At 37.3% G+C, this 64,529-nt stretch overlaps 2 protein-coding genes across 2 annotated transcripts; both read left to right on the top strand.

Moving 5' to 3' along the window:
- Nucleotides 1-17,042: 17,042 nt before the first annotated feature.
- Nucleotides 17,043-42,318, top strand: LOC149820427 (V-type proton ATPase subunit c''1). The gene is made up of 4 exons (XM_089982824.1): nt 17,043-17,360; nt 17,454-17,531; nt 41,424-41,594; nt 41,675-42,318. The coding sequence occupies exons 1-4, from the start codon at nt 17,248-17,250 to the stop codon at nt 41,838-41,840; spliced, it is 528 nt and encodes a 175-aa protein (XP_089838950.1). The 5' UTR covers nt 17,043-17,247; the 3' UTR covers nt 41,841-42,318.
- A 14,100-nt stretch (nt 42,319-56,418) lies between these two features.
- LOC149820426 (ADP,ATP carrier protein 2, chloroplastic-like) lies at nt 56,419-62,847 on the top strand. Its single transcript, XM_089983604.1, has 5 exons — nt 56,419-57,207; nt 61,129-61,398; nt 61,488-61,631; nt 61,711-62,058; nt 62,145-62,847. Exons 1-5 carry the CDS (start codon nt 56,437-56,439, stop codon nt 62,547-62,549), a joined length of 1,938 nt encoding a protein of 645 aa, XP_089839730.1. The 5' UTR covers nt 56,419-56,436; the 3' UTR covers nt 62,550-62,847.
- The last annotated feature ends 1,682 nt before the right edge of the window (nt 62,848-64,529 follow it).

The raw sequence follows: 64,529 nt of genomic DNA, 5'->3' as shown, positions 1-64,529 counted from the left end.
CGAAATTTATTTTGGAACAAATATATATATATGTATGTATAATGTGACGAAGATCTATGGTTTTGATGTTTTGAAAAGTCAAGTATGTTGCGATTTATATGTAAATGTATTCTCTTTATGCCTATTTACTGTTTATGGTTGTTTTTATGTTATAACAGTATTTTTACCATGATAGGATGGTAGGTTTAATGGCATATTTCATGATAAAGGGATTATGTAATGGGGTGTTGTAGAAGTGGATTTCAAAATCAATATGTGCATGCATATTGGAAAGTTTACTTGTTCATACGTGCTTGTCAAAATGAAAATCTCTCTCTCTCTCTCTCTCTCTCTCTCTCTCTCTCTCTCTCTCTCTCTCTCTATATATATATATATATATATATATATATATATATATATATATATATATATATAGGATTGTGAATGTTTATTCATAGGCTCATAGGGACATAAAATATGATTTACATGAATATTAGTCATATTAATGTATTATGCATGCAAATCCAAAGCTAAACATGATTGTTTTTATTGGCCTGTCAGGCCCTGGTAGATCTGCGCAGGTTCAGCTTGTGCAGGGTGGTGATTGTGTTTTGAAAGTCAACTAGGCATGTGATGTGTTATGTCATTCTATAAAAAAAAAGACATATATGCATGAAGAGGCTTATCCTTGCACATGAGGCATGAAGAAGGAGCAAAGCATAGGCAAATTATATTATTCAAAGTTGAGGCTAAAAATCAAAGTTGAAGCAAAAGTGGGTCAAACACATATCTTATGTTCTTTTTGTCGGCCCCGTTGTATTCACCTTTAACAAATAGAACACAATGGTCCTTAACAGAATGCTATTTTTTAGTTAAAGTTTAGCAACACGAAATAAAAAAATATGTTTCTATAATAGCTTTGAAGAATAAGCTTATAGTTAAACGAAAAAAAGGGGTCGAGGTATTGCACCCCACACTACGAGTGAAAAGAAAATTGTAAGAACTACCATTAAAGCAGCTTATAATTGGAAACAAGGGATCCTCAATAAATTCTAAGATGACTGTGCCACATTTTTTAATCTAAGTACTAAAAATTATAATTTTGGTATAGGTCCTCATGTCCAAAGAGGCAAAAGAAGTGGAAAAATTGCTTGAAGACCTGGACAATAACAGTGGTAGGTTGGTGATGGCATAACGACAATTATCATCCAAATTTATGACATAAGTTTGTGATGCAATCTAACTAAGTAGAGGAAATATCAAAATACAAATTGGGAGATGGAGGTACAAGGATAGAAATTCAATGTTCTATTACTTCAAGAAGAGCCTTACATATGCATGGGAAGTCTAAGTTGGGAACTGTTCTCAAGAACCTTCTACATGGTTTAACAGAAAAAGACAATAAATACAAATAAGGTGTTCCATTATTTATAAGAAAGCAAGCAATAATATTAGTATATAGTTTAGAGAGTGAGTTTTTGATAGTTGGCCAAACTGTAATGAACCAGAAGTGATGAAGAACCAGAGCTACTTAAATTATTTAAGAAAATAGCAGCTCATAAATAAAAGAGACAATATGAAGATTCCAGTGTATCAAGTGACACAAGAACTGGCCATCAGAGGCAAAAACAATCAACTCCACACAAGGTACTAGAAGAAATGGAAAACATACGGAAGAATAGGCTAACCACAAAGAAGCAATAAGAGGATGAACTTCCATACCTATAACGATCCCAGGAAATTAATATATACAAAATCATATTAACTCTGAAAGTTTGGTTGATCAATCAACTAGCCATTGGTAAAATCAATATAACTTCAACATTTGAACTTAACTCCCACAGGATATTTACTATGACTCACTATATGACATTTTATAAAAATATTATATGCAGCATAGTGATTTTATAATGTCATGAAAGTTCATGTGCTATAGTCACTGATGACAGATCAGCAGATGGGGTTACGTTGGATGCCATTAAGAGTACATTGATCCACCTTGACGGGGTGTGATCATTGACAATGTGAGCGCTAAGGATGTAAATGCTCTACCTTATGCATGTTGCTTGAGGCAGGCAACAATGTGAATGGATACTTGAAAAAAGGGGGGGGGGAGGGAGGGGTCAGCATAAATTTAAAAAAAAGGAGAGAATTTTTCATATGGTTCCCATGTACAGATGGGTACTGGTAAATGTTATTGATGCTCTTATGGTATGTTTTATTTAATCTAAAAATGGCATGTTAAGTTTGCATGTTAATTTATAGGTTCGTTATGTGCATTAGACCTGGCTGTATGCATATAGAAAAATAAGAATATCGCACCCTTGTACACTTGTATACCATGCTTAATTGCAGTGTTAATACACAAACAGTTTTATGTACATGTGTACTCTTGAAATAAATGTGTTTTGCAGATTCACATGCTTAAACTATATATTCTATGCTAAGTTAAAGTGTTAATATAAGGTTGTTCTCTTATGCACGAACACATGTGAAATTAATATGTTGTTGCATATAAATAATGGCATAAGCGTCCATATATTTTAATTGAAAGAATTTATGAATGAAAGCATGCATTGACATGAATACATGTATTAAATGAAATCATGCATTAGACATGAGTATGCGTATTGAATGAAAGCATGCATTCAACCTGAATATGTGTGAACTTGTGCACATGAATATGAACTTTATTATTTCATGCACATCTTTAAATTTCATACATGAATGTGAATTGAAAAGCATGTGAAAAGAATGCATAATGGCATGCTATTCATGATTTTTGCGTATGAATGCATTGATAATCAAATGGATCGTCATGGGCTGTGTAAGCCTTGAGCATGCATTGTTCTTTGTTTTAATTGTTTATACATAGCAAAATCAAATGTTTTAGTTGCTATAGTGATGGATGAGCTTACGCGATCAATTCAAGAAAATGTGCCATGGTGTATGTTGTTTGCTGATGATATTGTTTTGATTGATGAGTCTAGAGTTGGGGTTAATGCTAAGTTAGAATTATGGAGACAAACATTGGAAGCAAGAGATTTTAAGTTGAGTAAGAGTAAGACAAAATATATGGAATGACGGTTTAGTAAGCAACGAAGTAGTGATGGGAGTGTAGTGAAGCTTGGTGAGCAAGAAATACCGGTGGATGATTGTTTCAAATATTTGGGATCTATCATTCAAAAGTATGAAGAAATTGATAGAGATGTAAATCATAGGATAAAGGTGGATGAAATGGAAAAGTGCAACTGGAGTGTTGTGCGATAGTAGAATGCCATTGTGGTTGAAGGAAAAGTTTTATAGGACGACTATTAGGCCTGTTTTACTATATGGTACGGAATGTTGGGTTGCCAAGAGACATCATATTCAAAAAATGAGTGTAGCTGAGATGCGTATGCCTAGATGGATGTCTGGAAGTACAATAAAAGATAAGATTCGGAACGAGGAGATACATAAGAAGGTAGGCGTTGCACCCATTGAAAATAAGATGAGAGAGAATCGTTTACGGTGGTTTGGACAAATTCGGCGAAGGCCTAATGATGCTCCAGTTAGAAGGATGGAGAAATGGGAAAATATATTAGTTAAAAGAGGTCGAGGTAGGCCTAGAAACACTTGGATGGAGATGATAGGAAAGGATATGAAGGCTTTGAACCTCACCGAGGACATGGCATTGGATAGAAATGATTGGAGGAGAAGGATTCATGTGGAAGACCCACAATGATTTTCTTTGTTGGTTCATATCGCCGACCCCAATTGTTTTGGGATAAAGGCGTAGTTGTTGTTATTTTATGTTGTCATGGGCTATGGTCCCGTGAAGAGCTGCGCATATTTATTTGTGAGCTTGTGTTATTAATTCTGCATGTTGAATTACAAATTGAAGAAGATGAATTAATAACAATATAAAAGAATTTAAAAGAACAATGCCCCTTCTATAATGTGAGAATCTTCGACATTACGGTTTTAAGAAACCTTGAAGATACTAAAACTTTGTCTGCATTGTTGCCCTTTTAATACGATATTGAGGTTCTTTTTCTCGCCACGGCTTTAGAGAGAGTCCACTACTTTGCCTGAGGGTGGTGTGTAGACACAAATGTTATTTTGGTATACCAAGAAAAGTGACATTATGGTTGTTGATTTTCATAGTGTCCAGATATTGGTTATTGATTTTCAATGTTTTGATGGATAGTGTTGATTCTTGATATCGGTTGAGGGCTAAGTTTGGAACCCAGTAATAAAATACAGTTTGTATACTAAGTTACCCTAAAAACCCTACTTGACCTCGAGAATTCTTACCCGTTTTGAGTATCCGTGGGCAATGATAATTAAAAAATAAAAAATAAATTTTGTGCATTTAATAGGAACATGCATATGAAAAGAAAACTCTGATAAAAGATAATAATTTATTCATGCATTGCATAGAATCATGCATATTCCTGTTATGCATTAGATCATGCATATTTACTTATTCTCTTAACTGTGATATATTGATGAATACATAATGTTGTTCCTTAATGCACATTATATGCCTTTAATGCTTAAATTGTGATCTCTATTACTTATTAAATGTTCTCTCATGCTTAATAATTGTTCCATATTGCATGAATGATTAATTAAATTATGAATTTGTCATAAATGCATTCCTCTAAAATATTGCATGAATCTTAATTATGTTCTTTGTTCATATTTGACTCATTAGAGGGACTTGTATGCAAGATTCTTTAGATTCTGACACCCTACTTTTTGTGTTTTTTGCAGCCTTAGATGCCTAGTTTGAAAAAACTTGCTTTTGAGAGAAGTCACAAGGGGACTATACGACTGCATTATAGATTTTTTGGATTGCGTGACTCTTTCTTTTTGCTTTATTTACTTATATCTCAAACTATATGCATTTGAATAAATAGAGTTTGGATTGGTTTGGTATGAAAGATGAATATAAGATCTCGTGCGGTTGTGGTTGTGGTTGTGTTTAACTATAAGGCCCCGGGTCTCTGGGATTGTTTCCGCACTTGTTTTGAAAAAAAAAATTATCATTTTTTCATGGGTATGAGTTGGGGTAGTTACACCGGTGACGAAGGTAGATTGGGTGAGGAATAGAAAAATAAGCAAGCAAGGTAGTAGCAGATCCATAGATTTGCTCAAGCAATCATTTTGTTGCTTAAGAAAGAAAACAAACAACTAGCTCAATGAAGAGATTATCAATCCTTAAGTCCGCTATCAATAGCAGTTCGGTTATTAAAGAAAACAAGCACTCTGAAGCGCTTAAGTCACACCCCAAGCAATCTAAGTCTACAAGCACTTCAGAGTGCTTGGGGGGTGACTTAAGCGCAAGGCAGGTAGCCTGTTGCTAACATGTTGCTTGTTGCTTGTTGTGCTTACTCAAGTTTGGCTGGTTCAAGTTATGTATTTGCAAGCATCACTGCCTTCGCGCAACTGCCATGCAAACCTCCTTTAACTAAAAACGTGTATAAAGTTTAGATGTATATTTATAAATGTGTGTATTGACTTTTGCAAACATGTGTTGTGAACGTCCTTACCTTTGCATATTTTTTGATTGCAGGTTCTCATCATGCATTTATAGGTATCACGATCTTTGCACATATGTCATGTGAACATCCTTTAACTAAAACTTATATAAAGTCTAGACGTATGTACGTTTAAAAAAGTCAAGACATTTGCAAAAGTCTCACATCCACAAAAGTCTCACATTCGCAAATGTCTCATGTTCACAAATGCTCTTACCTTTGCATGTGTAACGTCCCTCAAAAATCCAACCGTATAAAACTTTCACAAACCCAAAATTTTGAGAAAAATTTAAAACTTTTTATTCATTATAAACAATTCACATGGTTCCCGAAAGTAAAATGTCAACAAGTTCATCTTTGGGCACATTTCAACTATTCCAAATACTAGACCCACATGAGTGCAAGCACGAGTGTATATTAGCCTCCTAGTATCAGATCTAGTACAAAATCATCCATAGAATTATCTCAATTGGGTTTATTACTCTAAGAATGCTTACATGTGAAAAAGATATAAAAAATGCGAAAGACAAAACTTATCTAAGGTTTAAGATAATCGAGGAGTTACTTAAAGATTCAAAGTTCTAAATCATGTGCAAGAACATAACTGGAATGAAATGATGGAATTTAGAAATGTTCTCATTCCAAAATATTACACTTTTATAAATGTAAGGATTCAGACAAAAATTAAAAATTTACACAAGTTTTTAACCATCTTAAACTTTTGCCTGATCCCTTCAAGAATCGTAGTAGGTAAGAGTGGAGTCTTCAGCCATGCAGCAACTCACGCTTCACTTCAATCATCCACGAGGTTATCTATAAATATTGTAGAACATCAACCACATGCCCGTAGGAAGCCAAAACTAAACTTGAAGAATGTAATTCAAGTTGAAATGATGCAATCAAGTGTAATTCCAATCATTTTAAAAATGAGAGTCAAGAGAATCAACATCATAATAAGAACATGATATTCAATCACATAAATCCTCATTCATTTCATTGCATTCATAATTACATCACTTGTATGCATAAAAGCTCAAAATCATTCTCATTTTAATTTATGGCATTCAATTTTATAACCATTCATGTACATGATAATCATTTGCATAAATATATGAAACTAACAATTCATATCATATTCCAAAGTGAAATAAAAATATAATCTATCATGCAATGTCATCATTCACTTTCTTTATGCTCAAAAGAAACATACTCATGTTCAATATATGACTAAGGCATGCATTATATCAATTATAAATTTTGCATGTCCTTATCTCAGAACATTTATACACTTTGCATTCAAATATAATAATGAAACATGTCTTATCTTGACCATTCTCGTGTGCCTTGCATACACAAGCACCTCACGTATATCAACCAAGCCCTTGGCTTGTAACAACAGGTCAAATCACATGACCAATCATAACCATGTCTTTTTCATTCATATGTAATAATTCACATGCAATAATCATGCAAAACTTTATAAGTTTCTACATGTTCATAGTATATGATTATGCATACGAAAGCAGTTATCCTAAAAATCTAATTAATTGTTTATCTTGTTATTCAAACACATCTAGTACAAAAAATGGTATAGACATCAAGAAACAATTATAGGAGTATTCATTATTCTATGTATTTTTTATTGCCCTCTTATGGCCTAATTGATTTTTTTCTAAGTGGTTCAACGATGCAATATAGCGGTTGGGAGAACAAACCCATGGTCCTAGGTCTTGGCCTACGCCAAATCAAAATCACCGATGAAAAATTTGGCATGCATCCCTAACTCTGCAGAGCTATGTTCCTACCACCTAGAACTCATTGGTAGACCTGTCCCCTAACCTATGTGGAACGAAGATAAGAGGCACCTTCAGCCCTCGAAACACAATATGTCTCACGAGGCTTGTACCGCCCTTTCCTCTTCCGGGAGGACACAAGATTAGAACATATCCAACCATCTCAGAGAGCCCAACCTTGTTGGTGCCTCAAATGGACCCATGGTCCAGGGTTATCTTTATTATTAAGTCATAGGTCAAAGCCTAGCATTATATTCTCACAAGATAACCCTCTCATGCCCTTGTGCATGAATTCATAAGTTTATGCCACTTGCATGACTCAAATTTATATGCCCTCATGCATGATATCAAAGTCTATGTTACTTGCATAATTTAAATTTACATGCTCTCATGCATGATATCAAAGTTTATGCCACTTGCATAATTCAATTTTTTATGCTCTATGCATGTTCATAATAAATTTGTATTCACTTCCATGCATGGCCCTATCGTGTCGTGATTCAATTATACATGATTCAATTCTAACATGACTTCATGCACAATTTAATCTCAACATGCTTAACACAAGATACACTCATATACGCTATTATACATGCATAGATAATTTTACTATTTCATGCGCAACACACATCACATCATACTTACACATATTAATAAGATATAAAGAAGAATATAATCTTATTCACAAGCATTATACATTCATTTCAGACATGTTTTCATTATACAAATTTCACATGCATGACAAACTTAATAAAAATTAATGTCATGCAAGCATTTGATGCAATCAATTCAAGTACAACAATACAGTCAACCATTCATTTCACAACAATGTCAAACATGTACCTGCAACAAACACACTTCAATATCTCGGTAACTACAATCATGTCCAGCATGGTCTCCAAACAACAATTGTCAATAATCTTAGATATCAACAACTAAGTAAGTATGTGAGTAGAAGAGTGTTGCATTCACGAAAGTAATTAACTTGTGATACGCTTGCACCATTTACTTACCATGGGTAGTTACCCGATTTGTATTTTTTTATTTATTTTTTGCATGTCATTTTTAGCTGCTTGCGATGCTTAGCATTAAGCATCGCGCAATTTGCTCAGCTACACACCTGCAATGCACAAATATACAAATAATACAATACATTTCTAATAATTTGCTAGCAATGTGGTTGTTCTACGAACTCGGTGTGCATATTAACTAACTTTTAGATTCTATCATACAACATGAATAACATTCTAAAATTTTAGTTTAAGAATCCTACCTTTTCGATACAACGAAAGGTAAAACAAAACTCAAGGTTCTGAAATACTAGGGCAACTATTGCACAACACGATCTACTTGTCCCTCTCTCAAGGAGAGAGCACTACCATGCTTCACAAATAAAAATAACTTTTATTTAAATATGTTTTCGCACACGAGCGATAAAAATCAAAATGAAATTTGGTAAACCGATTTGCAAAAACCTTGAAGCGGCACACTAATAACTCCAACACAAGTTTGGACATCATACCACGATTGCACGTTGCCTCGTGCATCACCCCAGTGATGGCACAAACATCGAGGTACCCCTACTGATTTCAATAGTACCTCTGCTTCGCAAAAATCTCAACTATATCCAAACACCCATTGCTCGCAGCAAATTGAAGAGGTGCCCAACCTTCTTTATCCATGCTGCCCATGCGACTAAAAAATGGATCAAGTGATGACAGATAGTGCCCCACTTGCGCCAAAGGAGTAAAACACAGCCGAAAATACCAAAAAATGTGAAACATCCAAAAAGACAAATAGCAGCATCTATGTAAGTTATGCTACTATCTTTGAAAAACTGTCAAACACTCGTAAAGAGAGTCGATAAATTATGTCTAATTCCTGATACTGCCTTTGAATTATACAAAAAAGAAAGAAAGGCTAAATCGATTTTTTGTTGATGAAGGAGCTTCACTACTGATAGAATGAATTACACAGGTGATGGTTTCACCAGAGTGGATGATTCGATTATGGCAGTCGTCAAGTTGGGATAACCAAAAATCCAGACCGCAACACAGTGTTGCAGAAAACCACCATGGTTCTCTAGTTGGTACCATTAGTTTTCCAATAAAACATAGACCACTACGATTCTCAAATTCAAAAAAAAAAACAATGCACAACCCATTGCACAAAATCTTATCACAAGTTTACGAAACCCTACAGTAATGTGTAGAGAGAGATGGTTACCCGACAATGGTTGGGGCTTTCGATGGCGTGGCACTCAAACCAAAAGAAAAAGAAGAGGATGAGTCCCTACGACGTCGATGGCAGTATGCAGTAGTAGAGGCGCAACAGAGGCTACTCGCTCGCTGCTCAAGGGGAGAGATAGAGAAGAGGGAATCCAAGTGGCAGCATGCTTGAACCAGAAGGGATGGTGAGTCCCGACGACGACGACTCACAACTGTGGTGCCCTCCGGTCGGCACTCGAATGGAGAAGGAATGAAGAAGAAAGGAGGGGAGAAAAAGAGGGAGACAGGGGAAAGAAAAAGAAAAAGGGGAGGGGAAGAAAGGGAAAAGAGGAAGAAGAAGGAGGGAACAACAACGACAACACCCGGTCGGCCATTGGCAGACACAAAGAAAATCGAAGGGGTGAAGAAAAGGGGAAATAGGAAGAGGCCCATGGGGGGGGGGGGGGGGGGGTCACAGGTGGTGGCAGAGGCGGGTTCCTTCTGCGGCCAAGAGACGGAGGAGAGGAAGATGGGAGCGAAGGAGCGTTTGTTTGAAAAGAAAAGGGGAAGGAGGGTTTTAGGTTTTGCGTGGGTGAGGTTGGGTCTGGATCAGGTCTGGTTTGGATCCAGTTTTGGTCTGACCCAAGGATCTTAACTAAAATATATATATATATATAATAAAATCTATATAAGAAAATAAATAAAGTAAATAAAAATAAACTAAAACTAAGACTATTTTGTGACTCACAACCTTAATTTGGATAAAATTTGGTTCTAAAACAATAATTTATTAAATTAAAATATTTCTCATAATTAATTTTATGACTAAAATACCCTTTTTATAAAATTATTTTGGAACCCATTAAAATGTATCTTGTTAAGTTCGAAACACCTTAAAATGCCTAAATGGGTTTGTGACTCATTAAATTGAATATTTTAATAATATTTTATTTACCAAAATTATTGAAATTACTATTTTACCCTTGTTTGTCAAAAAGGTATAATTAAGCATATAAATGCACTAAATTTACAATAAAAGATAAAAACACAAATTTTAACTCAAAAGAAGACAATTCCTTTATTTATTTTCTCTTAAAAAATTACAAGTTTTACAACATGTTTTGTGCTTCTAATCGTATCATACATTTGCGGACGTTCTCATAGATGGCTCGCGAACATCCTCTGTATATACAAAACTTTTGAAATCAATTGCGGATATACCAAACATTCACATGTTCAACATGCTATTTGCAAATATTCTCATGAGGTTTCTGTGCATCTTCTGACCCTCATGAAAATGTTTGTGAACATTTGTATGTGTATTAAATGCAACTATGTATGTATAAAAGATATGTTTTGCATTTGAGGACCATTTTTTCATAAAGTTAGGGTTTCTTAGTGAGGGTTTTGTAGCCTCCAACCCATTTCCACTGACAAGTTTTTTTTGTGAGCTGCTACTGATCTTGCCTAATCTTCATCACAAAGTGACACATCATCGACGAGTTTTTAGCGTTTGGCACATCATCGATGATGACAAGTTTCTTTCATTATAATAGATGAATTAGTTGTTTTTTAAAATAATGGCATGAATCAGTTATTTTGTGAAACACTGACATATGAAACAATGACATGAATAAGTTATTTTTTAATTTATTTTGCATATTTAATATTCAATAACCTGTTTTATTTTTTTGCTTAATTCAATTTCATGTGAGACTCTATTGCCCGCTTTTTTTCCTTATTTTGGTATGTCTCTATCTTCAAATTTGGTTGTTTATCTTATATTATAAAGATGATGAGCGAACAATGACATGATTTTCAAGTTACTTTTTTATTTCAATAATCTATTATGTATGTTTACCTCTATCATTGAATTTGGCTATGTAGGAAATTGTTTGTCTTGAATTATAAAGATGACGAGTGAAGAAAATGTCATGAAAGCACTAACACTTACTAATCCTTTACAAAAACATATAGGATATGTATATGTTCAAATACATCGATTAAAACTACTCTTTTTACCATAAACCTTGTCTAACATACTAAAGTTGCTCTCCCTCGAATATTGTTTTTTTTATAAACAATACCCACTAGCTTATGGTTCATACTATGATGTATGAGATAAGCTTGATAAGTGGATAAACATGGAAACTGCTATGTGGCCAAATGTATGAGTTTTTTATGTAATTCATAAGAAATGCAGCATCAGTAAGATGATATTGAGATTATTGCAATCAAATAAGAAGCCTCATACCATACAAAAATAAAAGCTTTTGTAAATAGTAAGTGGGTAAGGAGCCCATAACTTTTGATTATTCGATCATTGCTAACCTACAAACATGGTTAGAAGAAGCAGGAGACATAACAACTTGTATTGGCAATAATGAGATGGAGAGGGGGAGGGTGGAGAGAGCAGGGGAGGCCAGAGTTGTAAGTTGTGAGAGGCCAGAGGGAGAACATCAACAAAGGAAGGAGGCAAATTAAGAATGAGGTGGAGAGTGAGACTATGGGTGGTGAGAGGGTAGGGGAGGATCCTTAACAAAGGGAGGTGGCTGAGGTAGAGGAAAGGGTGGAGAGGGAGGATGGCAGTCATTAAAGGGTGGAGAGGGAAAAGGGAAGACCATCTCACATAAGAGGAAGTGCATGTTTCTTATGAAGAGGTCACAATGTGTCACAAGGTTTAGAGCTCGTGGACATGTACTTTATAAATCTATTGATTTATATGTAATAATGGATAATCTATTTGTTAATGTCTATGGTTGTAGCCAATAAACTAAAATGAATCAATTTTAATGTTATATTCAATGATTAAATTATGATATGTAAGTGTGTGAAGCATATTTGTAAGAGAAATAATTATATATTATAATTAATTAACATGTATTCAATTATTGATCTATATGAAATAGTGAATCAATTATGTGTTGATGTGTGTAATTGTAACTAGTAAACTAAAATGAATCAAGTTTAATGTTATATTTAATTATTAAATTATGGTATGTGAGTGTGTGCGAAGCATGTTTGTAAGAGAACTAGTTATATATTGCAAATCACTATCATGTATTCAATGATTAATGTATATGCAATATTGGATCAATTATTTATTAATGTATGCAGTTGTAACTGGTAAACTATAATGAATCAAGTTTAATGTTAAATTTAATGATTATAAAATATGATATGTGAGTGAATAAGTTATATATTATAATTCATTATTATGTATTCAATGATTGATACGAATGCAATAGTGGATCAATTATTTATTGATGTGTGCAGTTGTAACTAGTAAACTATAATAAATCAATTTTAATATTATATTCAATGATTAAATTGTGATATGTGGCTGATTCTATGCAAATTCTATTTTCATTCAAAGATCTACAACTACAAATAATAGATAATCCACAATGTTTGGCACATTGATTTTATTTGTTACAAGCACATAAGTGATTTCTAAAGCTATCAAAGAAGCAAAAGGACCGATTGGATCAAATGCACTATTGATGATTCCTAGAGGTTGTATCATAGACTATTGTTCATAGTCTTATAGGTTCAATGATATTGCTTTGAAATCCCACTACAAACACTTCTCAGTTTTCTGGATTTGAGTTGACCTTCACCTTGGAAGACGTGACATGCAAAACGAGATTAAAGTATCATTGAGCACCAAAGTTTGTAAACTTTAAGTATGAATATAAAGTTTTATTGAGAGCAAGCAAATGATGATGCATTTAAATGTGATAGGTTGAAGCTATCATGCTTGAAAAGAACATATGACAATAACAAAACTAAGAGACCGAAGGAGAAGTTGACTTGTATAGAAGGGAAGAAAGATAAAAAACTAGACAAGGAGTGTGGTATTTGTTTGGCACCTATGCATTTATTGAAACTTTTAAAAATATAGCTTATGCATCTTATGTAAAACTTATGCAAGACTTGAATTATGTCAATGACTTCACGTAGAGCGCAACTTCACTTACACACCTATATACAAGTTTGACTCAAGTGAAGTATGATATGAAAAACTTAGATGGCATGCTGGTTTTGTTGCAGGTATGAAAAACAAATTTTTTATTTGATTTGATTTATATGAAAACATGAATTTGTAATCCTTGGTATAATCTGTGCAGAACAACTTGCTCACTTTGAAGGTTTAGATATGAGGGCACATATCCATTAAAAGGCCCCTTAGACGTGATCTAGTGTATAAATTTCCACATATGGTAATGTGAAACTTGTCACATAAGGGAGAGAACGAAGAGGAAGAGGGAGAGGGAGAGGAAAATGATGGAAGAGGAAAGAGTCATACCATAAGAAGGGATTTTAGTATGCAAAGTTGTGCATTCTAATCGAAGCTCAAGTGAGTATACATGAAACAAGGGGTTTTTGATTTTATAAATAATGCAATATACTTATTAATGTTTGAAACTTCATTATATAACATGATACCCTTATGGAGAAAATGAAGATGATGCGGGTATGGGTGTCTATGTGATGAATCTTACGAAAAACGACATATGGCTGCACAACATGAATGAAGTCCAATAAAATATGATAAGAAGAGTGGTGCAACAATTTGACTATGGTCAAACACCACCCAATCACTCTCTCTCTATGAGCAAATATCTCAAAACAAAATAACTAAATATTAAATAAAAGACAAGTAAACAAATATAAATCATCGATGATAACAACACAACACAAAAACTACAAGAACAAATATATATATATATATATATATATATATATTTATAAAAATTCCTATACGTATAATTTGATATAACATATGAAATAAAACACAAGTAAATAGACATAAATCATCAACGACAATAACCAAATATAAATACTAGAAAACTAATAAATAAGTAATATATATATATATATATATATATATATATATATATATATATATATATATATATATATATATATATATAAACCTTAAGAATGTAAGAGAACATATGAAACTCACTTTCCATCCTAAGTTTCTGGAAACCGGAAGATAGGAAAGTTGACAAAAAAACTACCATAACCTCATTGGTTGACAAAAAAACTGCCACAACCTCACTGGAATGCTGCAAGATGAATTGCATAGGAATCACTACAAGGAGAGAGGAAAACATGTTAAAGTTCTAAAGGAAAAAGGTTTAGGGTTCTAACAAAAAAAAAAAAAAAAAGAACCATCAATGACTTTATATATAAATAAAAAAAGTATGCAAAGGTAAGAACATTCACAAAATGACATTTCATTAACAAGAGCTTCACATACAATATTTGCAACATTCACGTTGTATATTTGTAACAACTTGACTTTATGCGATTTTAGTTAAAAGAGATTCACATGTTATGTGCATGAAGGTCAGGATGTACACAAATACAAGACATGAATCAACCAAACTCGAATAAGAAAACATGCGAAGGTAAGGATGTTTGCAACACATGTTTGTGAAACTCACGACACACATTTGTGGACGTATATTGAGACATTGTGCAAGTTTTTAGTTAAAGGAGGTTCACGTGATAGCTGCGTGAAGGTAGTGATATTCACAAATATGTGATACAAACTTGTCGAGCTCGAACCAGAAAACTTGCAAAGCTAAAGACACTCGCAATAAACATTTGTGAAGATCGATCATACATTTGCGAACATACATCTTAACTTTAAGCGAGGTTTTAATTAAAGGAGGTTTGCATAATGTTTGCGCGAATATCAAAACTATCACAAACATATAAAGCGAACCTGTTGAGCTCAAAATTTATAATTTTAAAAGGTTTACGTCGGGCTTGCGAATCTCAAAAACAAGCTATGGCTTACATGTATAAGTCTATAAGATTGTAGGTATTTGTAGTTATAGAAAGCTTCTTGCTATATGAGGAAACTTGAATTCGTGGAAGCATGTTTTGGAAGTGAGAAACGGCTTGCTTCTCTAAAGTTTTGTTTATGCATGCAACTTACATGGGAAAGTATTGAGTTGACAATCTTGATCTAATCCTTTTCCACCATGAATGAAATAAACATCAAATCAACATGTTGAGAAAGCACCTTGTTTGTAGAAATGAACTCCATTTTCCACCACCTACCATGTTTTATGTGTAAATCTGTTTATACCGCCCTCCATATGAAAGCTTTCACATGGAAATGGTGAGTTGATAGGATTCTTAAAAATTCGTGTAAAGGAGGTTCACATGATAGCTGCGTGAAGGTAGTGACATTCACAAATATGTGATGCAAACTTGTCAAGCTTGAATAAGAAAACTTGCAAAGCTAAAGATACTCGCAATAGACATTTGTGCAGGTCGATCATACATTTGCAGCATCCTAACTTTAAGCGAGGTTTTAATTAAATGAGGTTTGCATAACTTTTGCACGAATGTCAAAACTATCGCAAACGTATAAAGTGAACCTGCTGAGCTCAAAATTTTAAATTCTAAAAGGTTTACGTCGGGCTTGCGAATCTCAAAAACATGTTATGGCTTAAATGTATAAGTCTATAAGATTGTAGGTACCATAGTTAAAGCTTCTTGCTACATGAGGAAACTTGAATTCGTGGAAGCATGTTTTGGAAGTGAGAATTTGCTTGCTTCTCTAAAGTTTTGTTTGTTTATGCAACATGAAAGTATTGAGTTGACAATCTTGATGTAATCCTTTTCCGCCGTGAATGAAACAAACATCAAATCGACATGGTGAGAAAGTACTTTGTTGGTAGATGTGGACTCCATTTTCCCACCACCTACCATGTTTTATGTGTAAATCTGTTTATACCGCCTTCTGTATGAGAAAGCTTTCACATGGAAATGGTGAGTTGATAGGATTTTTAGAATTTAGTGTCCACTCCCACATAAAGCCTTTTTGAGAATGAAACATGAGCCAAGCAGATCAGATCACGACATTGTGGCCGTCTGTTTGCATTTGGGATGAATGTCTAATGTTTTTGTTGACTTTTGAGCTTTTTAAAATGCGAAACGGACGGCCACGATGTCGGCATGAGCAAAAACACTCATGTTCAGCATGACCTGATCTGCTTCGAAGAAGGGGAAGATTTGAAAACTTGTTCCAAAAGATGGAAAACTCACTCACAATTAGTTGGAATCCCAAGATTTGAAAACTCACTCACAAGATTTGAAAACTTGTTACAACATAAATGTAGAGGTTTTCACTAAAGCATAAACTTTAAAAAGAGAATATCCTTTTAAAAGGGGTTATCATTAAAACATGCACTAACATAATAGGCCATGTTACAAAGGTACGAGTAGGGATGAAAGAAGCATTTCAATGGAGCTCATCTCAACGGGACCCAACCGACCTGAACCTAAATCCGTAAGATCCAGACTCAAATCCAAGCTGGCTGCTGCTGAGGGCCGGGTCGGGCTTTCAGCGGGTCAATAACTGTGTCCGGTCTATTGGACTTTAACGGGCACTGGGTGGGGTCATCCCGATATCCACGCCACTTGACAGGTCCGGTCAACGTCTTTTCGATCAGGTTTGGGTCGGACCCGAACCAAATCAATGGAATTGTAGTCGTGACTCCTGAGAGGCAAAGAGGAGAGAGACGTCCTCTCGTTCTCCGAAACCCTAAAATTTCCCGTTTTTGTTACCGGAAGTTCGCGATCTGAGCGAGAAACCCAAAATATACCTGCACGCAGAAGGACTAATCCTGCCGCAATCGGAGAAGAAAAGGTTTCGGGAAAGCCCTAGAGATCCCTCTTGCCCTCCTCCGACGGTCGGTGTCTTTTTCAGCCGCCATGGTCGGCTATTCGAGCTCGTGGTCGCGGGCTCTCGTGAAGATCTCCCCCTACACGTTCTCCGCCATCGGAATCGCTATCGCGATCGGCGTCTCCGTCCTCGGCGCCGCCTGGTGAGTACGATCATCTGCAAAAATTCTTCAAATTCCCACCTTTTCTCATGAATTTTATGACATTTATTCGTTATCATCGATATAATTTGTCAGGGGAATATATATCACCGGTAGCAGCCTGATCGGAGCCGCTATCAAGGCTCCCCGGATCACTTCCAAGAATCTAATTAGGTACCACCTATGAAATCTCGGCGCGTTTCGTTTTTGTTTGGACTTTTTTGGGGGATAATTCATTGCTTGGAGCAACGGAATTTCATACCGCACCTTTTGGTGAAGGATTGAACTTGTGAATCTAGCGAATGCTTGATCAGAAGGCTTTTAGAATGAGGATATTTGATTTGCTTATCTTTTGAATCTTGCTTGTATGTGAGTTGTATGCTATCGTGCTAGAAATGGGTTGTTGTGCGATTTTCAGATACAGAAACCCGATTTCTCTATCATGTGAGTGCAATGCAGGATGATGCTAGCTGGTCGGGAAGGTATCATGAGTTAGGAGTCGAATTTTTAGCTTTAAAATTTATATGGAGCCACTGTGCTACTTTATGATCCTTTTTTTTTATGAGAAGCGAAGAGCCTTACCAGGGCTTAACATGCCAGGAATCCTCTTGAAAGAAAGAAAAAACCTATCCATCTTGGATGTCATGTCGTGGTTTGTTGTTATCCTTTTCTGATCTTCTGTTCGAACTTTTCCCTTCTAAGAATTTACTTCAAGCTGTTGAACAAGTTAGCTAATTTCTAATTCAGTTGGTAAGTATACGCATCTTTGATCCATCTCCTGCTTGGATTGTGACTTTGTTTCAGCATGACTAGAGTTTCTGACGTGTTCTCCAGTCACCTTTTGCTTCTATTGAATGCATAGCTTATGAATAGTTTTGGTTGTTCCGACCAACAAATTTATGTCTTGTATAATTGCTCAAAATCCTTTCTGATGGCTTTGCGCCTGTAGCATTCATGCTATACGAAAGATGAGAGCCAATTATATAGCATCTTTGTCATTAATTAAAGTAATTTATGCTTGTCTTATCCTCCCTAGGAGCACTCTCTTAACTCTAGGCAAGATGGAGTGGCCTTAGTGCAAAGCTGGAGGTCAATGGCCTTGGGATTGGACAGCTAGAAGTGCTAAGTCCATCATAATCTATGTCACACGGGTGCATCACTTGGGCTAACACACCCATGTCGACTCGGCAGGGTGCAGGCGCGGTATCGCCCGCTACCAGGTTCGGTGTGGGCCACGGGTTGGGTCTTGACCTGGCCCATCCTGACCCAGAACTATTTTCTTTAGTTTTTTATTAGGTCGAATGATGGTACCTGGCTAGAAGAAGAGAGAGAGAGAGAGGCGAACAAAACACTTCTGGCCCCTGCACCCATATATTTATATGTGGGTTTGGATTTTAACTCTATCCAAACTCCATATTTTTATATATGGACTTTTGGTTTTTAACTCAATCCAAACACACACACATAATATATATCTATATCTATATATGTGTGTGTGTGTGTGTGTGTGTGTGTGTGTGTGTGTGTGTGTGTGTGTGTGTGTGCTCGTTCTTCCCCGTTAGGCCCCTTCAAAAATCGTAGCTTTGGGTATTTTTTCTCACATCACCATAAATGTAATCTATAGGTTTTTTTAGTGGGAACTGGCTTTTGGATCAATGGAATCTGACCTGTATACAGTTTTTTCCGGTGATGCAAAATCAATGGTTATGAAGGCATAAATTGTTCCCGGCTCATAAAAATAAATTTTTTTGTCAAAAAAACATGATCCAAGAGTCAATTCCCCACTAAATTTAGCATGCTAAACACATCTAACAATTCAAATCTATCATAAAACACTTCAAACTATGGGGCCTAACAGGGCAAAATGAGAAAAGATGGCTTAATATGTTCAGTTCTCTCTCTCTCTCTCTATATATGTATGTATGTATGTATAAGTCCCAATCTTTTGGAGAGAGCACTAACTTTAAGGTGACCAAAGCCCCTCTTTATAGCTAATAGAAATTTATAAAATTTTTAAATATTAAAAATTAGTTCACTTTCTATCTTACCTTATTTATTCGTCTTTCCCACTATTAAAGTCAGTCTCCTTAAATGCATAGTCCTACTCCTTCCCTTCATTCTCCCACTCTTTCTCTCTCCCCATCATGTCACAATTTATGGTCACTTTCTTTTTCTTGTTATATTTCCTATTCTAGCTCTTCCCAAGGTTCTCTATCTCATCATATCTCATAGTCCTCTACGTAGATCTCTCTCTCTCTCTTTATATATTATCTTCTTTCCCAAATCATTATCATTACTGCAATTAATATCTTTTTCCTCTTTCAATGCCTCTCATCTCTCTCTCATTAAGTGTATTTAATACATTCCTCTCTTTCTCTTTTACGTAACCCTACTTCCTCTCTTTTCCCTATGCAAATATCTTTTTTATTCACTATTTTCATATTCCAAGGAACATTATAACCCTCCACCCCCTCCCTCTCTCCTTTCTAACTCCTTCCAAGGCAAACATTTTCCCTTCCATTTCTTTTTCTCTTTCTCACTTTCAAGGCAACAATTACCGTTCCCTTCCAAGGATTTTGTGTTTGGTTTATTTTGTTAGGGTTTTGGCTCTCTTCACCTTCAACTACTTTACTTTCCTGAGTAGTTCCAACCAAGATTTTAAGTAGGGGTGTCAACGGGTCAGGTTTATCGGGACCCGAGTCAAACCAAATTCTATAGGGTCCAGGTATGGTGACAAATAATAAGACCCGATTAAGACTTGGGTCTGGACCCGATGGTCCGATTAATACATGGAGCCAGGTATAGTTTGCGAAATTTTATACCAGACCCGTACTCGACCCGAGTTCCGACCAAAACCTGCAAATTTTCAATGTAAAAATGATAAAAAATATGTTTTACATGGTATGGTCAGGGTCTGGTTCATGTAGTTCTTATCTGGTCCGGGTATGTTTTTTCTTATAGTGGACCCAATTAGACCTGGGTCCAAACTTGATACCATACCCGAAAATCGGGTCCAAGTCTAGTACCACTTGGGTCTGAACCAAACCTAACCCGTATAAATATCGTATTGTTACCAGTATTGGTCAGGCACAAAGTAACACCGTATCTTTAATTATTAATATTTTTTTAAATGAAAAATAAAAAAATAAAAAATAGCAAAAATGTAAAAAAAATCATATCACATGAAACAATGATGAATTGCACAAAATACAACCATAAAATCATATATGAAGCATTTATGTCTCTATGAGCTACATAAGACATCATCAAACATCAACTATCTCACAAGAACAATGCAAAATATTAAATATCTTGCAATTAAGAACATGCCACAAGACTCATACTTTAATATTATATAAACAAAATATTATGACGATAGTTGCACTCGATTTTCAATCGGTTTTCGCTCATACTTGAGTGCCACATTGCGATGCCGGATCATCTTATGGCATCTTTGTTGGAGGAGTGTGGAGCTTGATTTCTACCATCATATTAATGTTTGATTTTCGCGGTAAGTTGATGGAGGTTGTACAGGGTAGAGCCCCCAAGGTGATTTTTTTTGGAAAGTAACTTTGTAATTTTACTCATAATAAAGATTTTTTACCTTAACCCATTTTCTTGAGTGAAAAAATGGTGGAAATACATTTTTTTTAACCTTAACCCATTTCTTTGAGTGAAAAAATGGTGAAAATGCACTTCTAATGTCCTCTAGACAAATGAAGAAGTCGACCTTCAAAAGGTATTTAAAACCCAAAATGAAAAAAAACTTTCGGCTTTTTTTAAAGTGTGTCTAAGGTGTATCATACGATGCACCATGTATCGTACGATATGGCACGATACACCCGATACAAGTATGATACATACTCATATTGCGATACGAGTGTGTATTGTATCACAAAACCCAAAAGTAACGATACTTATTGTACGATACTGGTTCCAACAACAAAGTGACTTGTCACCTCAGGTGTTGCTATTTTACCTTCTCATGGCTGCCATGGATGGCCTATATATATGCATTACTCCAAGAAATCCAAGAAAATTTTAGAGTGTATTTATGGTTTTATTGGAAACATTAAAAAAGTGAAAGAAGGTTGGTAAAGTGTGATAAAGATATGTACATCTTTGGGGTCTTAGTTAAAATGAAAATAAAAAAGAAATGGAAGGGAAAACATTTGCCTTGGAAGAGAGAGAGGGAGGGGGAGGATGGTTGTATGTTCCTTGGAATATGAAAAAGTGAATAAAGAATATGTTTCCATAGGGAAAGGAGAGGGAGTTGGGTTATGTAAAAGAGAAAGAGGGGTGTATTAAGTACACTTAATGGGAGAGAGAAAGAGAAGTATTGAAAGTGGAAAAAGATATTAATTGCATTAATGATGGTGTCGTGGGAAAGAAGAGAATATATATATATATATATATATATATATATATATATATATATATATAGAGAGAGAGAGAGAGAGAGAGAGAGAGAGAGAGAGAGAGAGAGAGAGAGAGAGAGAGAGAGAGAGAGAGAGAGAGAGAGAGAGAGAGAGACTTGGGAAAAGGTTGAATAAGAAATATAAAAAGAAAAAGAAAGTGGACAATAATTGTGAAAGGATGGGGAGAGAAAGAGTGGGAGAAGGGAGAGTATAGGACTATGCATTTAAGGAGACTAAAGACTTTAATAATGGAAAAGAAGAATCAATAATTTTGCCGACTCACAAAATTTACAGTTATGAAGGCATTGATTTTCCCGAATCACAAAAACATGTTTTTCGTGTAAAAACATGATTCAATAGTTGATTTCTACTAAATCGAGCTTGTTGAACACATCTATGAGTCAGGATGGCAGTGGACTGCGGCAGGGGTGGGGACAAGGTCTCCACCCCCTCCACGTCTCAAAATTTTGCCCTCTATCCCCACCTTCATATTAGAGTATGAATGAATTGGATCCATATCCATACACGTGTTTTATAATGTAATATGTATTTCTAATACAGGGCATTTTTGTCCGTGTAAAAGTGTTGTAACCCTATTTAATCTAATCAAGGTTTACCGCAGCCCATAAGGAACCTAACGAGGTTGTTGATTCCCAGATAATTCCTCTCTTCTTCCTCTTCATATTTTCTTACTTTCTACTAAATGTTTCAACTTACCAACATATTTAATATGGTATCAGAGCAGCAAAATTTCTGGGCGTGAAAAGTCATCCTTTACTTCTCGTCAACGGGTGCCAATCAAAAAGTCATTTTTTCCTTCTCGTCAACATGTGCCGATCTCCCTCCTGTCGCCCTCTTCTTCTCCTTCTATCTTCGTTCCTCAAAGGTTTGTCGCTCTTTTCTTCTTTCAAAAAGTCATCCTTTTCTTCTCGTCAGATGTGCCTCCTGTCGCCCTCTTCTTCTCCTTCTATCTTCGTTCCTCAAAGGTTTGTCGCTCTTTTCTTCTTCCTCTACCTCACGTTTCCTAAAAATCCAATACTCTTATCACAGATCTAAATCACATTCAGATCTGCTATGTATCTCCAACAGATCTGTCGTGTCTTTCTCTATCTTACCTCTTAAACCCTAAAACACTTATGCGTCCTTGCGTCCGTCTTCATCTTCATATATTTCTAATATTAGCGTTTGGCTATCCTGTTTTCTTTCAAATCTGCATCTCATCTTCTAAAATCTGTTGTTCTCCTTCACCTGCCAACTGTGTCGTGTGGGTTATTTCATGCTCTCCTTCATTCTGGTCCTATACTCAATCTGAAATCAGTCACATCAAATTTGCTTTGCTGTTTTGATTTCAGATTTCTCTTTAAAGCTATTGTTGTTATTCTTGATCCCTCTTAATCCCTCAATATGAGTCTCCAAGGTTTGTCAATAGATACTTATGCCAACTCTGGTCTTTCTTCCAACTTTTTGGGGCAGTTTGTCTCTGAAAAATTAAATTCAAATAACTATCTGACTTGGAAGAGGCAGATCACTCCCTTCATTCGAAGTCAAGATCTTACAGGTTACTTGGATGGCTCAGTTTCAACACCATCAGAGTTTATTACACAAGAAACAAAAGAGGGCGATGGAATGGCAAACGTTGTTCGTAACCCTGCATTTGTTGCCTGGATGAAGTGCGATCAGGCTCTTGTCGCGTACATCACTTTCATATTGTCTCAAGAGGTATTAGTTTCTATTCCTGATGATTGCACAACTAAAACACTGTGGGAGACTCTAGCTCAGACTTACTCTTAGATATCAGAAGCTAAGGTGTTATTTCTCAAGCGTGAATTCCAGATTTTAAAAAAAAGGGTCAATGACTATTATTGAATTTTTAAATCAAGTTAAAAGCATCACAGATCAATTAGCAATTGTCGCATATCCAATATCAGATAAAGAAAAAGTGCAGCAGTCGTTGAGTGCCCTGGGGTCAGAGTATCGTGTTTTTGTCACTTATTTATTGTGTTTACCTACATTGCCCAGTTTTGAGGATTTACGTGCTAAACTGCTTCAGTACAAATTGTCTTTGAAAAGCATGTCTGATACTTCAGCAGGGCAATCATCTACGCATGATGTCTTTGCCACATGCATGACAACTGATTGCACACGAGAAGATCTTTCCTATAGAGGGGGGCATGGCTGAGGTAGAGGAGCACAAATCCAGGGTGGACGTGGGTTGCTACATACGCCAAATTTCATTGCCGGTTCTTCAAAGAGTGTTCCCACATGCTATCTGTGTAGCAAATGTGGTCATATCAAGGCTAATTGCTGGTTTAACCAGAGTCACCGGAAGCGCCCCTATAGAAGGAGAAGCGCGCTTCCCCGATACACGCTTCGGAAGCGTGAAACGTCGCGCTTCCGAAACGCGTGGGGAAGCACACATTTCAAATGGGAAGCGCGTACCCCCTTTAAAGGGGTACGCGTCCCCCTTTAAAGGGGTACATGTCCCCCTTTAAAGGGAGACACACTTCCCTTTAAAGGGGTACGCATGTCCCTTTAATGGGGGACACACACCCCTTTAAAAGGGGACGCTTTCAAGGTTATGACTAGTTTGCCCTTAAATATTTTTTTTACACGTGTGCTTTAAAAATCAACACGTGAATATGCCCTTTAACTAAGGGTAAAATCAGCATTTTACAAAACCCGTGAAAAAACAAAACCCTGAGGGCTTAGGCTTTTATTTTTTCATGCATCCGAGTCCCTCTCTCTCTCTCTCGAGTTTTCGGCGAGTTTCGAGTTCCTGCGACCTCCGACGACCTCCTCCCTACTTCTGGCGATGAATCCATTCAAGTACGCTCACTTCTCTTCTCTCACTCTATTTCTTCTTTCTCCTCTCTCTCACGCTCTCTGCTGGGTCCTCGGTGAAAAGGGGTCGGCATGGGTTTTCTATCAGACTTGCCGATGTGTTCCCCTTCATTCATGTTGACCCCAGGTTGGCTTTTTGGGAAGCTCATTCCCACCTTGCTAATGGCCATGCTGGTATGCCAAGAGCTAATCGGTCAGGTTGGATTGAGTTCCCACCTTGCTCTGCTGGCCTGCCAACAATAATCGGTTAGGTGGGATTGAGTTCCCACCTTGCTAATGGCCCTGCTGGCCTGCCAGCAGTAATGAAACTTCAGCACATTTATGGCTGGTATTAGAGTATTGTGTTGGAGATCTTATGACCCTGCTAAGACAGGTAGTTCTCTTCTCCTATTCCTATTTTCACCACAGAATTCCACAGAATTAAATATTCCATTAGCAAAGTTTTTTTATTATACTTCCTAGGTCCATGTTGTGCTTCATATTTTTTGCTCATGACCTTTTAATGGTCATTTTTTTTGTTGGAATAGGTAACAAGACACACAGACATGATTTATATTGCTCCTCATATTGGACAAGAAAATCATGCCATTTTAGTTAATTTTTATTGCTGACATTCTCAGAAGATTCCCCCTCTCTCTCTTGTCCTTTTTATTTCATGTAACTGATAACAAGAATATTTAATGTAGTTTTACATTTTGTAGTGGAAATTATATAGTTAATCTTGACTCCAATTTTGGCCAAGTGAAACTCGGTGTGGCAGCCAGACAATAATATTGTACAACATTGTGAATATTAATTTTGACCAAATGCATAAAATGTTTATATCCCCTATATATGGCCATATCCATGTGACATTGAGATAAATGTAATCTCATTGTCTCGGTAGTTTGTGGAAACATGAGCTATTTAAATTTTGAAACACATGCCACGGGGTAACTTATTTGGTTTTAAATGTAAAGGCCTGTCAACAAGAATTTGATTTCATAATTTAAATGGTTGAGAGTGTCAAAGATAATACCTATTTATGTAATTCATACTTAATAGTGTTACAAGTTGATGGGCCTTGGTTAAGTTGTCTATAGTTCAAACTTGGGACCAAGTCTTTTTTTAAACCACGTTTACCAAAACCCATCTTCTTCATTCATCCCTCTAGAATTTTCTAAGCATCAATAGCAGAAAGGTTAATCAAAACCATTTTCTAAGCCCTATTTTTTTTTTCATTTTTTTCGCTTCCTAGGTCGCTTCTGGTTCGCTTCCTAGGTCGCTTTTGAGACTTTTTGTTGCTTCTTGCATCGTCATGAGACCAAAGATTCTCCTTGGCGGTCATTTGGATCGCCTCCCCAATCTGCATCAGTATAAGCAAGTAGTTCTAGGTTAGAAGAAGCAAACAAAAATAACCCTTGAGAAATGAAAATTTTAATATATCTAATAATTCGTAAAACTGCTCCTATATGAATAGATGTTGGAGCATGCTGAAATTGACTGGCTGTATGGATAACATGTGCAATGTCATGTCTTATAATGGAAAGATACAATAGTGCCCCGACGAGTTTTTTATAAGGAGTTGGATTCTCAAGTGGTTCTCCATCATCAATCTTCATCTTGACATTTACAACTTCGGGAGTGTCAACGTATCTTTCATCTGAAATGCCTGACCTGTCAACAATATCCAAGGCAAACTTAGATTGAGTTAGTAAATACCCTCTAGAAAAGTATGCAACTTTTATACCAAGAAAGTATTTTAAAAAACCTAAATCACTCATTTCAAAATGTGTTTTGAGAAACTTTTTAATCTTGTAAACTCCCTGTTTATCACTTCCGGTGATGATCATGTCGTCAACATAGAGAAAAAGGATAATAATACCTGCATTAGAATTCTTAACAAACAAAGCTGTGTCAGTAAGACAAGATTGAAAACCAAAATCAAGTATAACTTTACTAAACTTATCATACCAAACTTTCAGAGCTTGTTTGTGACCATACAAAGTCTTATTTAAGCGAAGAGTTTTCTCTTCAGGGACATTAATTCCTGGCGGTGGATACATGTATACTTCTTCAACTAAACTTTCATTTAAAAATGCATTTTTAACATCCATTTGAAAAATATGCCATTTCTTTATAGAGGCAAGAGCTATCAAGATTCTAATAGTAGTCTGGGGAAAATGTTTCTTCATAATCTATTCCATATTCTTGGTAATAGCCTTTGACAACTAACCGAGCTTTGAACCTCTCAAGAGTGCCATCACTCTTGGTCTTAACTTTGTACACCCAACGACAACCAATAAGTTTTTTTGTTGGGTAGGATATCTTGAATGGTCCAGGTGTTTGCTTTTTCTAAAGCTTCTAATTCAACTTCCATAGCTTTGACCCATTCAGGTTGATCCTTAGCTATATCATAACTGGAAGGTTCTTCATAAGAGTGAATTAAGACGATGAATTTTGGTGAAAAAAACTCATATGACACAAATTTTTCAGGGACTTTCGAGATCCTAGTGGATTTTCTAGTTGAAGACACAGGGTCTTGTTCCTTTGTGTACTTTTCAAAAGCACATGGTCTTTTTATGTTTCTTCATCTAGAGTATTAAATACAATCTTGGTTGCTATCAATTGGCTTAGTGTTAGTGATATCATTTTGATCATCTTGATCAATATTACTTTTATTACTCCTCGAAACTAAGTCCAATACAAAGGAGTACTTGTCTGTTTTCGTAGAATCTTTATTTTCAAAGGGACTTTCATTTTCCAAAAATGATACATTTTTTGAAACATATAGTTTGTTATTTCTGAAATCGAAACACCTGTACCCTTTTTGATAACTTGCATAACTTAAAAAGGCACATGAAATAGCACGTGGAGAGAATTTATCATTCTTATCTGTGAACACAAAACATTTGCATCCGAATACTCTTAACCTAGAGTAATCTAGAGTTTGCTTATAAAGCTTTTCAGTTGGGGAAATATTGTTTATCGAGGAAGGCATCCTATTGATGAGATAGACAACAATTAAGGCTGCTTCAGCCCATAAATTTTTTGGTACTTGATGTGTAATGAGAATGGTTCTTGTTGTTTCTATAATATGCCTATTCTTTCTTTCCGCTAAACCATTTTGTTGAGGGGTGTAAGAACATGATTTTGATGTAAAATCCCATATAGATTTAAATAATCTTTAAATTCTTTTGATAAAAATTCTCCTCCTGAATCAGTATGAAATATCGAGATATCCCTTTTAAACTGATTTTTAACTATATTGTGAAATATTTGAAAGTAAGAGAAAACTTCAGATTTATGTTTAAAGAAATAAATCCAAGTGTGTCGTGTAAAGTCGTCTACGAAGATCACATAGTACATAAACCCACCTTTTGATATAACATGTGCGGGACCCAAACATCATAATGAATCAACTCAAGTGGTCGTGTAGAAACAAAGGTTCTTTCTTTAAGAGGTAGTGTTTTCATTTTTTCAAGAATACATTTTTCATATGTAAAAGCTTCAAAATTACAAATTTTTTTCATGTTTGAAAAAAATTGAATCTTGGATATACAAGGATGTCCAAATCTTTTGTGCCAAAGATCCAAATCTAACTTTTGAACATTACAACACATCCTATTCCCTTAATCTCAAGATATGTTTTGTCAGCGGTAAAAACGTTTGAATCACTTGAGTTATGATATTGGGATAACAATTTTATATTGGGTGTCATATGAAAAGAAGCTCCAGAATCAAGAAGCCAAAGAGATTTACCAGGATCAGAGATGCCTACGGAAGAGACAGCGGCTTCAGCGGATGACGAAGCTCTTTTGAGAAGAGGTTGAAGTGCCTCCACCAATTGAGTTAGAGGCATATTCCCAATGGATGTCTCACTTGTTTCTTGTGGAGATTCGACTGTGGCAACCATATTTTTATAACTTTGGACAATATGTTTTGACATGTCCCGGTTCACGGCAATAATAACAAATGACCTTTCTCCTTTCAAACTCACTTTCATGCTTTTCATCATTAGTCCTCCCAACATGCGGAGGTTTATATGGACGAACATGATTTCTCGGTCTAGATACTGCTAAGACCGAGTCATCATCACTTTTAGAAATTCTTTTCTTGAGTCTGTTTTCCTCCATGCTCAACGCTTCAATTGTATTTTCAATGGAAGAGACTTTTCCCCGATGAAGAGCGGATTTGGTTGTCTCAAATTCTGATCTCAGACCATTGATAAATTGAAAGAAATGCTCCGCATTTACTTGATTTTGGCGAAGCTCTATGTCATGTGGGCAATGTCACTTTGGTTTAAGGAGATCCAATTCCTCCCATAACTCGGACAAACTATTGTAATATTTCCTAATGCTTTTGTCCCCTTGAATCATATTACAAACCTTTTCTTGAAGGTTGCATATGTGTGCAATATCCTTGAGAGAGTATATTCTCTTAAGGTAATCCCACGCGTGTTCAAATTTAGCTAGGCTAGAACACTTTTTTATATCAACACTTGATATAAGCCAAGACATGATTTTGGCATGTCCCATTCTCCATTCTTTTCACTTTTTTTTCGTATGTGAAAATAGCTTTGACTTTTTCTATCTCCGAGAGAGGTATTTTTTTTTCTCCTTCTTCTTTGGTGAGAATTAATTTAGGTTCCTCCTCGGTTCCATCCACTAATCCTCATAATCCTTTTCCCCAAATAAGGTGCTTCATGATAGAAGCCCATGTTACATAATTTGAATCATTGAGTTTTATGGGATTAATGGTGACATTATCATTGTCATCCATTTTACAAGCTTGTGAATGAGAAGAGAAAGGAGAAGCGGAAAAAGCTTAAAAAATGAGAAAAGAGGAAGATACTCTACCACAAAATGGCGAAAATAAGCAATCCTCCAAGCTTTCAAGTCTTCACACGCCCACTACTTTAAAGAGACTTCACTCTCTTGAAGAAAACTTGAGTGGCATGCTTCCCAATGCACACAAAAAACCTTTGATTGCTTCCACCAATGTCTTTGATACCATGCAAGAAAATGAAACCCACAACCAAAGGAACTCTCAACAAATACTCACAAAGATAGCCCAAGCATAAGAACATACACAATACCCAAGAAAGGGTATACAAAAGGAATAACAAAAAATGAATCTCATTAACTTGGCAGAAAATCCCATACAACCGAGTGCTATACAAGGGGAATAGTACCCCATATTTATAGAGAAGGGAGAGGATCCATCAAGGGAGTTGTTGGACTCCCAACAACTCTATTTAGAGCCGTTGGGAGTCCAACAACTCTCTTGAAATTTGCTTTTTGACTTTAGTCAAAAAGCACCTTTTTGACTAGTCAAAAAGGAAATGGCTATAACAGTCCAAGTAAAAACTAAACCTAATTTCTAGTTAAGTTCTAACTAAGACTAACTAAAGCTAACTAAGGAAAAAGAAAAAAATACATGCACATGAGATTACATATGAGATTACATATTTTATGTGGCATCTTTCTTTTCTTCCTTCCTTAACTTGGGACATTTAGGTCTAATATGTCCTGTTTGTTTGCAATAATAGAATATAACATTTTTGTAAAAATCTTCATTGCTTTGCTTGTTGAAGTGCGGAGGTCTATGAGGCTTCACATTATATCCCGGTTTAGACATGGCAAGGACACTATCATTCTTGAGATTTTGACTTGTCAACCTTGTCTCTTCCATTGTTAATTCGGCAAGTGCTTCTTGAATCGTAGGTGGTCGTTCTCTATGAATACTCCATCAAACTCCGGTCGAAGTCTATCAATGAATTTAAAAAGTTTGTCTTCTTCTAATTGTTGCCTTCAGAGAGCTAAATCGGTTGTCCATTTGGGTTCACATAATAAAAGTTGATCCCATAATTGCATTATTTCTCCATAAAATTCCCTAATAGTTTTGTCTCCTTGTGCAAGCATAATGCCTCTTTGGAGATTGGCCTTGTGAGCAGCATCCTTTAAAGTAAAGGTTTCCTTTATATAATCCCAAGCTTCATAATCATAAGCTAATTGAAAATTGGATATTTGAGCTTGTGTGGCCGAATCTACACCCGCTTGAAGCCAATGAATGACCTTATGATGACCATACTTCCAAGCTCTCCATTTCTTATTGTATTCATTGAAAGCCTTTTCTTTTTCATTTTCATTTAACTCCACTTCTTTCCCTTCAACTTTCTTTGTGAGAGATAGTTGAGGTTCCTCATTGGATCCATCTATATATCCCCAAAGATTTCTTCCCCAAAAAATATATTCCATGGAAGAGGCCCGAGTTCTATAATTGGTAGAAGAAAGCTTGGGAATTGTAGACAAGAAACCAAATTCTTTCTCTTCCATTTCAACAAAACAAAATTTAAAATAAGAAGAATCACACCTTATAGATTTGAAGAAGAGTACGACTTTTCAACACAAGAATGCCTTTGAAATGCAGCAGTTTTCAAAATCTTAGCAATACACCAATGATGACAGCACAAGAATCATCCGCAGCAAAGTTGGTTGCTGCAGCACTTCAAACAACAATCTGTCGCAGCAGATTTGACAGCAACAGATTATGCCCACAGCAGCAACGTAAGAATAGAATCAGATCAGAAACTGATCTGCCTTTGATCAGAGGCAAAACACCAAACAGTTGGTATTCAGAAACCAGCAAACCGAGGTGCTTCAAAACAAGAAATAACTGTTTACAGGGAACCTGGCACTGACACCATGTAAATCAGCGGATCTTCAACACAATACAGATATAAATCTGTATCTCACTCAAGACAAAGGAAATAAGTGCACTAAGGCATTGTGTATTATTAACAAAAAGTAGAAAAGCTTCAAAGAAGCAATAATATACAAGAAGGCCAAGAGGCCTTTAAATAAGAACAACATGAGATAGCTGTTGGAGTCCCCAACGGCTAGAAAACTAGCCATTGGGGAGTCCAACAGCTCTTATAGTTGACACAGTCAGCAAAGGAAATACAAAAGAAATAAAAAAAGAAAAAATACAAAAAAGAGATACAAAAATACAGCAGGACAACATATATATATATATTAACAGTACTAACCCTATTATAATGGTCTGAGCAGAAATAAAATTATTACAACCCGATAAATTAAATGGCTTGAGGCCCCAAAAAGAAAAAAGAAAAAACAAAAATAAAGAAAAGTAACAATTTGTAGGGCACTGTTTGCTCGCGATCTAGTTCCTGTTGTCCCCACGTGTACGGCCCTTGCTGTCGCATTTCAATGGCAATCAAAAGCTTGTACGGTTGTACCCACCTGCAAAACTCAAAACCAAAATAAGATGAAACAACTAAACTATCTAATCCAGTTATGGTTAGTTGCAGTAAAATAACAATTAAATTAAATCTAAAAACTAAAATCTATATGTACCTAACTCTAAAGAAAAGAAAAATTAAGCACACAATCCACTCAACCGTGCCCCTTTTTAAAAACTGATCAGCAAATCACAGTGTGTAATCGGCTGGCAGATCGACTGGTGGCGCTAGCAGATCAGCCTGGTCTGGTCGGGTCTGGCTCGGCTGGTGAGATAGATCAGGTCTGCAGCTAGCCAACAAATCAGGTAAAAAAAATTCAAGCTGGACTGGTCTGCTAGCAGATCTAACCGCTGGTTGGTTGTCACTCTGCTTGATCACAGGCTGTTCTAATCAACCCGCTGATCAGACTAATTGGGCTGGCCTGATCCGGTCGATCCAATGAAAGCCAATATCGCCCAAAAAAAACTATGGAAAAAGAGTCTGCTGCAAATTGGATATACAAAAAAAAAAAAACTCAGGATGGCTCGGCAAATCAGGCCTACTGCTAACAGCAGATCAATCGGTCTGTCATGCTGACAGATCGGCTGATCTGGTCTGGTTTGGTTTATTCAGGGCCTGCTTGATCTGACAGGTGGGTCGCTTGGGTGACTGCAGATCAGGCTCAGCAGAATTAATCGACCCAGATCTGGCTTAGTCAGATCTGCCTGGACACAGATATGGTCGGGGTCTGAGCTGGCCCGGCATGCTGCAATCAATCATTGATCAGGCTGCACGGTCAGCAGCCTGATCTGTTGCAGATCGAAAAAAAATATCAGGCTGGCTTGAGACTGGCAGCAGATCTGGGCACGGCTGATATGGCTCGGCAGATCAGGGTGACCTGATCTAGTCTGCTGATCGATCTGCGGTGGCAGATCTGATCAGCAGATTAGATCTGGGCTAACCAATAGATCGGTCGGCTAGATCTGATTGATAGATCTGGTCAGCAGATCTAGAATTAAATTCAGCCCATGTTTTTTTTTCTATTTCAACAAGTAAAAAAAACTAAACTATCAAGCAAAAAATAATCTAATAAAAAAAAACTAACCTATGCAGCAAACGAAAAAGAATAAAAACTAATGCATGCAGAAATGCAAGAAAAAAAATTAATCTCTTGTGCAACGTGTATCACGCACCTCCAATCGAAAAGAGGAGACTCTAAACCGGCGAGGACGAGGAAGAGAAAGGAAGAAGAGAGGAGGAGAAAGAAGAAAGAGAAGAGAGGAGGCCGGTTGTGAGAGAGAGAGATAGGGAGAGAGGGGCATGATTTTCAATGAGGGATGACAACCCCCTCTCTTCTAAACATTATATTTATAATGCTAATTAGGGTTAGAGGGGTTGTTTAGAAATTTTTCTAAAAGAGTTATAATTTTCAAGAATTTCATAAAACCTCCTCTTTTAAAAGATAATTTCTAAAAACCTGCTAAAGAAAACTAAAATTTTCTAACATACAACTGGGTTCAAATTGTTTCTTTTTTTCTTTAATTGCGATAACACGCGACCCTGCAAGACAATGCATAAAAATCACTTAACACATACCTTTAATATTAATTTTGCACAATATCATGCATAAAAATATCTAACAATATGAATAAACTATGCATGATCAATCCCTAAACAAGGAGGTGGAGAAGAAGAGGATGAAGGAAAACCAACGAGGAGGAGAAGGAAAACGAGGAGGGGCATGTTGGTATCTCTCTCTCTCTCTCCCCTTTTTCTTCTTCTTCCTGTTTTCATTCATTCTCTCTCTCTCTCTCCTTGTGCAATCGAAGGTGGAAAGGGAAAAGGGTTTTGAAAAAGGGGCATCACGTGAAATAACGAAAACAAAAAAAAGGAGCGAGACCAGGGAGAGAGTCGAGGCTTTTGGGAGAGTTGAGAGAGGAGGGGGGAAAGAGTGAGACCAGGGAGGGAGAGAGAGGGAGGGGTGGGGTGATTGTATTGGGTGCGGTGGGACCAAAATGGCCCTGCCCCTTTGACTTTGGTTTGACAAAGGTTGGTTTTAAGACCAGAAATCGGGTGCACGTTGGACTCGACATGGCGCAGTGCGGGACCTGACCCGCGGCGTACCCGCATTGCGCCCGGTACCCACCACAGTGTCAACATGGGTACAACGAGTGTAATGGAGTGTCGTGGTTACATAGGTTTGGGCGGTCATAAGGAATGTAATTGGAATGTCCTTTTAGAAAGATTGGTGATAGTGGTGGAGGTGTTTATATTTGTGGAAGGCAGTAAATAAATGAGGTGTTTGCAAAGCCATGGACATAGCAGGGCTCATTTTCATGATGAAAAGAGGGGCATTTATTTATTTACTTATTGGTTTTTGGGTAAAGCCTGTCTGTTGGGTCTTGCTTGAACCTTTAGGGAGACCAGTGCATCTTGCTCCAGATTTGGGGCCTCAAGCTAGAGCAACATAATTTGCTTGGTGGTCACTAAACATAAGCCATTAATGTTGGACTGTAATGAAATATGCGGAAAAGCAAAGAGTGCATTAAGCACTTACAACATCCACTAATGAACAAACAAAAGGGCTAACACCCAAACCCACAAGAGACAACACAACATAAAAATATAAATGTCTCTTATTGAAAAGAGAGAGAGCTCTCAAGAGTGAAAAATACAAGAGGGGTTCACCCCTATTTATACACAAAAAGAAGGAGAGGAGGAGTGGCCTTATGGCCTTAAAAGAAGAGCCACCTAGGGGCTCCCATGGAGTCGTTGGGAGGCCCCAACGGTCACAAATGTGACCGTTGGGGGCCCCATCGACTCCATGGTGGGGCCCCTTTTAGGTGGGCAAAAATATAAAAAAGAAAAAGTAAAAAAAGAAAAAAGAATATACAAAAAATAAAGAAAAGAAACAAGTACCCCTATCGGGTACTTGTGAAATGACTAAAATACCCCTATCAGCTATTTTAGATAATACATATATATATATGTATATAAACATATACATATATATGAATTACATATATTTTAACACCCTCCCTCAAGCTTTACGGGGATATAACCGAAAGCTTGTTAAGGAGAAACAAAAAACGAGGAGCAGCAAGGGCCTTAGTGAAGAAGTCCGCCAACTGGTACTCAAATGTGACGTAAGGTAGTGCTATGGTTCCTCTCAGGTATTCATCATGTACGTAATGATAGTCCATCTCAATATGCTTAGTACACTCATGGAAGGTGTGATTGCTTGCAATATAAATTGCACTTTTGTTGTCACAACACATCTTCGAAGGAGTAGAGATGACAATGCCCATATCACTGAGGAGACTTCTTAGCCATACAAGTTTCATGGTTGTAGTGGCCATAGCACGATATTCCGCTTCCGTTGAGGACAAGGATACTTTGTGCTGCTTCTTGTATCTCCAAGAAATCATAGAGTCACCTAAGAAAACACAAAATCCCGTAGTTGAGACTCGGTCATTGAGATTTCCTCCCCAATCAGCATCAGTATAAGCAATTAAATCAAGTGATGAGGAGGAGGAAAGAAAAACTTCCTTAGTTATGGTGTTTTTGATATATCTGACGATCCTTAAGACTGCACTCATGTGCACGGTTGTAGGTGCATGTTGAAACTGACTGACAGAGTGGACAACATGAGCTATGTCTGGCCGAGTAATGGATAAGTAGGTTAGAGACCCAACAAGTTGCCGGTAGGGAGTAGGATCCTCGAGAGGTGTTCCATCTTCCAACCTTAACTTTGCATTGATGACTTCAGGGGTTTCTGTCTTCTTATCATCGGAGATACCCGATTTAGAACAAATGTCAGCAGCCAGTTTCATCTGAGAGAAAATGTACCCTTGAGGAGAGTACGCCATTTCAATCCCTAAAAAGTATCTTAAGAAACCAAGATCAGACATGTCAAAATGTTCTTTTAAGACTTTCTTAATATCATAAATTCCTTGCTCATCACTTCTAGTGATGATCATATCATCAACATAAAGTAGTAAAATAACTACTGAAGACCCTGCACTTTTCACAAACAAAGCAGTGTCAGTATAACATGAACGAAAATTCAAACTTGTCATTACATTACTAAATCTATCATGCCAAGCCTTTGGGGCTTGTTTTAAACCATATAATGCCTTTTTAAGTTTGAGAATTTTATTTTTACCAATACATACTCCTGGTGGGGGATCCATGTAAACTTCTTCATTTAATTCGCCATTTAGAAATGCATTCTTAACATCTAGTTGATAGATAAACCATTTTTTCACTGACGCAATGGCAATAAGAGTCCTAACACTAGTCATTCTAGCAACAGGTGCGAAAGTTTCTTCATAATCTATACCATATTCTTGAGCATATCCTTTAGCTACTAATCGTGCTTTATAACGTTCTAATGAACCATCACTCTTAGTTTTAATTTTGAAGACCCATCTACATCCAATTGATTTCTTTCCAGTGGGTAACGAAGTTATTTCCCAAGTTTTTGCTTTTTCAAGGGCACTAAGCTCTAAGTTCATGGCTTCAACCCATTGGAGAATGTTTTTGGCATCATTATAGTGTGAAGGTTCATGAAATGAGTGCAACGCAATTAGACACACTCGATATCTTGGAGTTAGGGACTCATAGGAAACAAACCTATTGAGAGAATTGGAGATCCGACTGGATCTCCTTAAAGAGGTTTCTTCTATGTTGGATCCTTGAGAGTATTTTTCTAAGGCGCTCATTTGAGTTTGTTGACCACGCCTAACATAGGTTTGGATTGGTCTATCACTTTCATCTATAACATTGTCAAGAGGAATATCCTATAGATCATTCAAAGACTCATTAGAGATTTCCTCTTCTTGAGGAGTCTCATCTTCTTGAGATAGAAGATCAAATAAAAAAGCATATTCACTTTCGTCAATATTTTTAGTTTTCACAAAACCATTTTCATTTTCCAAAAAGGAAAATGGTACATCTTTGGATACATAGAGTTTGTTATTTTTCAAGTCAAAACATCTAAAGCCCTTTTGATTTTCTCCATATCCCAAGAAAACACATTCAATAGCTTTAGGAGATAATTTGTCCCGTTTATGTGTAAGGATAAAACATTTACATCGAAAAATTCTTAATCTATTGAAATCAGGTGTTCTTTCAAATAGTTTTTCATATGGAGATGTATTTTGTAAGGATGAAAATATCATTCTATTTATTAAGTAAGTTGAGGTTAAGGCCGCTTCGGCCCAAAAACTCTTTGGAATTTCTTTGAAAATAAGGAGTGTCCTAGTGGTTTCCATGATGTGTCTATGCTTTCTTTCGGCCAAGCCGTTTTGTTGGGGAGTCCTAGGACACGATCTTTGATGACAAATTCCATTTACTTCTAAATAATTTTGAAATTCATTTGATAAATATTCTCCACCCGAATCAGATCTAAGAGTAGAGATATTACTTGAAAATTGATTTTTAACTATCATATGAAATTTTTTGAAGAAGTCAAAGACTTCGGATTTTAAATTGAGAAAGTAGATCCATACATACCTAGTGTAGTCATCAATGAAAGTAACGTAATAGGAGTACCCTCCTTTAGACATGACCGGGGAAGGACCCCAAACGTCTGAATGGACTAACTCAAAAGGTCTTTTGGACACAAAAGTTCGGTTTGGAAAAGGAGTAGATTTCATTTTGCCAAAAATACAATTCTTGCAAACAAAATGTTTCTCATTACAAAATTTCTTTCCAAATGGAAAGGAGTACATTTTTGAGAAACTTGGATGTCCAAGTCTTTGATGCCAAATTTTAATATTTTTATCTTGGACATGGTTACAAAAAGAGTTAGTGGGGAGTTTCAAGTTGCTCATATAATAGAGATCTCCCCTCCTATGGCCTTGCCCAATCTGCTTCTCGGACCGGAGATCCTGTATAGAGCAATCCTTAGTTGAGAAGGAGATTTCACATCCATGATCACATATTTGAGCAACAGAGAGGAGATTTAAATTAAGTTGAGGTACAACTCTCACGTTTGGCACAAAGAAATCTTTTGAAAAGTTTAAAGTTCCAAAACTTTTTACTTGTAAAGATGTATCGGCAGTTGAAACATATGAGTTTTTATAATTATTACACAAATCGGAAAGCTCATTTTCAAGTGGGGTCATATGAAAGGAATCTCCAGAGTTAAGGATCCAAGAAGACATACCTGGAGGAGAGGAAGAAGCTATGGCGGCACCCGAGGTTGATGGTATCTTGAGTAGAGTTTGTAGTGCTTCCGATAGTTGAGCAAGAGAAAAAGATTCCTTCCCTTTGATGGTTTCCTCTTTCTTTTGAGTAGCTTCTTCAACAGAAACAACCTTATTTTTAGGCCCTTCATTCAACTTAGGGCAATTAGGTCTTATATGACCCGACTCTTGACAATGATGGCAAATGACTTTTCTATAGTTGCCATTATAATTATTTTGCCTTCCAAAATGTGGAGGTTTGTAAGCTTTCATATGGTTGCCGGGTTTTGATACGGCCAAGACATCATCTCCTCCTTTAATCATGCCAAGACGAGTTTTTTCTTGGCATATTTCGGCTATGACATCTTTCAAGGGAAGAAGCTTAGATCTATGTAGGAGGGAAGATCTAACTTGTTCATATTCGGGCCTAAGCCCATGTAAAAATTGGAAAAAGTGCTTTTTTTCCATTTGTTCTCTCCTTAATTCCACATCCACACTAGAAACCCATTTTGGTTCTAGTAAAGATAGTTCATCCCATAGGGGACCAAGAGTGCTAAAGTAATCCCTTATACTCATTTTTTCTTGCTTGATAGTCTTGATTTTTTCTTGAAGAAAGAATTGACGAGCAAGGTCTTTTTGAGTAAACATACCTTTCATAAAGAACCATGCTTTATTAGCCATCCGAAACTTGACAATGTTGGCACAAATCTTGAGCTCCACATTGTTCATGGACCAAGAAAGAATCTTGGCATGCTTACTTTCCCAATCTTCCACTTTAGATTGGTGATCTTCAATGGCCTTCATGCAGGCATTTCTTTCAAGAGCTTTTTCTTGATCACCATCCATCTTAGTTAGTTGGAGTTGTGGTTCCGGAATGGTGCCCATAACGTATCCCCAAAGTTTTTTACCTTTGAGGTTGTTCTCCATGGCGGCAGCCCACATCATGTAGTTGGAGCCATTGAGCTTGAAGGAGAGATCAATCTTTTGTTCTCCTTCCATTTTAATCACTCACAAGAGGATAAATGAAGAGAGATACAACAAGAAAAAAATATAGCTACACAACTAGCTATATTAAGAAGAAGAGCATACACAAGGCTCTGATACCATGTAATGAAATATGCGGAAAAGCAAAGAGTGCATTAAGCACTTACAACATCCACTAATGAACAAACAAAAGGGCTAACACCCAAACCCACAAGAGACAACACAACATAAAAATATAAATGTCTCTTATTGAAAAGAGAGAGAGCTCTCAAGAGTGAAAAATACAAGAGGGGTTCACCCCTATTTATACACAAAAAGAAGGAGAGGAGGAGTGGCCTTATGGCCTTAAAAGAAGAGCCACCTAGGGGCTCCCATGGAGTCGTTGGGAGGCCCCAACGGTCACAAATGTGACCGTTGGGGGCCCCATCGACTCCATGGTGGGGCCCCTTTTAGGTGGGCAAAAATATAAAAAAGAAAAAGTAAAAAAAGAAAAAAGAATATACAAAAAATAAAGAAAAGAAACAAGTACCCCTATCGGGTACTTGTGAAATGACTAAAATACCCCTATCAGCTATTTTAGATAATACATATATATATATATGTATATAAACATATACATATATATGAATTACATATATTTTAACATGGACAACATAGATACATTGTCAAGTTGATGCATTGCATCATATTTGCAACATCCAAAGAATTGATTCTCCACAATTCTGCATATTTGTGGGTTGTGAAGATTTTGAAATTCTTTTAAACCATACTGTGTGGTATTCTAGGAATTGCAACGCAATGTGTTCTCTGAATAACTCTTGGGAGTTTAAGTGATGTGACAAGAAACGCCTGAAGGTTTGGAGACGGTGGTTCAAGACCATTTGGTGGTAGGTTAAAGAGGAACTTGAGATGACTCCATGATAACTGTAGAGTATCTAGATTGTTATTCAACACATGGACAATGATACAAGACAACTATGTGCTTTAGGGTGCATTTGACTGCTTGTCCAAGCTTGGGCAGAACACACTGTCCTTGTGCAGCACAGACAAGGACAGACATGTTCTTGTCTAGGACACACTGTCCAGGACTTTTTTTTTAGAAAAATGTCCCCCCCTGTCCTTGTCTCGGAACGCCGCGCCAGTGCATCTGTGTTTGCTGTGCCAGTGTTACGTGCGTCCCCGGCGTTCGTGGGATACACAGACAAATGTGCCTAGTGGTTCTCTCTAATGATGATCATGTCAGGTTGGTGGAACAACCAAGCCAAACTTGTGATTGGACTGCTTTTGGGAGTAACTCTTGCTAGATATTGATGATGGGGGTTCACTTGTCACTCCTACATGTCTCTTGAACTTAATCAAACTTTATTTGTTCTTGATTAAAATAAAAAGGGTCTTTCCCATCCTTTACCATTCTTTGTCTGGACTACCCACGTATTCATTGAGTTGACGAAGATTTAAACTTCAGATAGCATATGCTGACAGCTTTCAGTGATAAGTATGTGTAAGTTGGTTTTGTTTACTTCAAGGAAGTTTTGGGACTGATCGTGACATTGTCTATACGAGGTCTTGATCCTTCTTTTGATTGGAATCTTGCCGGTGGCAATCCTCATGTATTTCTGGTATATTAACTGATCTTTTTGTTTAACATGGTGTATGAGCTTGGAATGCCTAGTATACCCTATGCGATCTAGATATAACTACAAAGCAAATTGATGTTATGTAATATCAGGTCCGAGAAGTTTGAAGGTCACTGCAACAATGGTGTAATCAATTACTCTCTAGTATACCATGTCACCATGTAATATATTTTCGTGTGAGTGCTTAAAAAATGAATTCTAGAAAACAAGCATATTACTGAGTTTCTAATTGTCATATCACTGAACAAACTCTAGAATCTGCTCTTTTGGATGTAAGTTATGTATTCTGCTCTTTTCATCACGGGGTAGTGAATTTGGTAGCATGCCAGAAAAGCACTATGATCATCTATGCTTACAATTATACATAGAGTTCAGTGTGATTGATATACACAGAATAATTGTTGTACTGCAACTGCAACTGCAAGTCTTGAAGTGAATTTGCTATGTAAGATTATTTTTCTTTCATCAGGAGATACTTCATGGGTTTGAGACATAGCACATGGTGCCTACTTCAGCAGTTATGACCGCCTACTTTCTGCAAGTTCTTGAACTCATGCATAAACACTAGGAGAATTCACCTCTTTATTTGTTTAGTAGATGTCTCTATTCATAAATGAAACTTGTACATGGTTGCCGTTATTACCACAATTTTCCTATGATATCTTGATGTTACTGGGAGCAAATGTTCCTTAATTCTGGATGTCTAGAATTGCATCTCTGCTTTGTTATAATTTCTCAATAGCTTATATCATTGGATTTTTGCACCTTCCCAGTGTAATCTTTTGTGAAGCTGTTGCTATATATGGTGTTATTGTGGCAATCATTCTACAAACAAAGCTAGAAAGCGTGCCACCTTCAAAAATATATTCCGCTGATTCCCTCAGAGCTGGATATGCCATCTTTGCTTCTGGAATCATTGTTGGGTTTGCAAACTTGGTTTGTGGGTATGGTCATTCTCTTGTTTCTTTTATAAACACATTTAATTTTGAGGAACCTGCTTGTCTTAGCACATTTTCTATGGCAGGGTCTGTGTGGGAATAATCGGGAGTAGCTGTGCACTGGCTGATGCTCAAAATTCAACGCTCTTTGTTAAGATATTGGTGATTGAAATCTTTGGTAGTGCTCTTGGGTTGTTTGGAGTCATTGTAGGCATAATCATGTCAGCTCAAGCAGTATTTGCGCCAAAGTAGTAAATGCACAGATGAGAATTAGAGCATTGCTTGTGTATTTAGCAGGGATCTGTTTACTTTAGATGTTGGTAAAGCTCTGGAGATCAGACTGGCTGTTTATGTCGGCACATTAGCACAAGTTTGTCTTAGTGAATTTGGTCAGTTCTCTGTTTCATAAATGTACATGGGCCACTGGTCTTTCTAAAAGTGGTGCTATGTTGTTCCTTGGTTTATCTTTGGTATTATGGTTGAGTGCCTCTTTATCCAGTTTTGGGGTTTGGTTCAGACTGCATTCGCCCACATCAGTGTATCTTTTTTCTTTTCTTTTTTAAAAGGGGGAGAAAACTGCCTTGCTCATCGAGTTGATTGTTGTAGATTGGTATGACTATTATTTAGTTGAAGAATCATAAATTTATAATGTAATAATGTAATTGGTTTGTACCTATGTGTTACTTTTGCTTTTAGTAAAAAGTGATAATGTAATTAGTATTCAGGCAAACTCTATATCACATACATATGTACAATACAAATATTAGACATGAAATCGAGTCTTTTTAAATGAAAATGAAATGGGTGCTCTCACAAAGGGACAAATTTCGGGTTACCCTTTCTTTGAACCTTATCAATGATCGAACTTACATATATGAATTGAGAGTCTCACGTCAACTTAAATTTTGAATTGTATTGCTCATCCCGTGAGGTGGTAAATCTTTTATTTTAAATTCATTGCTCAATTGTGTCTTCAACTTTTTAATTTCAGATAAGCCCTTCGCTGTAATGAACATGTCATCAATATAAAGAAGCAAATAACTGAAACAACCATGGTGAAGCTTTAGATATTAGTCATAACTGTCATACTTGCTTCTGAAATAACTGGAGTCAATCTTTTTATACCACCGCATGGGTGATAGTTTTAAGTTATACAAACATTTCTTCAACAAACATACATGGTCATCTTTACCTTTAATCTCAAAACCTTATATATTTGTTCTTTTAAGTTGTTACGAAAGAAAGTTGTTTTCATGTCAAGTTGTGATTTCTAATCATATATAGAAAATAAAAAAACAACATGAATAGAACTATGTTTTACAACACGAGAGAACACATCAATAAAATTAACTCTCTACACTTATAGCCCTTAGGCTTGATAGGCTCTCATGTTTTATTCTGAAAGTAAGTTGATTCAATTTGATCATGCATAGCAACTAGCCACTTGGCAAAAAAAAAAGCCTGTGAATATGTTGATGCATCACCAATATCATTTGTTTCGGGAACTGATAAAACATAGGCAACTATATTTATATAGCCATACCTCTGTGACGGGAGATAACACATCATTAAAATCATCTCCCTGCACTTAATTATAATTGATTGCAACTAATCATGTATTGTATCTTGCATTTTCCAATTATGAGATACCTTAGTTTTACTCGAAGACCTATTTATAACCTACACTTTTCTTTCTTTTAAGATGCTTCATGAGCTCTTATGTTTTATTAACCATGTGCAATAACATCTTGAATAAAATGATACCTAACCTCAATATGCTTTGTTCTCTAATAATACATTTGGTCTTTGGGATAAATATTTTGACCCCCACTACCATCTACCAAGCAGTTTAAAATCGAGAACCCCTTTATTTAGATTGTGATATGAGGGATTGGTATAAGGAAATAGTAGTTTGAGAGAGCTATCCTCTGAAAATGTGATCGACATCTAGGTCATGAATTGAGATTGAGATACCAATGTTGCTAGATAGTTTGGCTTTGTTGTCGAAGGAACTTTGAACTTATTCATAATGTCCTCTAGTGTTTGGTGATGCTCAACTAACACTCTAATTAATTTAAGAATAGAAATGAGAGTTGTGAGCTTGGACAAATGACTTTTGATATCGTACTGCCTTTTCTTTGGAAGGACTGCCTCGGTAGGGGCTGCAAAGACTTTTTTTCTGGCATTGACTATGTACATGAACCTATCCGATGGGGGAGGGGATGAACCACTTCTTCGTAGGTACTTAGGTTGGAAAATTTTGTCTGACTCCTTTGGCTGGGGTCTGTGGCACAACCCGAAAAAACGATGTTGAAAGCTAGTGCCTTTGACCCCTTCGACTGACCACACCATTGTTTGGATGACTCAAAAATCTTCTCTATGGATTGGCTTAACTCTCTTCTTTTATCTTTTGGCCCACCTTGACAACCAGTTGTAGACACCCCAATTTTGATTAAGTCATTTTATGTTAGGAGTCATACCAAAATCTAGTATTTTCAGCTCATTTTAGAGTTATTTTAATTTTAACTTCACTTTTAACCTTCAAAACAACATCTTCAAGATGTTTATCTAAAATATCAATTAAACTAAAAATTTTTAACTTTCATGCAAGCCAAAAATCATGTCAATCCGAAATTGAAGTAAAAAGCTATGACCAAAACAAGGTGACTTTAGTAAAAATTATTGTTTTTACGTAAAATACAAAGTGCATTTTTTACTACCAAAATAATCAAATTTATTTTTTTACTTAAAATCTAAATCAAAGTTGAGGATGTTAGCTTTTTAACCTTCAATCTAACATCCCGATCGAAAGATGGTTAAAACAATTTAGTCTATCATAATAAATCTAAAGTATGACCTAATTTAAAACGCAGAGATATGAAATTTTTATATTTAATCTATAAAAACTTTTGAAAGCTTTATCTTTACCCTTAGGTTCTTATCTTATTAGAAAACCCTAGAAGCCAAATAGAAGCTTCTCTTGTTCTCTTAGAGACCATCATTCTTAATCTCTTAAGAATTGCTCTTACCTTAGATTCATTGAACTTTGTCAATTTCAAATTGCTTAACTCCTAAGATAGGATTCATAACTTAAAAACAGTCTCATCCATCTACCATCAGAATGTTAAAATTTTACGGGGAGATCAAATCATCGTTATATTCACAGATGATCCGACCATCAGGGTAACTCAGCCTATGCTCTCTAAGTTGGATCAACTGACCATCCTCTTTATCTGAGAAAGGAGGGCCACTTCATCTTGAGCTAAAGTGCTAGCACCAGGAAATCCTTCTAAGGTGGCCACAATTGACTTATTTAAGCCAACAGACAATTGTTGGGAATATTGCCTATGGGATGCCTTGTTCAAGATAAAGCTTAAAGGTAACAATCCTTATGTCAACCCTCAAACTCCAATTGATAAGCAACAAGACCCCCCAAACTGAGGGGCATCCACATGATATCTCTCATATCCACAGTCGGAGGTGGGGATTTTCATGTGATATTTCTTTTGTTACAACTCAGATCAATATTCCATCAGATCCTACAATAATTCAAATTATAGACCACTTCCAACTGAAGAAATCATTTTAAAAATAATGTCAGATGCCAGAACTAGATTGGAGGCTGAGACCTTCAGTCACTGGTATGGTCAGAATTCTATGAGTGGAAGAAGACCATTCTAGAAGAATTTCAACAGAGTTCTTCAGAAGAAGACTGAAAAGACTATCTCTAGAGATGTCTGGAGTAACTCACCCTAGAAAAATATCAAGCTTGAGGAGAGAGATCTGGATAAGGAGTTTAGAGATGAATGGAAAGAGTTAATACAAAGGTCAGAATGTACACAATTCAATTTGGTCACACCCATTGGATAGTAACCCTGGCTGAGAAGCATAGGTAGAGCAGGTGGGATGATGATTTAAAAGTCGAGTATTCCAAGCCAGTTCTGGTATAGAAGATTAGGAGTCATTCATGTATAGGGTACTCGGTGATCTAAAATCAAAATGAGACCTTGAGTATGAGTAGTACCTATTTGGCCAGCTTGTACCAACCAATCCCTAGGAAGAATGTTAAGGTGATACAAAGAAAGTGAGAAAGGGTCATGTCAATAAGGGTTATAAGGGAGAAAGGAGAAGAATTCTAGGGTTTTCCTTTTGAGTCCCATCCTCTAGGAAATGCTGCCCACAAAGGCTCCCCTCATCTGATAGGTGGGACTTGTGAATGTCACCAAATTGCTGGGACATCTCAAGTTCAAAACCCATGAGTGTCCTCTCTTGCTGAAAGGTCGAAGCCTCTCCGGAGTTTTACCAATTGGAGGCCAGCCAATGTGTGGTCGGTGATGGGGTTTTCCCTTGGATTATAAAAAAAAGTAAATAGAAAATTATATGACAAGGTTTTTGTTCACTTGAAAGACTTAAAGCGAGTTCCCTAGAGAGAGAGAGAGACCCACGTTGGAACTCTAAATAAAGAGCCTCACCAGTATAATCGGTTCTATGCAGGGATGGCAGTGGACCGGGGGAAAGCGGGCCCCGCCTCGGCTCGCCCCGTTTGGACCGGGGATGAAGGGTATGAAATGAGGATGGATGCGGGGACGAAGGTTAAAATCCATCCCCATTCGGGGATGGACGTACCCTTCTCCCCACCCTGTCCCTGCCACTTTTCCCCGCCTCATCCCCGCCCCGCCCCACCTCATCCCCGCCCCGCCCCACCTCATCCCCGTTTGAACTGGGGATGGAGGACATGAAATGGCGATGAAGGCAGGGATGGAGGTTAAAATCCATCCCCGCTGGGGATGGAGGTTCTAATCTTGAGGCGGGGCGGGGGTGGAGACCTTGTCCCCCGCCCCACTGCCATCCCTAGTTCTATGGCAGGGGCCTTCCAAATGGTGGCTTGCCATTGGTGGTGTCCATCCTCATGGCGACAGCCATATCTTTTCACCTATTATAGCATACTATAAAATGTTACTTTCATAGAGGTCCACTTGAGCTTCATTGACAATGCCAAGGGCCCATATGAGGCGCATCCAAAATTCGATGTGACAGCATGTATGCTCTAGAACAACTTGAATTGTTCTGATAAATTTTCTTATATTGGGAAACACAAACACAAACACAAAACATACATAATATGGTTTCTAACTTGCTTACAAGGGCTCCAACACCTGGCTAGGTGGTTGGTACCTTGTAAGGCATTAAGTTGAAAGACATCAAAAGTTAACAAGCTGTCTGGGATGAAAATAAACAGTTCACCGAAAGGGCTTTAGACAATGCTATTAGAATCAAATTGAATCGGCCCCAATTCAATTCATTTTATGGATGAATTGGTCTTACAAAATCGGCCAATTTAAAACCAAATCAGCAGAACTGGTCTGAGTTGGTGCGGTTCGAGTTGAATGATTGCTGATTCATCCTTTTTCTTTTCTTTTCTTTTTGTAATTTTTTTTTTAAATTTGAAGAAAAAAAATTAAATCAATCGTTTAAGCCTGGTCAAATTTGAAGCTTATTTGAAGCTTGGATTAGCCAATTCTTTTAATCTTTTCAAAAATTGATTTAGATCTGAGGATCAATTCTTACATCGGTTTTAACCAATGTTGTCAGTATTGTGTATCGGCCCTGAATTGTTTGGCCACCTATTCCATTTGTATCGGCTGATACCGATACTCAAGTGAATCTTTCTGTATTGGTCAAAAAAGAATAAAAAAATATTACGTGTTCTCATAATGTGACATGTGTTAAAATTATTAAAATAATATTTAGATAATATTACAAAATTATTTTTTTGGTATTTTTACATTTATTAAAAAATAGCCGATTAAAGGTGAAGCATATATATTTATTTTCTGCCAATACGACCGATACTAATAACATTTTAACCATTTGGGGGTGAGACAGCATCACTCTATTGGATTCTCTTGAGTCCCACCACGAGGGTCTCCCTTCATTAAATATATAAAAAAAATATGACTTCCAACTAGGGATGACAGTGGATCAGGAAAAATGGGGTCCCGTCCCGTCCCGCCTCGCTCAGGTTAAAATCAAAACCTGTGCGAGGATGAACTTATTCTTGTCCCCGCCCCACCCTGAACACACAACCCGCTCAGTTAAGGAAATTACCAAGACGTCTGCCTTCTTATTTTCCCCTTCTTCAAGACAAGTCGACATCTGGGATCTTGTCAGTCCTGCTAAATACAGACGGTGTACATTTCACCAGGCGTCAATCAATTGGTCATGTCCATGGTTAGGGTCTGTTGCTTAGAGCTGATTAGTTTATATGATCCCACTAGTTTTTGATATATTATGGCCTGTTTTTTGACAGATTGATTGTAAAAAGAACGGTCCTCGTGTGACTTGCTTGAGCTATGGCCCAGCCTACCTTGAAAAGCAACAATGAAATTAGTAAACAGAATTTTCAGTTCTTTCAATGCCCCCATCCTCACGCAATCATGGTTCTTATTACAGAGCATATAAAAACGACTACTAGGCCTGCTTTATTATATAGTACGGAATGTTGAGCTGCCAAGAGACATCATATTCAAAAAATGAGTGTAGCTGAGATAAGTATGTTGTTGAGATGGATGTGTAGAAATACAATAAAAGATAAGATTCGGAACAAAGAGATACGTAAGAAGGTAGGCATTGCACTCATTGAAAATAAGATAAAAGAGAATCGTTTACGGTGGTTTGTACATATTCGACAAAGGCTTAATGATGCTCAAGGATGAAGAAATGGGAAAATATATTAGTTAAAAGAGATCGGGGTAGACCTAAGAAGACATAGATGAAGGTGATAAGAAAGGATATGAATGCTTTGAACCTCACCGAGGACATGGCATTGGATAGAAATGAATGAAGGAGAAAGATTCATGTAGAAGACCCGTAATGATTTTCTTTGTTGGTTCATATCGCCGACCCCAATTGTTTTGGGATGAAGGCGTAATTGTTGTTGTTGTTGTTTAACACCATAGATCTAAGAGTCTGTTCCTACTAAATCGAACATGTTGAACACATAGATTGTGACAAAACAACTCGCTTCATGAGATTCCAACTCGATTAGAGGTACAATCTACATATATATATATATATATATAGATAGATAATTAATTGTATCAGTTTTAGTTATGTTGAGTACTCACTATCGAGGGATCCACTCATGTGGCAGGGGTGACTTGTAAACATCGTCAAGTGACTTGACGAGGCATCACGAGTTTGAAACTTAACCGGATGAGCAAAGTAGTTTATTTTTTCATTTATTAAAAAAATAATGAAATAGTTCCATGCATGACAAAAATCTTAAGACGTGCAACATGACATGATACGTACATTGGACAACCACCACGGGGTCACCCGAGTGGGTAGCTGGGTTGTTGAGAGGTTACGGAGACGAAGGCACCAGATCAAACTTTTCTTAGCTTTTAAAGGTTGAATCACGTTAGGCAAGGTGATTGTGGAGCCCCCACCCGGGGTTTTTCTTGCTTGGACGAGGGTTCCTCGTCATAAAAAAGAAGAAGACATTATACATTGGATATCCGTGCAAGCGTCACTGTGTGGTAGCTTATGGAGATCCTGCTTTTGCAACTCTGAACTGTCGTTTTGCAATACTATCGAGTATCGACATTTTTTGCCAATGCATGAGTGGGCCTCACATGCTCCCCATGGTTTGCTGTTGAAGCACATAGCTGACACATGGATATCTATGTTTGCATTATTTCTTTGGACTTTTTCTAGGGTTAAAAAATGTTGTATGGAGTTAAAACTTTTTTTTTTTTGACAGAAAAAAGGGGTTAGACTGACACTATTAGTTATCCAACTGTACCATTGGCATTCGAACTAGTAACCGCTCAACACAAGGTGACGTGCACTAACTGCTCCTACCAGACAAGCGGAGCCCCCGTTGGGATTGTATGGAGTTACAACTTTGTAAAGTTCGGGAGGAAACTAGCAGTAGGCCTTGGATCTACTGACCTCATATATATCCAGAAGTATCAGTGATAATGAATTTGGGTTTTGGGTTTTTGCTCTATTGACTATTAGTCTTTACTCAGATGTGGATCGATCGGGCTCTTGACAACTGCACAATTTTTTATTTGGTGGGTTATGGGTCATTTTTTATTGGTGTGGTTCTATGCCCAGTTGGAGGTTATCTCTTGAGAATAATTCTTTGAATTCTATGGATTGGCTTCCTTTTAGGAAGATCGATGTAATTTGTTTTTGCTTTTAGTGAACTGTTTGGGGTCTGCCTAGCCCCAGCTTGCCTATCCAAAAAGGAAAAAAAAAAGTTGTATATATGGGCTCTCAGTTGATAAGGATAACTTGCAAAAATCACCAAGGGACGTAATGAGTTCGAAACCCAGGGATTTTCATCCCTTGCTGGGAGGCCTGAAGTTGGATGTACTCCCTGGAGTTTTTATGCCAATAAGCCCTTGAGCGAGTGAGGTTTTCTTTAGTTATAAACCAAAAAAGTTTTAAAGAAATTATCAAATGGAAACCAAGCTTTTGCTTGAAGGATTCTATCCTATGACAGCCATCTATGTGAATGCATTTTGGCCATCCATATTCCCACCCCTTCATACATATGATCCTAGCAGTCCAAATGCATTCGGTTGAATGGTTAACATCAACATATTAGGTGTATTATCATATGCCATGGGTGCAATCCTTTTCCAATATTTCAGAAAGAGACCTATATTTTCTAAAAAGGGATTTGCAGTCACATCTTTTTGGAGGAATTATCAAATAGAGACCTCAAGTTAAGCTTACATTTAGTGAGATTCATGTAAAATATGCCTTGTGTGAGAGAGAGAGAGAGAGAGAGAGAGAGGATCAACATTACCACTCATGAATATGTTGATCCCATGAACCGAACAAGATAGAAAACAAAAATAAAATATAGAAAAATAAGAAGCTACAGACAGATAGCAATAGACAACAAAGCCAAGCTCAACCAGGATCCGCTGGATTAGAAGGAACCACCGATGAGTAGTGAACGTTGAACAGAGGGAAGAAGAGGTCTCTAAGATGCATGGGTAGAATCACATATACATCAACCAGCAAGCAGTCACAAACCTAATAGAACTTCCCAAACAAGTTCACAAACAGAATAGAAAGTGTTCAATCTTGACTCGTTCTTGTAGCAAACTTGCTGTTCATATTCAGCTCGCCGAGCCTATCTTTTAAAAGTTCAACGAATTCTTTATGAACCAAATATATATGAGCTGAAACCACTGAGTGGCTCGCCTGGTTTCCCAACCCTACCAATCTGAGAAATGGCTGCTGGATAAGGGAGGGTGAAATATGTAGCGCTTTCTAATATCAATGGGTGATAATGTTGTTTCAAAAGTGTCCTTTAGTGAATCTATAATAACTCATGTTAACTTGAGTTAATTCTACAAACACATAGGGCCTCCTTTTGGAATATCAGCTAAAAAGTTAGTCTCTACAAAGAAACTGCCCAAAATTTTGTGAAGAAAAAAAAAAATAGAAAATCAATACAACATCTGGCCCTATAGAGCCAAAATCAAGGCAACTCAAAGACCCAACATCTAGGGATATATACAAACAGCAGGTGTTGCATACAATTATTTATTATTATTTGAGTTGCTGTTTGATAGTCTTGTCTAGTTACGAGATGGTCCATGAGATTTTAAGGGTGTGGTCGAGTGTTTTTTTATGTGTCTAAATGCCTACGAATCTCAACCACAGATCCATGGTCGTGCAGATCAAGGTGTGGGACTCATGTCAGATCCTCGAATCTAAGATTCTTAAATCTATAGGAAACTTATAGATTCTCACTGCGGCATGTTTTTAGACCATCGATTATGGATTTCTAGCTCAATTGAGGTGGATCAGGCCAGAGATTCATAAAACTGGGAACTTAGGATCTCATATTTTATGGTCTCTAATTCACTTTTCCTATGTCCAAATTGATGCTGGTCCTATAAGTATTCAGATGAGTTCATTCTATAACCAAAATTGCTAAATACCAAGATAAAATTTTCCATAAGTCACATTTATATGCAACATCAAAACAATAAATTATTTAAATAATCAGTCTTATTTATTAAAATATTCATAGATTTCATTAACAGTTATGCAAGGCCATACAAAAATAACCAACATTTAGGCCGCCCCTCTCCGATGTAACAAACTCACATATCAAACTCAAATGAAAATTGGATATTCATTTTTAAGTAGAGTTTGAGTCTCTACATTAATGCACATATCTTCCATACACTATTTGAGATTCGAGCATTCGAATTCATCCTGAATCTTGGAGCTTCCCCAAAACAGGGATATGTGATTCTTGTTTTAGTTGCAATTCACTAAGCTGCGCTTGATTACCTTGGATTTCAGATCCAAGATAAATCTTAGATCTTGGGATCTCGAAAACCATGAATTGGATATTTCATGGTACTTTCACTCTTGAACCAAAGAAGGATTAATTTGGGAGATTCTTTTCACTTTGATTCAAGAATCTAAGATTCTCCCTTTGCAAAGACCTGTAATTTATGTGAGACTTATGCCGGATCGAATCCTGGGATCTAAAATACAAGGCATCCAAATGTTCGCATAATAACTTAGTTCCGTTTGGATTGGATCGGGACACAAATAAATATATCTCTACTCTTTGAATCACATTCAAACGCACCCTTAGTCTGGTCCACCAAGTCAAAGCTTGGGACCAAGAATTGGTAAGGGGACCACCCACCTAGGGGTGTCAATGGGTCGGGTTTGACCCATACCAAACCCTATAGGGTCAGGGTATGTTGATAAATAAGGTCTGATTAGAATCCGAGTCAGACCCGAAGGATTCAATTAATATATGGAGTGGGATATGGTTTGTGTGAGATTTCATACCAGACCCAGGCTTGACCCTAGTTCCAATTAAGATATGCAAATTTTCAATGTAAAAAAATAATAATTATTCTACCGGATATGGTCCGGGTTTAGTTTATTTAATCCTAATATAATTTGGGTATGATTTCTTTTATGATGAGTCCAATTAAACCCGAGTCCAGATTCAATGTCATCATCTTAAATCAGGTTTGAGTCTTGTTTCACCCGACCCGTTGACACCCCTGCACCCACCCAAATACTACACCAACCGAACCACTGACCTAGGGTTTCATGAGAGTCTGGTCAATTTGTGAAAGCTTTGAATGTGACTTCAATATCTTGGAAGGAGTCAGTGTGCACCCAACAAGGAACCAAAGGGAAGGGTGGGGGTGGTTGGTGATTGGGTGACGTGTCTAAACAGCAGCTGCCATTTGTCCGTAGCCGTGGGGGGCGAGAGCGGAACTCTCACGAGTCTAAGAATCACACGTCTCTTTATGCTATTAATAAATAAACCACAAGAAACAACCAACAGTTTTGCTTGCAGGCTTCTCTAGGCTCTGTTGTTTTGGGTCATGGTCCCCCTGAAAACCAGATATTCCCCTTGATTCTCAATCCCCCCCCCCCCCCCCCCAAAAAAAAAAAGTACACCAACAGTTGAAATGAATGACCCTTCAAACTAGGGGTGTCAACGGGTCGGGTTTGGTTTGGATCCAGGTGGAATCCGAACCCAAGTCTAATCAGATCCATCATAAGAGAAACTATACCCGGACCCCGATAAGGACTATAGGAACCAGACCCGATAAAATAACATTTTTTTTTATCATTTTTACATTGAAAAATTATAGGTCTTAATCAAAACTCGGGTCGGGCCTGGGTCTTAATCGAGTTTTGATTTTTTTTGGAGAGAAAAAAAAACTGGGTGTGTTTGATTGTGGCTGCTTTAATATGAGATCTTAGCTAGAATCTCAAACTCAAGGATCTCTAACCCCTGCTTTCTGCAATTAAGCTTAAAAACTGTGTATTTTGAGAGTTTTGAGGATATAAGGGTTTTACTGGCGCAGCTATAGGAGGGGGATCTTGAGATGTTCTATCTGCAAGACTAACAGATTTAAAACGGGCGTCACACCAGTTTATGCATTTGATAAAAACTTGGTCAAACTACCTTGGTGGTGGCTGTTTGGGAGAATGAAGTTAAGAAGGTAGTGTATGCATTTAAGAAAGAAGTTGAAACTGCTTGGCTTTTGTATTTGCGCTAAAAACTGCATTTGGCATTTGCCACTTTCAAAATGCATAAAATCCTTCTGACTGCCTGTTTCAAAATGCATAAATGAAGAACTGTGCACCTTCTCATGATTATAATTTAAATGGTCTGGCATAAGTCTAGATCCAACCATACAGGACCCAGACCCGGTTAAATCAAGGGTGGGAGGGGGATCAAACCTGGTGGAGGATCCACTTTAGATTAAGCCCATTTACTGCTTTTTTAAGGAAATAATACTGTTGACAGTGTGGATTTGGACACAATGAACGGAACTAACTGGAACCTGGGTCAAGTCTGTTCACAAGTTGGACCCAGGTCCAAGCTAGCTTGACCCAAGAAATGAGACCCATTTTCTCCTACAAACCTTGTAAAAGAAGGGACAACAGGAAGACTTTAAAATTAACCTGATTCCACCCGGATCCAGTTTAAACACCAAGCTAACTTTGTAGGGAACACTAATAGACCTAAATCTAAACAATACCCGTCTAGTTGAAAGAATAAACCATGGTCAGAGAGGAAAATCTCCTATTTCTCTTAAAAGATTCTGGTATTTTTGTGAAAATATAGTGTATAAATATAAAATAGAAGTTCAAGTAATATAAAAACTCTGCAAGAAATTATTTTGATTGGATGCGATAAAAATATTTTCAAAATAGGAAGTAATTTAAAGGTAATATGTTTTTTCTATATAATATTAGCTCTTCAAAATATCGTGATAAAGTCATGATATTTTCAAAATATATGCAATATTTTTTTTACTCTGAGACCAAGGCACCCTACTGTTGCAAAGAAACTCCTCCATAATTGATAGAAACTGCAATTGGGAAAAGGCATCCAAGGCCATTCATGCAGCGGCTGAAGGGAGACATTAAGGTGAAGGTGGTGGAGCATCCTTGACTAGCAAAAGTTAAAAACTTCCAAGATTCTGACGTCCTTTTATAAAGTGTGGCAAATAAAACCATCCAAATGAAATCACATGAAAGTGCCCTTAGTGTCAACCGGCCTACTCTATTTCTCCCCTATCACTCCCCTAGAAAACTCCATATATCTGCAATTATTGGTTAGTACAGTAGGACATTGCCCTTCATCCACGTGCATGTTTTAAGAGAAACAGCGTCCCATAGTACACCATTGCCCCCCAAGGGGATTAGCATAGGCAAAAAGTTTTTTCTTTTCTTTTTTTTGAAAGGCAAGTTGGGGTTAGGCAGAACCCCACCAGTTATTATTAAAGGTACCAGGTTTTGAACCTGCAACGTCCCACCACAAGGAGAAGTGCACTGACAGTTCCTACCAACCACGCGCGGGGAGCCCCCCGTTGGTAGCATAGGAAGCTTATCCTAGAAAGCACTAACAATCTTTTAGACAGCTGAATGGTTCAACATGTTTGTTTGTATAAGATCATGCAATTGAATCAAAGATGCCACACAACGTGCATATGAAAGATTGGATGTATAAAGGAATTTTATTGACCTTACCATCATAATCACATCTTCTCTAGTAAATAGATCATGTCTAATGCATCTCAATGGTGTCACCTAATGTTGTTGCAGATTAATACTCTCTCTCTCTCTCTCACACACACACACACAAGTTGGTCAAGATTTCAGTTTTCCTTGTTTGAATAGGAGAGAGAGAGAGAGAGAGAGAGAGAGAGAGAGAGAGAGAGAGAGAGAGAGTGAACCACTCTCGTTTTGCTCATTGTCAATTTCTCACCAAACACTCATACTGCCCTCCATAGAAAAGAACAAGCGTCACGTACACGTTCCAATTGACCAAGCCTAATGCTAATTGTTTTGATTCTCAATCCTACTGGGCAATGTTGTCAAAATTGGTTTCAAACTTGAATCGATTTTCAAAAAGATCCAAGAGAATCGGTCAATTTAGTCTAAATCGAAGAGGGTTTAAATGGTCTCAAAAAACATATAAACCAATAAATAAAAATAAAAATGACAAACAATTAAGAAAAGGCATATTTAACCTCAATTCAACTTAAATCGGCCCATGCGGCCTTATTCTCCCAATTCGGATTGAATTGACAGAATTTTTGGAGTAGGGTATCGGCCGATTCAAGCCTGAAGCAATCGATTGAGGCCGGCTCTATTCGATTTTGATAACATTAGGATGTACAAAGATGTGCTGCACATGATATGAGCCCTATATCCCTACTTTATCCTTGCTATAATGAACCTCAATTTCATTCAAACCACAATCTCTTCTTTCCATTCAACTTTTCCTGCAACCGTCGTAATTGAAACTGATGGTTATAAATAATGAAGAAAAATAAAAGTTGCATCCTCTTTCCGTGCTGAAACAAGGATATTTTGGCAGAAAAAGGAGGCAGCAAAAATATCTCGCCGCTTTGAAGGGCATATTGGTGCTCTCACTAAAACCCCAAAAAGAACAAAGCTAAGTATCGGTAGAATTCACATTCACAGAAATGAGTGACAGGTTGGTCATTTAATTAAGAACACTAACCCCATTGTCTCATCTCTCAAGACAAGATTATTGCAAAGTGTCATGTTAAAAAAACCCATGACTCTCTCTCTCTCTCTAGTTGCATGTTTGTTTCCTTTTCCTTATTTCAATGTTGGCTTCAGATGGATTTTTCCTCATAGTTAATTAAAACACTTATTTAGTCTTAATCCTGATATAATTATTTTATTATTTTCTTAAGCCACCTTCTTTACTTTAGAGCAGCCCCCCTCCCTTTAAATACCTCTATCCCGCCTTCCCTTCTGCAGCCCGGTTTATCTAATAAGAATGGAGGCTATCATCCAGACGCATGGGTTCTCCCATCTGCCTTCACACCCAAAAGCCCAGCCTCCCTCAAAGAGGCTGAAAACCAGGCTGAGTTTCAGACCCACCATTCCCATCTGCAATCTTTCATCATTTGAAGGCAAGGGCCTGATAAACTCCTTTCATGGAATCAGAAACAGGGGAAAGGTTCAATCTTTGAGGTCAAGGGATGATGGGAGGCTCCAGATTTGCAGGACAGCAGCATCTGGTGAGGTGTTTGCTGGTGATGGTGGAGGGGAGATTCAGAAACCCAACAAATTCTTGGGGGTGGATGTTGTGACACTGAAGAAAATTATCCCACTTGGGTTGATGTTCTTTTGCATCCTTTTCAACTACACCATCCTCAGGGACACCAAGGATGTGCTTGTGGTGACGGCCAAGGGGAGCAGTGCAGAGATTATCCCCTTCCTGAAGACTTGGGTGAACCTCCCCATGGCTTTTGGGTTCATGATTCTGTACTCTAATCTTGCAAATGTTCTGTCAAAGGAGGCCCTTTTCTACACTGTTATCCTGCCATTCATTGCTTTCTTTGGGATCTTTGGTTTTGTTCTTTATCCACTTAGCAACTATATTCATCCTATAGCTTTGGCTGATAGGATTCTGGAAACACTGGGCCCAAGGTTCCTTGGCCCAATTGCTATTCTTAGGATTTGGAGTTTCTGCCTCTTTTATGTCATGGCTGAGCTTTGGGGTAGTGTGGTTATCTCTGTTCTCTTCTGGGGGTTTGCTAATCAGGTATTATATGTGACCATCTCTTTATCATTTATTGGTCTTGAGTTTTCTTATGGTCTGGTTTGGTTAAAGGGAACTAGAATTCTTTCTTATGTATCTGTTCATCTCGGTTTTTATGGTTTGACACTGAAATCCTAAACCTTCCAGTCTTGGCGTTTCCCTGCTCGTGGAAAGATATGTGGAACGCTTAAATCTTTAGATTTAACTGCTCTTGATAATTTAGTTTGGATCTGATTTACTAATGTTTTCTTATGGTCCTTTGGGTTGGCTTTTTAATTGAACACGTGTACATCCTTTCTCGTTTTATATTCCTTGCTTATTCTTCCTTTTAGCCTCTGTTTTCGTTCTTTGTGAAACGCTTGCTTATGTTATATATTGTGCTTTCTTTGCTGATAGAATTTGCATCTGTTGTTACAGCTTTTTGCCATGGACTGTCTCTTTTTTTTTGTTACATGCCAAATTTGTTAACCTTATATTATATCTTAGAGGAAATTGAAAGCAAATTGGTTTGTGCAATTATTAATGTTTGAAGCTCAATTGGATTCTTCATTCTTTGATTATGTTTGCACAATGTGCATGCCCGTACATCGAAGATATCCTCTGTAGAACTTGGTTTCTTCCTCTGTTTTTCTATTTGATTCTTGGCAATCAAGGATTCTTCTTGTTCTACAGTTTCTATTTCCGTATCATATCTAAATATAGATTACATTTGCTTGCTTCTACTGTGAGCTGAAATTGAGATAGGAGTATCCAAGCAGCATTTGTTGATTATCTTCTCAATGTAGTGTGCTTTATGCATAATCAGTTTGGTGTTGTAGTTAATAATCTAAATCAGGGCGAAGTCGTGTATCTTATTCTCTGGAGTATCTTTACCTGGTACTTGTCTTTTCTTGGGGGTTCATAACTCAAGACCTTGAGAAACAAATTTTAGCCACTGAGACAAAGCAGACATGTATTTTGAGAGATTCATTTTTTTATTTTATCCATAGAAAAATTCAGCATCTACTGTTCAAGTCACAGTGTACTTGACATACCACATGCTATCTCTTTTACTGTTATGATCTACATTTTGAGTGACTAGATGGGTTACAGCAGAATTATAGTTGTCTATGCCTATTCTTTGAAATTGATTTGGAGAAGGCTTACGATAGAGTACCTAGGGACGTTCTCTGGTGGACAATGATGAAGAAAGATGTTTCTCTCAAGTACATTAGTATAATTAAAGATATGTATGAAGGAGTAGTAACCAATGTTCGCACTTGTGGAGGGGTGACAACTAATTTTCCTATAACGGTTGGGTTACATCAAGGATCTGCTTTAAGCCCTTTCCTATTTGCTATAGTGATGGATGAGCTTACGAGATCAATTCAAGAAAATGTGCCGTGGTGTATGTTGTTTGCTGATGATATTGTTTTGATTGATGAGTCTAGAGTTGGGGTTAATGCTAAGTTAGAATTATGGAGATAGACATTGGAAGCAAGAGGTTTTAAGTTGAGTAAGAGTAAGACATAATACATGGAATGTCGATTTAGTAATCAACGAAGTAGTGATGGGAGTGTAGTGAAGCTTGGTGAGCACGAAATACCGGTGGATGATTCTTTCAAATATTTGGGATCTATCATTCAAAAGTATGGAGAAATTGATGGAGATGTAAATCATAGGATAAAGGTTGGGTGGATGAAATGGAAGAGTGCAACTGGAGTGTTGTGCGATCGTAGAATGCCATTGCGGTTGAAGGGAAAGTTTTATAGGACGACTATTAGGCCCGCTTTACTATATAGTACGGAATGTTGGGCTGCCAAGAGACATCATATTCAAAAAATGAGTGTAGCTGAGATGCGTATGCTGAGATGGATGTGTGGAAATACAATAAAAGATAAGATTCGGAACGAGGAGATACGTAAGAAGGTAGGCGTTGCACCCATTGAAAATAAGATGAGAGAGAATCGTTTACGATGGTTTGGACATATTCGACGAAGGCCTAATGATGCTCCAGTTAGAAGGGTGGAGAAATAGGAAAATATATTAGTTAAAAGAGGTCGGAGTAGGCCTAGGAAGACATGGATGGAGGTGATAAGAAAGGATATGAATGCTTTGAACCTCACCGAGGACATGTCATTGGATAGAAATGAATAGAGGAGAAGGATTCATGTGGAAGACCCATAATGATTTTCTTTGTTGGTTCATATCGCCGACCCCAATTGTTTTGGGATGAAGGCGTAGTTGTTGTTGTTGTTGTATGCCTATTCTTTGAAATGTGATTTGTCATTATCTTAGATATAGAACAATTGTCTTGTGCTGTTAGACAGTGTCTTGTTTTATCATGTGTTTATCCTGACATCAACTTTTTCAAGTGCTTCTCTTCTTTTTATCAACGTCTTAGCCTTTGCTTACCACCTTCCTAATTTGCGTTGCTTCTTGTAGGCCCTTCTAAAATTTTCATCTCCTGCCTTGTCAAATTGAATTGCTCATACTCCAAAGGATGCCTAAAAAATAGTTGCATGATAAATATCCTTTGCTTGTGAGTTGTGACTTCTGGTTTTATTTGAGTAAATCTTTTGTTCTATCTCGCATCAATTTCTTTCCTCTGTTTATTTTCTCCTAAATATGGAGCTTTTTTATGTGAGACATTCTTTCCAGGAGAAATATTTTCATATAAGAATTTCATATACTCAACTATAGAACACAGAATGTTGTTTGAGGGTGGGATTTTATTAGTATAACACCCTCTACAAGCTGAATTTTGGATACGTGATTCAGTTGTCTGCCATTTTTTTTTGTTCACAGCTTCTTCTCAGCACCTGTAAGACTCAGCTTAGATGTGCAAGTACAATATGTTATGGTACGGTGCTGTTCATGTATATAAGATGAAATGACTCTTCAAGCCTCATGAATTAAGGCAGTTTTTTGACAATTGCTTCTCACTTCACTCTTCATGTATCACTTTCTTGCACCAAATTTAATTACACTATGATCTATCTTGATTTACTGTCATCCACAGACACTAATGTCAGTCCCATAATTATATCATGGGATTTTTTTGCAAGAATTTTTGAAAGTTGTTTTTCTTGAGGAAAATGTCAATGATCTTTTAAAAAATATGTTTAGATTGGGTTGAGTGCTGATATTTGGCATGTATGATGTGTTCCTAGGTGAGTTTGCATTCATGGCCTGGCCATATAGAGATAAGATTGTGAGAAACTGTGATTTTCAGATTTGCATGTTTTCCTTTTTCATGAAGCTCCTAATCATCATCCATTTTCTAAGGCACCATCACTACATTCTTGGATGGAGCATTTTATCTTCTTCTCACCAATTTTTGATGTTAGAATGTGCAGGTGTCTTATCTCCTATGCATGGGTGATGATGATAGGCTAATGATGAAGTTCCCCATTTTTCTTCACTGTAGGTTGTTAGCCTCATAGATTCAGGGTGTGTTTGTCTGCCACGGAAGCGTCATCCATGGAAATAAAGTCAACCTCCCCCCCCCCAAACGGGAAACCTTTCAGCAGAAAGGGGGGTCCTTGCCTTGAAACAAGGGCCTCTTTCCTTGAGGAAAGAGGTTCCTCTGTTTGTGTGGCCACTGTTGGGCCTGCAGAAATGCATGGGGCCCCGTGCATTCGGTGGAAAGCTCAGACTTTCTGTGGCACATAAACGTGCCCTCAATGATAAAGCATTGTCAAGGAGCTCATTTGGTCACTGTTCTAAGCGAGTTCATTTGGTTGTCATCCTAATGTTTATCAGATTATTTTGTGCATGAAGACAGATCCTGGTTGTGAATGATATTTTTTCTCATTTTCAACCCTTCAGTTTATTTCATATGAAGATGATCAGGCTTCCACAGATACTCTGCTGATCTCTATGTAAACTTTTTTCCCCATTCAATTTGCTTCATTGTAATCTTTGCTATGTTATCTGTTGCAGATCACTACTGTTGATGAAGCAAAACAGTTTTATCCACTCTTTGGGCTTGGAGCAAATGTTGCTCTTATTTTCTCAGGCCGCACTGTTAAGTATTTCTCAAATCTTCGCAAGAATTTACCCCCAGGCGTTGATGGTTGGGCTATCTCTCTGAAGGGAATGATGGGAATTGTGGTGCTGTTGGGTTTTGTAATATGTGGCATCTACTGGGGAGTGAATACATTTGTTCTGACTGACCCATCCCTTCCCAAGCCTGCTGCTCGTAAGAAAAAGGTGCGTAATTCTTTTGTTTTTACTCGTGTTTTAATCCTTTGCCTTTTAGTCAGCACATGATGTTACAAGTTGGTTATTCATTGTTGCAGGAAAAACCCAAATTGGGCATGATGGAAAGTATGAAATTTTTGCTATCCTCGAGGTACGTGAGAGATCTTGCTACCCTGGTTGTTGCCTATGGCATCAGCATCAACCTTGTTGAGGTTACCTGGAAATCAAAGCTCAAGGCCCAGGTAAACATCTGTTTGGTAGCCTTCTTTCTCGTTTCTTCTCAATTTCATTGTTTAATAGTCTCTCATGTGAAACGTGCAGTATCCTAGCCCAAACGAGTACTCGTCTTTCATGGGTGACTTCTCAACCTTGACAGGAATTGCTACTTTCACCATGATGCTACTCAGCCGGGTGATCCTCCGCAGATACGGATGGGGAGTCGCCGCCATGATCACACCTACTGTCTTGCTCCTCACAGGAGTTGGTTTCTTCTCTCTTCTTTTATTTGGAGAGCCACTAGTTCCTATGCTTGCACAGTTTGGCTTAACTCCTCTGCTTGCAGCTGTCTATGTGGGTGCCTTGCAAAACATTTTCAGCAAGAGCTCCAAGTACAGCTTATTTGATCCTTGCAAGGAGATGGCCTATATCCCATTGGATGACGAGACCAAGGTGTGTTTACCACAGCCACGTACTGCTCTTTTGGCTCCTCTCTTCTCTCTTTGGGGATGTTTTTATAATTCCTGTCATTCATACAGGTTAAAGGGAAAGCTGCAATCGATGTTGTGTGCAATCCTCTAGGAAAATCTGGTGGTGCTTTGATTCAGCAGTTCATGATTCTCACATTTGGATCTCTTGCTAACTCTACGCCATACCTTGGAGGCATACTGTTGCTGATTGTCCTTGCCTGGTTGGCTGCTGCTCGTTCTTTGGATTCACAGTTCTCGGCTTTGGCAAAGGAAGAATTGCTCCATGCAGCGGCTCCTGTGAAGCAGACTTCAGTAACAAAGGCAGTATCAGAAGATGATGGAAATGGTTCTGTCTCTGGAAAATCACAAGAGCAAATCCATGAGGCCAAGATTGGAAACGGTTTGGGATATAAACCTGTTTTGGGTGAAGATTCTTCTGATGGGTCTGATGAAGGGTCTGGCAGCTCATGTTAAACAAGGATGCTGAGAAGTTAAAGGTTTCCATGGTTGATGATGGTGGCATTGATGTTGATGAAGATGATGAGGTGAAATTTTAGAGGTGAATGAGCGAATATTTGAAGGAGGATATAAGTAGGTATAACAGCAGCAGGTAGGTATTTATCTTTTCTGATAATGAATAAACATGATGCAGGATTTGCATTTGTAGTGGTGCTATTTATTAGTATCTAGCAAAATTTTGACTCGTTTGTAGCAAGAAAGAATACGGAATCGTTTGCCGCGTTGGAATGAATTGAATTTAAATGTTTGTTTTCATGCGGGTCTTAGTTCATGATCATTTAGTTTCATATTTGTTGGTGATCAGTTGGTATGTTGGGGTTTAAAGCAAGCATAATAAGAAACTTACACAGAAGACCTCAGCTGTTATGCATGTCAGGAATATATATAGCAGTGTATCATCAAACACCCAAAATGTCCAATGCAAAATGGATGGTTTTTGTGCTGCTGGTGCGATCAACCGAGATTTTTTTTTTGCGTGAATACACTCTTTAGTGGCGGTCTAAGATTGCCGCTAAAGATCGGTGAAAATTAGTTATCATATTTTCAGTTCTCATATTCTAGTGACTATATATAATTCTTTAAAAGTGTCTATGTACATCCAAATATTTTAATCTAATGCATGTTATGGCTGTGGAGATCACATATACAGTTAAGTCCACAGAACATTCAATAGAAACATTTTAAATACACGGTGATGGATCATATTTCAAATCACATCATTTCACAATCAACAACATGGCATACAGCAGGATATGAATCAACAAAACAATCATGAAAGACAATTGATCAAAACATAAACAGGGAGCAAACATGTCGATATCTGCATAATACAAAAATCCAGACACATGCAAATGAACAAACATATGTATAGAACATAATATAAACAACAAAAACATGTTAATATTATCTAATAGGCTAAAGCGTACAAAAGTACTCTCTTTAGAGAAGATTCGCACTCACATACGGTGTAAGTAGGGCCCGACGTCCTTCCTCCAGGATATAATAGCCTCGACGATCAGGATCGGTGTACTTCGATGATAGATCGTTCTTCGAAAATAACTTCTCGTAACCGCTGTTGCAAAAGACTCCTTTCTGGAAAAACTCAGGAGAGCGAGAGAGAGAACAACAGGAAGTGAGAAAACACAGAGTCAGACTTCCTCTGTATTCTGAGTATATCGTAACCCCAGCCCTCACCACGTTTTTATAACCCATGAACGGTTACAAAAATGCATAAGGGACCCATTACGGAATTCGAGGAGTCGTGACCCATTAACGGACTTATCCGTTATCATTTCTCATAACCTAAATCTAACCCAAATAAAATAGAAAATCGGGGCAAAAAGAACATTGGACTCTGATAGGATATGGCCCTAAAGGGTCAATTACCTGAACCCGAACCGACTCGGCTCGACTCGGCTCGACTCGGCACGGCACGGCAGGCACATGCGTGTGTGTGGTAGTCGTCCCAACCCCTTGTTCTTTGGAACAAGTGTTAGAGTCTCCATATAGGTTATAAAGCCCATAACTTTCTTGAAACTCTTCAATATGAGACTATTCAACATCAAGTTCAAACATACTCCAAAAGGAGTGGTCCCCAAAGTTTTCCATTATTTGAATTCCCTCATCTCCTCTTTCTACATCCAACATTCCCCCATAAATTCAAAGAATGAAAACAGGAGAAAACCAAGATGCAATATATGATAATCTACAGCAGGACATATCATGCTTTCAGTAATGGTACCTTCCGGTTTGAACCACTACCTTAGTTGACTAACTTTATCCCCATAGGAACTATGTGAACTAAAGTCTTGAACTTGAATATTTGGTGTAAGAGTATCCATTAGCAACAACACGATAAAGGTTTTGGTTGTAATCTTTAGGGGCGGCGCATTAAAGGCCATGCGTCCGAATCCTGTTTCATGAGTGACTTCAGGA

This window comes from Nuphar pumila, chromosome 12, assembly GCF_984573655.1.
Source record: "Nuphar pumila chromosome 12, dmNupPumi1.hap1.1, whole genome shotgun sequence".
Classification (NCBI taxonomy): Eukaryota; Viridiplantae; Streptophyta; class Magnoliopsida; order Nymphaeales; family Nymphaeaceae; genus Nuphar; species Nuphar pumila.
The sequence above is the reverse complement of the archived record's forward strand: the minus strand, read 5'-3'. Positions and strand labels throughout refer to the sequence as shown.

What these genes read in the sequence shown, in the direction of transcription:
- LOC149820427 (XM_089982824.1), top strand. Translation starts at nt 17,248, where the DNA reads ATGGTCGGCTATTCGAGCTCGTGGTCGCGGGCTCTCGTGAAGATCTCC. An exon ending in ACTTCCAAGAATCTAATTAG is followed by an intron (nt 17,532 to 41,423) that starts GTACCACCTATG and finishes GCACCTTCCCAG; the next exon opens with TGTAATCTTTTGTGAAGCTG. An exon ending in TTTGCAAACTTGGTTTGTGG is followed by an intron (nt 41,595 to 41,674) that starts GTATGGTCATTC and finishes TTTCTATGGCAG; the next exon opens with GGTCTGTGTGGGAATAATCG.
- LOC149820426 (XM_089983604.1), top strand. Translation starts at nt 56,437, where the DNA reads ATGGAGGCTATCATCCAGACGCATGGGTTCTCCCATCTGCCTTCACAC. An exon ending in CTGCTGCTCGTAAGAAAAAG is followed by an intron (nt 61,399 to 61,487) that starts GTGCGTAATTCT and finishes TCATTGTTGCAG; the next exon opens with GAAAAACCCAAATTGGGCAT. An exon ending in CATTGGATGACGAGACCAAG is followed by an intron (nt 62,059 to 62,144) that starts GTGTGTTTACCA and finishes TCATTCATACAG; the next exon opens with GTTAAAGGGAAAGCTGCAAT.